At 41.7% G+C, this 72,089-nt stretch overlaps 1 protein-coding gene and 2 long non-coding RNA genes across 16 annotated transcripts; 1 reads left to right on the plus strand and 2 right to left on the minus strand.

Annotated features, from left to right (window-relative positions):
• Window positions 1–1,012: 1,012 nt before the first annotated feature.
• Window positions 1,013–6,007, minus strand: LOC124675584. 14 transcript variants are annotated; one of them, XR_006993336.1, is made up of 7 exons: window positions 5,839–6,007; window positions 5,239–5,770; window positions 4,852–4,969; window positions 3,303–3,802; window positions 2,784–3,130; window positions 1,447–2,698; window positions 1,013–1,372 (listed from the first exon to the last, which is right to left on the minus strand). It is a non-coding gene; the product is annotated as an uncharacterized LOC124675584 (long non-coding RNA). The 14 variants fall into 14 exon arrangements; XR_006993326.1 differs by having other exon boundaries at window positions 4,852–4,972; XR_006993335.1 differs by having other exon boundaries at window positions 5,098–5,770.
• A 12,735-nt stretch (window positions 6,008–18,742) lies between these two features.
• Window positions 18,743–26,872, minus strand: LOC124678912 (receptor-like protein 35). Its single transcript, XM_047214768.1, has 2 exons — window positions 25,258–26,872; window positions 18,743–20,847 (listed from the first exon to the last, which is right to left on the minus strand). Exons 1-2 carry the CDS (start codon window positions 26,870–26,872, stop codon window positions 18,971–18,973), a joined length of 3,492 nt encoding a protein of 1,163 aa, XP_047070724.1. The 3' UTR covers window positions 18,743–18,970.
• Window positions 22,567–24,238, plus strand: LOC124678913. Its single transcript, XR_006994686.1, has 2 exons — window positions 22,567–22,857; window positions 23,807–24,238. It is a non-coding gene; the product is annotated as an uncharacterized LOC124678913 (long non-coding RNA).
• Window positions 26,873–72,089: the final 45,217 nt, after the last annotated feature.

Below are 72,089 nucleotides of genomic sequence, written 5' to 3' on the forward strand. Positions count from 1 at the left end.
CACCCCGAGAAGTGATTCACCCACATCAAGTTCCGACACGACACGTTATCAGACCAGCATTTTCTTCCGTAGAATTCACTCCAAGAGCCAATTTTGCAACATCTGGCTCGGAATCTCCAGCATTCCACTACGAAACATCCACGATGTGCATGATCATTCGTTCCATAGTGTGGCACCAATGGGAAGCTCGATAACTACACTGTCGACAACCTCTGCACCAACAACCACATCTCCCTAATTACCACCATTCGTTACAGAACCATCCGAGGAATCTACAAAATCACCAGACGTGCATCCGTTGTTGTTATCCAGTATGCTACCGGAGCTTAGGAAGCTCCCATGGACCTGAGCCCTCGGCGCACCTATCGCCCGTGTCGACAAACACGCCAGCATCCTCATCCTCCAATCAGCTTCCCACTCCCACATCAAACACGTCCACAGCGGTGGCCGCAGCGAAGCCCTCACCCATGCCGAAGTAGTTGCTATCACGGACGCGAATCCACTCTCCTCCGCCGCCGACTTGGGCGCCTGGTGATGTGAAAGAAACCGTTGGAGACCTCCTCAATGGAGCAGCACAAGGTTTTCTAAGAGCAGCATGCACTCCGTCATGGAGAAGCAGCCCGATTTTTCCTCTTAAAGTGTTATATTTCAGTAAACTACATAAAGTAATGAGAAAAAGTTATTTCAAAACCATGATATCTCAGGAGAGAAAAAAATCAGACACACTCACACACACGATTGCTTGTCTAATTTTGGCTATTTAATTTACAGAACAAAAAAAAGAAAATTATTTAGAAGCAAACGGTGACATCCAAGGTCGGCATGCGAGAATGGTGTATTGGTGTTTACTGTTGTACAGACAATAATTTGGTGGTGTTTCATTGTACAAGAATCCCAAGTCAAACATGAATTAGATCTCACACACCCAAAAGTACTATGTTACATTAGTCATATTAAACAAAATAAATATGAGCCACAAGTGATCACTGACGTAAATAAAACAATATAGGGATGAATTAAAAGGGAGTACCCCATATTATTACTATAATTTGTTTAAGGAAAATCATAATAAAACTGTACATCACTTGGAGAAAAGATCTACGTGTATATTTAGAAGATGTTTGCTCTACCAAGTCCGAGCAAGGTCTGCCTCTTATACCCTAAAATGATTATATCATATTATAAATATTGAAGAAAAGAAATAAGAGATTATTCACATTGACACAAGCATATGCCAGAAAAACAAAGGCGACACCAGCGTCCTCGGCATGCACCAACACCATCCCTGGATTTTACATCAGCGGCTCTGCATTTTCTCAGGCAAGAAAAAGTTGCAGTCTGGCGCCTTATGGATGATGCCATCATGGTCAATCTGCCATGAAAAAAAAATCACAACAACAAATTAGAATAATGATACCAAAAAATTAATGAAGATCCATTATCCACCTCTCAAACATGGAGGAGAACCTTCTCTTTTTTTTTTGGCAACCTGAGAGTTTCATTTAATCCTGCATCCACATCAACCACATCACGCAACTTAAAACCTAATCACTGGATCAAAATGGATGAATGAATCATAAAAGAGGGAAGTATCATTGCAAATATTTTAAAAAACCCAGAGCAACAGAAGGTAGTACCCGCTTCAATGTAATAATATGCGACTTGCTAAGCATAGAAGGAGAGTTGCTAAGCTTCTGTGAGTTCAGACTCAGTCTCATATGGATATGCTTATATGGTCTTGAGCATATAAGTTCATCAAACGTACACTGATGTTGATGAAATGTGCTTGGGTGTTCTAGCTAGGCGCCATCATACTCCAGTTTGCATTGGCTACCTATCTCTAAAGCATTTCCATCATATTCACCTAGAAATGTAAGAAATAAAAAGGAGTTCACAAAAGCTAAGTCAACCAAAAAAAATCACCCTTTCACTGGCACGAATAAATTTCAGCTAATGCAGACCAATGTTGTAGGTAATAATCATTTCTAGTAACAAATATAGTTTGTCAAGCTGAACCATTATCATTGGAAACAACACAGAGAATAGCACAAGAAGATTATATTTTACCCAGCTTGCCTAGGGTGATAGGTTCCTTCTCCTGTACATAAGACTGCTGATTTTGATTTCCATGGAACACTGATAGATTAAAGTAACAATATGATTGCGTGCAACATGATGGTTTAAAAATTCTCATCAATTCAGGGAGCAGCGGCTTTGAGGGAGACATGCTACAAGGGACAAAATAGCTCATATAACATCCTAGGAACCTAGAAACGAAGAACAAGACACACCATCTATAAAAGGAGAAAAATTGCCGCCACTAATTCCTAGCAGCTTATATTGTTCTTTATACTTTTGGTAGCCGCATAAATTTCAGGCATGCCAAGAACCTTTGTAAATCGCTGGCTACCTTTTCTTGCCCAATAGTAACTTTTGATTCCTTCAGACTACTACTTCCAATGTGTATCAGCTTTCGTATTAGATTGCCTTCAGGAAGAATATTAACTGTTTTGGCAGATAGCATTTTTTTAGCATGATAGGAAATTAGAGAGGTGTTGCAAAAGCATAAACGACCACATTTAATTTAGAGGTTCTAAGTTCCCATGCCTCACGAGGAAAAAAGTTAAACCACTATCAAATGAAAGGTATTGCACCTCTTCTTCTTGTGCCTATCTGTTGCTTCACTCAGTCCACCAACCTACAAGAAATAAATAGAATCATTGGATCCAGTCAAACCAGTGATCAAACCCATAGAATATGTCAGTGATATATGCCAAGCTCACTTTATAAAAAGGAAAGTTGCATAGTTGACTGAGTGCATAGAACATTTAAGTGCAGCATCAGTGTGCTCCAACTCAATGCCCTGTACATCAATTAAGCGAACAAATGTCACAAACGAGTGCAAATCAAGGGGGTGGTAACATTAAGACTTATTAACAGTTGGTATATAGATGTTCATAGAATCTTGCCCAATAAGAAAATCCAGAAACCTTCTATAGAAAACTCACAGAGACCATGCTTGTTGCTTGCACTGCTGCATCGCAGGCTTGGAAACGCATCGGACAGCATGGTATGTGCGATTAGGAGACTGAAGTTTTCATATATGGAGTAGCACTACTATGAGACTTGACTGAAAAAAGAAATTATTTATGTCAAACCACTCGCTGAAAAAAGAAATAATTGAAAAAACCCTCATAAGTGTAGGATACGAACATAAACACATCACATATATGTAATAGTAATTAGCTCTGGCTATGTACAATCCTACGGTGCATTAGAAAAAGTAGGCAGGGTTCACTAACCACTATTCCACAAGCTGCATGGCGTACAACCTGTGAGAAGAGCAAGAATCCCAGACACTTGTAAAATCTGCACCCAACCAGTGCGACTGCCCTTTGTCTAGGCATACTTGACGTGTTGGTGCTGCTCAGGGTGTGCAGAGAAGATGACCTTGGTGACATCTCCACACATCTTGTTTAAGTGGTTGATGAAATAATCAAATCGAAACCATCTGGAATGTTGGGTAATCCTGGGTAGAAGTTGTAATAAGTAGTGTAGTTAATTAGCTAGGAGTTTACATTCTGAACTTACTCGCATGGTACACTGTTTTACCCTGGCTTCATTTCCAATAAAATGGGGCTGGGGGAAATTTGGCCCCCCTGTTTTTCTAAAAACCATCTTTCCTTTTGTTGTGCTTCCTGTGAAGCCTGAAGGCGACATCCGTGTCGCAGGAGCTTGCAGCCCAAGGACAAAGGGTCCAGGAGAGAAGAACGTGGTGACATGCCATCCACTGCATGAAATTCTGCAACAGGCAAACAGTTTAGCTGGAACAAAGCAGAAGTTCTATTTGCTACAAACAAAAACTAAACTAATTTTAATAAGCTCATTGCAAAATATCACTAAAAGTTGGTGACACATCACTCTAATAAACTGATTCGTACGTGACCATGGAGAAAGTGCATAACTCAGCCTACACATTTCATTGAATAGGTTTCAGAAAAATGTACGAACATGTTTCAGAACACAGGTCAAGGAAAATGAATAAGTAAATAAAATGAGTTGCAATCTACTATTTAGCCTTTTGTTTGTTATAAATGGGGATGTTCTTTTAACAACACAGTGGGAGAACTATTTATCCATCAAATTTCATGTATTATCCATCGTCAACTAAAATCCTAGCCTCCATCTAACTCGGGAGAAGGAAGCAACCAAATATGATATCTATGATACCATACGTAGAAACAATTTTATTAAAGTTGATGCTACTAATGCAATCTATGCACATTGCAATATAATTTAGTTAACCTACGTAGTACCCTGGCCTCTCAGGCCATGCATACCTAGCCTGATGGCCTTGGAATCAATTCATCAGACCCAACATGGAAGATAAAAATGTAAAGCACACGACACTAACAAATAATGCTACAGGTCTTGACATCATGTTGAGTACTGATATAAAATGTCATGTCTCATAAAAACCGACATTGATAAACTGTAGTGTAATTTTTGGTACCATCTGCACGTGAAACTAACATCAAGTTAAACAAAATGGGTATCTTTGGCACCACATACAGATGGAATTATGGAAATACTGATTCAGAACTCGCAGGAGAAAGTTTCTATCTCTAGCTATATCAAGTGAAGGCTCCACACCTGAAGCACGCACAGATCGCAAAGAGCAAACGACCAACCACAAGAACAACATGTACCAGCTCAAACTAAAAAGGCCAGTGGAAAATAGAAGCACACCTAGAGTAGATCGTACAGTAGGCTAAGAAGGAGCTACAACTAAAGGAGAAGAAAACAGTGCATACAGAAATTCTATAAACGCAACTGAAGTTTGTTGAGCACCTCAATAAACCAAAATGGCACATCACCATGGCTGTTCTGTGCATTTTTCAAAGTACCAGGCTTATAACTGAATCGCCAAATCTCATGAAACATAGAAAGTATGTGGAAAAGATAGGTCCTGCTGAATCACAAATATCATGAGAATTGTTAGCTTAAATCAGTAAAGAAATCAGCAATAAACAGCTATAGAAATCATAGGCTATTCAGACATGAAACATCGGAAACTGCAGAGAAGATGCAACAGACCAGTTGGAAATCGTTATGAAGCTCTATGCAATGACTTCATTTTCTCCTTGACTCCTCTTACCCTTCTATGCGCATCAATCATCAACTAAACTACAAACATATTACCACATAACTATGGAAAGAGAGCAGATGGGGCAGTACCTGGGAATCAAGGAGGCAGTCCACATGGCAGGGGAGGCGAGGTGGAACAGAACATCATCACAGTGCATGGTTGCCGGAGGAAAAGTGGAGGGCCACCGTAGCTTTCTTAGTCTCCGACTGAGGCAGCCGAGCATGACATGGTGGCGGACATCATCCACATCGGGTCCCACAGGGTGCAACAGGCGGGGGAGGAGGAGGACCAACAGGAAGTAGAGATTGACGGCCGAACCAGGTGGATTAGGCTCAGGTCGCAACAATCCTCCTCGTCGGTGGCGATGCGGACGGATAGGGGCACAGCGTACCAGCGGATGTTCGAGACAACATCGATGGGCTGGTTGGCCGTGCCGTGAGGAGCATTGTTGCGACCTACTGCTGGGAGGATGGTAGAAGTGGGGGGGTCGCGGTCCTCGTGGCCTAGGTCGCCGGCGCAAATCCTCGTCGCCTCGTCCTCGAACTCCTCACCCTCTATCCGATGTGGTGGTTGGGTGATGGACAGAGGTGGCGTCGTCCTCCATGGCGTCGGATCTGGATGCTGCAGAGAGGGATCAAAATCAGGCCTCCGTCCCACCCCAGCAACCAGACCAGACCAAACCATCCTACCTGAAATTGAACCAGAGCTAGGGCCTACGCAGACGCGGACAGCGGGTGCATGGTGGATACAGGGAACGTTGGGAATCCAACGGAGCCGATGGCCATCGCCGGCGAGGTGTGTGCGGTAGGAGGCGGCGGCGGTGGGCGACGGAAGGTCTTCACTTGGAAGGGGTCGTGAGTTGGGCCTGGCCCATGTGGACGACGGACGAGGAAGCGCGACAACCAAAGGAACGACGAAGCAACGACGAAACGTATTGGGAAGGCAGAATAAGGAACCACTTTAGTCTTTTTAAGTAGTAGAGAAAACTCTCTTGTGTGCATTTTATTTTGACTGGACTGGAAAACAAAAACGCGGAAGTACAGAGTGTCAACACAGACATGTACTTACTACTTATAAAGATTTTGAGTTATGTACATCTGCTGCAGCTGCATGATTGCACGGACGGTAACCATTTTAAAAGAAGAAGCAGATGTGAAGAGCCGACAAAGTGAAAAACAGAGGGCCGGAGAAGTGTATGTATGCGGCGATGCGCGAGTGGTAGCGCGAGCGAGCACCTTCCATGCAGCCTTCTTCCCGAGGGCAAGACCTAGGATTGGGAGGCGTCGGAAACTAAGCCCATGCGTTATTTCTTTGACAAGGATCAATTCCGGTTACATTGCGTGGTGATTGAATGTGCTTGTACCCTTGGTTCAGCGGAGATCAAAGCCAAAAATTAATACCATGTACTGGGATTTTTTCAGATGGTTGAGGTGGTTGGCAGCGTAGTCGACAGTGAACTTCTTCTAGCCAAATGTTCATTTTTAAAGCTACTCCGCTCCAGAGTTCAATAGATGTTGCATGAATGTATTCCCCTGAAGGCCGCAACCGAGTGTTTTCACGCTCAAAGTATTAGGCGTTTTTAATAGTGATATTAACTTTACTTGTGACTCAAACGTCGATAAACGACAATGCCATTAGAACCCCTTGCTTCTAGTGTCTCGTGTACCAATTTTTGATAAAACACAGAGAAAAGGCCCTGCTTCAAATTAGTAGAGATCACATAAGTTTTACATAGGAGTAGGTTAAAACAGAGCACACATACAAAGTACTTAAGATATTAAAGACCAGGCTGAGAAGAAAACCAGTCCAGGTGCCATGTCACCTGGAACCGGAACCAACCTGTCGAATGCAACCAAATTTCATGGGGTAAAAATTAGCACAACTTTTACTAAATGGTTTAATTAGCATGAAAAATTTCAAAATAGGATAGCGCCAAAATTATTAAACTAATAGGTAAAAACAGGAATTTACTCTTTTTCACTTCACGCAAACACAACCTTCCTGTACAAACGCATTCTGAAGCTCACTTTTATTTGCAATTACTAGAACTATGAAATTATATGTCAAAAACCGGAAAACGGAGCCACGGCAGCAAGAAAAAAATATAACAACGGGTCTTCATGGACAAACGCAGAAAATTCTTCAGTACTGGGCTAACTTAGATGGCTTCCTTCATGGTTTTACCCATGACGAGAACTGAGCCCTAGCTCAGTAGCTGAAGTTCAAGGGGTTGAACCTGCCCAACCTGAGTTTGAGTCATGCGCAAAGCGTGAAACTTTTTGCTAAAAAGTAAAGAGAGGTTTTATATTCTATCTAACAACGTATAGCCAAGAGAGAAACATTTCCCCCGTTCGTAATATTTTTAGTTTTACCCATAACATTATGCGCTCTGCTGACAAAACAGACAGTCGCTGTTGGCGTCAATGGTAGTCGGATTGTAAGATTTCCGTACTCTGAACTGAAGCACTTCTCATGCAGAAAATACATAGGAAAAGCACAAAGTGTTGCAAAGTATAGAGGTCCGTCACACTAACAGATTGGAAAATCATCACGGCGCACGAAATTCAGGACAAGTTACTGAAGACAACTTAGTGGCAATTGCTGATCTGCCTGTCATTCTAGTCGGTTGGTGCAGACAAATTATACTCTTTTTCTTCTTTCATTTGTTAGATGAAACTTGGACGTTGCGAGTAAAATTTTCATCGTATTTAGATGAGATTTCCGTTTTGTGAGTCAGAGACGTATTTTTTAGGAATTGAAAACAGTAATCAATTTAGTCAAATGATGTAGATTTTGCTGATTGTAATCAAAACATGAAGAAACTGATTTCGGGTTTAATTTAAAAAATCAAAATTCACGGTTAAAACTTGGTATGATTAAGTTGAATGTTGCACTGCTCTATTCCAATGAATAAGACGTACGAGTATTCCAAGATTTTGCTTTGACTAGGGAAAGCTCCTCCTACTTTTATTGTAACTAGGAAGTTTGCGGCGCGGCGCACGCCGCGCCCGTGCTGTCTAGGGTGTGGGAGGTGTAGTTTGTGTTTGACAGCAACTGCATGCATGCTGGTGGGTTGTTGAATAGTTTGAGAGGGGAGGCTAGATGGGGCTGGCCGGTATAAGTGATTGTTTGACTACATGACATAAGACTTTAGGAGTCATAAATAATATCCGTTGATGGCATATTATACCTTATTGATCTTTCTGTGGAATCTACTTACTTCTTGTATGAGATAACCGATCAGGTTTCATAAAGCTTGCTGAAATTAATTTGGTGGAGTTCACTTGTCAATTTGGATATGCCGGTATTACCATCTGAGCTGAACTTCGACAGAGAAGACAAAACTAAGGTATATAGTGTATCAATACATGTTAGAATTTATTTTGAAGGTAAAATATGTACCCACATAATAAATGGGAAATTAAGCAGAGAACATAACAAACTATTTTGTCGCCATGGTTAGGAAATTTGCGAAATCCATGGCAACATCAGTAAGGGATGCTGACGCGATGTCGATTAAGACCGCCTGTCTAAGGGATGAACGCCTCGCCTGGAATGGCCTGGGCTCGGCAAAGGATTGGCCGAGTGGCGAGGAGTCCGCTGCCGGGAGTGCGAATCTACATGAACTTTGCAAGGCCCATTTAGATTGTAATGTGGCACTGCTGATGGGCTGCTGGTGTTCGAAATAAGGAAGCCGGCGGAGGGGAGAGTCAGTGAGTGGCCTGTGCGTTGCTTCAGCGAAAAAAAGAGTGGATGAAGCTGCTGTCACCTACCACTGGCTTCTTCCTAGGAGGATGAATCTTTGCAATAGGATCCACGCGAGCAGCGGGCAGATTTGTGTTGGGGCTGGCAGAAGAATGCGGGGATTTGTAAGGGCATCCTCCTCGAGGTGTTGCTATTTAGCAAACTGAACTTGTGCCTTGTAGTGTTGTGGCATTGTTTCTTGCTTAGTCTATATATTTTTGTATGGATCTGAAGAATATATGTAAGCCCAATCTTATTAATGACTGTCCGTGTAAAACTGAAGGTGTAAAAAGGAGATCCAAAATGATAGCAATAAATAGATGGACTTGGAGAATATGGAAAAGGAGACATACGGCCGAATTCAGTGGCACCGTCTGGGGAGTGGTGTTTTGGAACATGGGAGCATATGCTCCCTATATTTTAAAATGCATCTTACATATATTTTAAATTTCAAAAAAATTGAAACAAAAAATTCTCACGTACATATTCATGTGCTACGCGCTCACAAAGTCGTTTCATAAAAAATAAACTTATCATGTGACGTGTGTAAAAAAAGACAAAATTCAGTGCTTAAAACAATGCTTTTCACAGGATAAGTTTTATCTTTTTTACATAGGTCACAAAAAATATTATTTTTTCGTGAAACTTGGCGCACACACATATATTATGAAGATGTACATGTAGAATTTTTTTTCAAAAATTTTCCACACTTTGAAATATGTTTTGTTGGTAGAGGGAGCATGTGCACCCGGGAGCCGAATTGAATTTCCGCACCGTCTGCTGTGTCATTGTGGCATCATCTGCTGTATCATTAGGCTGTTTTACTTTTGTTAATATGTACACCTGCTTTTGTAGATAATTTGCAAATTCAGATTCACACCGTATATGGTAGTATTATTAAGAGAAGATATTTCGAAGGAAAAAATATGAATGCCAAGAGTGAGCAAATGGGTGCTGTAGATTTTTTTTCAAAATTTGCTAAACAAACATGTGTAATCTATGGCTGGAACAGGAACAGGTAAATGTTTTTTGTCTGTCAAAAAAAGGTAGAAGTTCTTTTTTTTTCAGAATTGTGCAATTAAGTATGTTTTTTTTTGAGAAACTCATATGCCTTTTATTCAGAAAAATTCAGAGTTACAGGCATATTAAGTATGTAATTTGAAGACATGAGCCGGACCACTTTACGGCCCATCTAGGCCGTAACTTAGTATTACTGGTGGGCTGCTGTCCGATGTAAAGAGAACAACAGATAGGAGGCAGTGCTTCTAAATAAAAAAAGGTGGTTTGCGTGGGTGAGTTGATCGGTGGAGAGTAGCTGTCAGGCTGTCACCTACATCTGTCTTCTTCTCCAGAAGGTGCTTCGAAGGGGAAAAGTTAGCAAGGTTAGAGCTTGTGAAATGCTGAGCAAACTTGATCACGTCCGCTTGCAGTCAACATGGAAAGCAAGCAGATCGGTCCGGGAGGCTACGCCGGATTGCGTTTCCAATCTTAGCCACCTGCGCTGCGCCACTGGATTTTGCTGTTATGAGCTTTTTTTGACCGGGAGGGGAGAGGAGCTGGCAGCCGGAAGGGGTATGAAGGGACTGAGCGGGCAGAAGTGCGTCGCGGGGTCGCCGGTGACGCGGCGACATCGGGTCTGGCTTATCCTCTTCCCGGTCATCTCTGCATGCGTATCCCTGGCCGTGCTACACCCGTCCGCGTGGGACGCATCAGGCGGATGCGGTGAGCAAGGTCGCAGACGCGGAGGACGTGTTGGTGCCAGGGCTGCCGGGGTGTTTGCAGTATGTCCGTCATTCCAGGGGCACTGATGTTCAATCTTATTCCTATGCGTTATCTAAATAGGTAAGCATGCTCTGAGTGCTCTGTCTTTAGATCTTGCAGCATGCTCAGATTTGTTCTTTTTGTTTGTTCAAATCAACTGAAGCTTCATTCTGCTGGAACATGCAGCGATAGGATTTTGTTTCTGATCAAGATCTATCTCTTTGGGAGCACTGATTTTGTCACTGAGCCTCTAGGTAAGAGGTAGAAAGGAGGTGCTCAGTGGAAAACGATGGCATGGAATAAAAAGGCATGTAAGCTGATTTAAGCTAGTAGACCGTACACAAAAATAACTGGAAAACGAATTGAGGTGATGTGCTACGACCTGGTATGTTCCTCTTTTCTGAACCATTTGAACTAATTTTTTCATATTAGGCCTTTATTAGTTTCATGAAGTTCCTGCTTTCTTCAGTATTACTTTCTGGTTGCATAGCAGATCATGTTTTTCCTTTTCTGCCTGCCCAAATAAGTTGTAACCGAAGAAGCAAAACTAAAAAGAAAATAGATGGACGCTATAACCCTTTATCACATCGACTTATCACAGAAATTAGAGGTCATATAGAGATAGGGGAAACAAAAGATAGCCTTTAACATACTCATTAAATTTGTGAAGAGCTGTATAAATACACACAGAAAAGCTATTGACGGTGCCATCTCACAGAACCAGATGGCAATAGCAAGCATATACTAATATGATGTGCGCCAAATGAGCTGCATTCATGGCCGCAGCAGCCATAGGCGGTAGTTTGAACATCCAACAGCTACTTGAAGAGCTGTATAAATACACACAGAAAAGCTATTGACGGTGCCATCTCACAGAACCAGATGGCAATAGCAAGCATATACTAATATGATGTGCGCCAAATGAGCTGCATTCATGGCTGCAGCAGCCATAGGCGGTAGTTTGAACATCCAACAGCTACTGTTGTTATATGCATACACGTATGCTAAGTTGCGTCGATATCTGCAGCAACTGTGGATAGTAGTCTGAGCAGTCAACACTTGTTGTTGTTATATGTAGATACCTAAAGCTCAGCTCCCTGAGCACTGTGCTAACTTTCAGAGTTAGATTCCTGGTTGTATATCTGCTCCTGTAGTAAAATCTAAACAATTAACTTCTATTAGTTCATACTAATAAAGAACAGAATGGTGAGAAATTTATAAAATTTACCACAGCAGAGCCTAGGTAGAAAGTACAATAAAGAAACCTGGCACTCTTTTTTCATAGCATGGCACTTGCATGAAGAACCGGTGATTCTTCTTTCTCTTTTACTCGTTTAATCAGTTCCATCATTTATGACTATACATACATACTGCCGTCTGGTTGTTCTGAGGAACCATCAGGATTTGCACTCATTCATTGATATTCCCATTATTAGCTAATCAATAACACTGATCCGTTCTGAAAATAAAATAAAAAGACAGTGTGGTTTCTGAAAGGATGAAAAGGATAAAAGCACCTGAACTTCTGCCCAAGCGCTTCAACGGTCTAGTATTTTAAGTTAACCTGGTCACTACTCCAACGATATCTAAAATTGACAGTAAAGGAGAGAACTGAATGAGCATGAGAGGTAGGTAATACAGGTTGTAATAAGTAGTCTGTTTTTTATGGAAACCTGATAAGAGCACATTGTTTCCTGTGCGTGGCAGAATAGCATCAAATGACTTTGTATCGTATGCATATAGGGGGAAGTTTTCAGGCTGCCGCGCAACCTCGATAACCTTTGTATTCTGAGTCAATACTGATTCTATGGGGTGGTTTGCTGTTATGTATTTTTTTCTAGGGACCAACAACCATGAAAGGTTGGAGCCTGTAGATATCTTTTAGCTTCTCTCTGAATTGATCTATTTGGTTGGCTAGCAGGGAGCCTTTCTATTGCGTTGCCCTGCAATATCAACTAAGTCTAAGTACACGTTTATTGTAAATAATCACTGGCACAATAAACCGAAAAAGGAATATGTAATGTCAGCTAGTAAAAAGAAGATGAACATGTCTAATTTTAGGCGTTCCATATGAAGATGAACAGTGAAACTAAAAATCCGGACGCTTAGATGAAATATATTTTCATAGATTTCATCATCTGAAGGTTGAGTAAATATCGGCAGATAATTGAATGAGATGGGTAAGCTAACTGCATGAATCTCATGTGTAGGTCAGCATGGAGGATGAAGAAACTGAATGTTCAGGAGATACCAGTTGGTCAACGACAGTGAACCCCAATTCATACACATTATATTCGTGGTCCTTGTTCTCCAAGATCCGTGGAAGATGCAAAAGAGCATTCCGTTGAGATCGAGGTGAGACATCTTTTACTGGAGCAGCCTGCATTTCTATTTTCTTAAGTTTCATGCAAGATAAGTGTGGAGATCAAGTGTGAACTGATTGAGCAAACAAACCACCGCAACAATGATCAATTTAAACCAGTGCATAGGGTTATCTTTACTGCTCGCGCATGCCATGAGGTCTTCAGTGTTCAAGAATCCACATCGTAGCATCATACCAGAGCCATCATGACCAAGCAAATGAATCAAAATCTCGTGTGGATAGATCAGATCAATTTTTACCAAAACTTCAAACAAATTTATAATGCACTCGGAAAAGGTAATGAGAGAACATAAATTCTGAGCATATGGGAGTAACTTGCTAACCTTCATCTTTAAAGCAAACATAATAGTTTGAATAACCGCAATGGTTTTAATTATCTGTCTCACTCCGCTGACCATTGGACTCTCAAAATGAAGATTCACGAAGTATGTCTTCAGAGAAAGTTGTGAGAACACACTCTTAAAGGAGAAATGATTCTCACAACACTGAACCTTTGTATGACGATAACCTTATAAAGATTATACTGAACTCATAAAAGAAAATTATCTATAAGCCGGAAATTCAATTCGGCTCCCGGGTGCGTATGCTCCCTATACCAAAAAATTATATTTCGAGTTGTCGAAAAAATTTTACAAAAAATTCTACATGTACATCTCCATAATATATGTGCATTCGTCAAGTTTCACGAAAAATCAATATTTTTTGTGGTCTATGTAAAAAAGAGAAATTTTATCTTGTAAAAAGCATTATTTTTAGGACTGAGTTTTCTCTTTTTTACACACTTCACATGGCAAGTCCATTTTTTATGAAACAACTTTGTGAGTGTGTAGCACGTGAATATGTACGTGCGAATTTTTCGTTTCAATTTTTTTGAAATTCAAAATATGTGTAAGATGAAATTGAAAATAGAGGGAGCATATGCTCCCATGTTTCAAAACACCACTCCCTCTATAAGCTAGCTAGTATCTTAACAAATGATTTGCACACCGCATATAAAGCAATAGGCCATAATACATGTCTATAAGTTATCCGAACCTAACAGCCTATGTATGATGATAACCATATGAAACGTGCCGCCAACATATATCAAATAATAGTATGAATAGAATCTGCAGTTGCGAAACCTAAACAAAGACATTTCCAGCATGTCCAACCAAACATGTATTGGAAAAATAAATAATCTCGTGTCTTAATTGTGAGTTGTTGCAAAATCCACATCTATTATCTTCTAAAGAAATATTCTAACGCTGCAGCAGGCCTCATGTAAGCCTATCAATAAGTAAAAGCTAGAACAACAACGGTTTAGTTGACTGTATGATTTTCATAGCAAATGAAAACTTATGGGAGAACTTTATAATACCTTCGGGATGCTAAAACCTGAAGTTTTCCGAGACGAAGGCTTTATCGGAAATAGTAGAATAGGAGCATCGCAGGCCTCCTCTAAAAGAGGAACATGGAAAATATCACAGGAGTTATCACAGTTGAAGACATGTTGGACTGAAAAAACATTAATCTTTCACAAAGTAAAATATGAAATCGCCGATCCAAATATCAAGACAGCTAATATTAGATTTCCCATTTCTTTCGGTGCAAGCAGAGCTTCCAAGATAATAACTGAATCCCTCTCTCATAAGGAATAAGCGGCAGTGCTAAATTGTTGGCACCATGAAGCTCCCAGATCAGATTCACCAAAGGTAAGCCATGATGATAAAATAAAATGATGCAAGTTCTTCATAACCATGTCATGTTTCGCTTTTGATAGCACCAGCAAGACTACCAGCTGACTCACATTCCATGCAGAAGAGGAAAACAATCCACCAGAAAATGACCCAACAACTCTCCATCAGAAGTACCAATGGAAGCAGCAGACATACATCCTCCAAGCAGAGATGGAGCATGCAAAGCAGAAGATGGAACCACTGAAGAATGCCTCCCGACCATGGCATCAACAGCAGCATGGCAACCTACAACATCAATCAATCGGTAAACAACATGATACTGCTGGTATATTTCTATGAGCCTCCCGCTACACCGCCTTGGAAGCTTTCCCTCTTCATCCGACCATGGAGCATCCAGAGCCAGCGAGGTCCATCACCACTAATCCCATCACCGCACAGCTCGCAATCCAGAAGGATCTAGGGCAGCGCTGCGAGATCTGGTCGCGCATCACTGCAAACAGCTGGTCTTCCAGCGGAAGCCGAACGACGGTGAGAGGTCCGGCTCGCCGCTGTGTGCATCTACAGGACGGTGCCGAAGGCCGTTACGGGACATATTCGGACGACACCCTCCATTATTGTGATGGCGGCGCGCGGAGAGGGTGATCGATGCTACTCCGTGCCGCTAGTCCCCTTGGGAAGGAGAGGAGGGGTCCGACCTTCTCCTCCATGGCGCCAGCGGCAGAGAGAAGGCCAGGCAGGGATAGGAGAGCGCCGGGAAGGATGTGGGCGGTGGCGTTGGAAAGGAGGAGAGCAGTCAATTCCTATTTTTTCTGGGCATGGTGAATTGAAGCGGTGGAGACGTGTAGATCGATGGCTGCTCCAGATGTGGGCTCCTCCGCGCCGCTTTGACCGTCCCACGTTGTAAACCGGAAAACCGGAGATCGTGAGGATAGAAGAGAGAGAAACGTGTAAAGAAGGGAGGGGCAACCGGAAATTATAAGCAGTAATACTGGAAGAAGCCGGTCAGATCTGATTTTTTCACGTGAGAAAAAAGGGAAAGGAACTCCCACATATCCAGGACTATCAGCGGGTGAACAGGGGAAAAAGCAATCGTGCGAAAGCCTAATTGGTGGAAACGGGATCATCAACAGTACCCAAAGTAATCTCCTTGCGGCAGAAAGGGTTAGCCTTGATATAGTTAATAATGTGTAGTCGTGAGGGAACACTCTTCCTACTTTTATTCGTGTGGCGCACTAACGTTAAGAATGACTGCTCCCATCTCCAGATTGAAGCTCAAAAATAAAACAGATTATCAACATCTAGCGGGTTTAAGGTGACTATGTCAGTATTATTTTCCTCTATATAGACCCTGCAGCAACAAAGCACGTCACATAAGGCTAACCCATGCCTGAATGAAGTAGCACTTTGCTGAACCTACCTCCAACTCGCAAACATATATATTTCCGTCAATAAGGAGTGGTGTTTTGGAACATGGGAGCATATGCTCCATCTATTTTGAAATACATCGTACATATATTTTGTATTTCAAAAAAATTGAAACAAAAAATTCACATGTACATCTTCTTGTGCTACACGCTTACAAAGTTGTTACGTAAAAATTTGACTTGTCATGTGACGTGTGTAAAAAAGACAAAACTCAGTGCTAAAAATAATATTTTTCACAAGATAAGTTTTCTCTTTTTTACATAGACCATAAAAATATTGTTTTTTCGTGAAAATTGACGAATGAACATATATTATGAAGATGTACATTTAAAAAGTTTTGTTATTTTTTTTGATATTCCAAAATATGTTTTTTTGGTAGAGGGAGCATACGCACCCGGGAATCGAATTGAATAAATACGTCAATACATATTTATTTTTAGGTAAAAAGCTGGATTTTGTGGCTAAGAAAATTGATAAAAGACTGGATAAGGGCTTTAATGCTCAGGCATCTTCAGGAGCTAGGTCTGTCTTGATTGATGCATGTCTGGACAACATTCCTACCTATGCAGGGGAGGTGGTTTTCTCGGCCTGTTCAAGGGAGTTGATGGGCGGCGACGGAGGGCCATGGGCGGTGCGGCTGGGCGTGGCCAGGGCCAGAGCGCCTCCACCGGACCGGCAACAAGGAAAGGGTGGTGCGCCGCTGGCGCCCGTCCGCGCGGTGGTGCTCTGCGCCGCCTCGAACCGATCTAGAGTTTCGGCCAAGATCCGGATTTGGTAAGTCCGGGCGGGTGCGGTTCCGGTGTTGGTCCTTGCCACACCGTCGGGCCGTGCTTGGACCGCCCTCTCCATGTCTTCCGATATGGTTGGTAGTTGACCGTCGGCGAGGGGTGCTAGTCTTGCGAATAATGGTGGTGGTCCTCGGATTTCTCTCGCGCCAAGTGAAGATCGGTCGAAGCTTCTTCCCACCAGGCTGGCTGGATTGTCGTGTTCCGGAAGGCCCTGCGGGCGAAATTTAGTATGCGATCAATGCATGAAGATTGCTGGATTGGATGTTTTCGGTCCTGCGCACCCATGTTTTTTTATTTGACCCTTTGGTTTCAAAGGGTGCGCTTCGAAACTCTGCTGACTGTTAATATCATGGAGCTCGTTTTCTTTCCATGGTGCTGGCAGAGAAGGTTATGAAAGCCGAGATCGGTGGAAGAGCAATGGTGATCGGATCTTGGTGGTGAGGTGGAATTGTCTTGGTGCTTCGTGACTTCAAACAACGACTTGTATGTGGGGGCGACTACATAGGAGAAGTTCAGAGTTCTATCTTTCAGGGTGAAAATCCAAGGTCTGGCCTTAATTGGTTGTGCCTGATAATGTTCTTGTTGAAGGCATTGTTTTGTGAGTGAGGACTTTCTTCAGGGTGAAAACCTAAGATCTATGATCGGGCGATGACAGTGTTTGTGCACTGTTTACTTCTCGGAGACGTTGCTTATGGAGAAACTGGTCTTCTGGTGTTGTCTTGGTAGTGTCAGTGTTGTTTTTTCAAGTTTTCGATCTCTATGTGGGGACTTTTCGTTTTTAATTCTTCTCTTCTTTTTTGGTTGTGTGCATTCTTTATGTCATTAGGGCGTGATATTGTTGTAGAGACTAGGTGTAATTGGTATCTTTACAATATTATATATGCTCTTTATCGAAAAAGTGTTAGAAACATTTGCTTGCTACATAAATTGATTTACAAACTGGAAAGTGGGGCTAAGGACCTTAGCTGCCAATACTAAGATGCAAATATATGGGTGATGGTGGATTTTACCAATCCGATGAGAATTTTGGTGGAAAGGATTGCACACAATAATTTTTTTTGGTTCAAACGTGGCTCTAGTTAAAAGGTGGCCAGGTGGGTAATGGAGAAAAAAAAACTTGGTTTTGGGTTGATATCTAGCTAGGAGTCTAGGACAGTGCCCATTTAAAACTACTACTCTAGTTGTTTTCTACGGCTAACACAGAAGATTCTCACAGTGGGCCCCACGTCGGTCGTCGCCGTCGACCGCAAACGGGCAACGGGTTCGACAGCCGCAGCACTTCCAGCCTTCTCGAGGGCCCTCGCGACTGCTAGGATTTCTGGGCCAAATACGGTGGCCCCTTCGCCGGAGCTCGCCGTTGCTTCCAACGGGTACATATGTCTCATCCCTTCTCATCGATCCTCTATCAATTTCATCTTAAGCACGAGATGGCTATAGCTGCAACTCGGTTAATCAATTTTGGCCGATTAATTTAATTTCTGCCGATGTGTTCTGCTAGCTGTTCTGGAAGGGGATGAGGAAGCGGATGTGGATGAACTCTGGCAGTTCGTTGAAGCGCTAGGAGCACTCCTTGATGTGATGACCAGCTCAACCAATATCTGTTTCAGGTACCAAAAGGACTCGTGCATCCAGTGATATACCATGCCATGATGTCACTGTGTATTCGGGGCATCTCCCTTCTAATTGATTGTAGCAATTAGCACTAGCAATTCAGCAATTGCTTCTGTATAAGCATACAATGTGCTGACAACATTATATAAAACATGAGAACACACAAATTATGACAGATGATAAGATAGAAGTATGAGCTCGCACAGGGTCGTATATTACAACTTATAGCCACCTCCGGCAATAGCATAACTGTACTGGCAGTCCGTGTTGTGTCTTCAGACAACATTACATTACATGAAAATACAGAGGTGATTGAATATAGATGTTAAGATATAAGTATGAGCCTATAGGGCAGCATATTACAACTTATAGCTCCCTCCAATAATAGCATAACTGTACCGACAGCCAGTCCTGTGCCTTCAGACCATGTTCACACAATCCGAAACCATTTGCCGATTTGACCCCATTTCATCAAAAGACCTGCTGCGAATCCAATGCCAAAGCCCACCCCAATAAACAGAAACAAAATAAAATCGACATGATCTTCAGATATGTTCACGTGTGTCTCATTTGTATTACTCGAACTGCCACATGGTTTGGACAGAGGCGGTCCACAGAGCCCTGTATTCCCTTCATACGAAGAGTTCTCAAATGTCGCAAACTGATGTGACTGTGGTATACTTCCATCCAGCTTGTTTTCGCACAAGTTCAAGGTGGCAAGAAATGTTAAATTTGTTAGCTCTGATGGAATCCCTCCAGAAAGCTTGTTCCAGGACAGGTCCAGTGATTCCAACTGACGCATCTCACCAATTTTTGGTGGAATCCTGCCCGTAAATGCATTACGTGACATGCTCAATGTATGTAGTGACACTAGCATTCCAATTGTTTCAGGAATGTCACCATCTAATGCATTATTTGAGAAGTCAATTGCGGTTAAGGTAGTCAAGAATTTTCCAAATGTCATATAATGCCCTTTGTTTGTGATTGCAACAATGTTTTGGTAGTACACATCTCTGTATGAAATATAATGACGTGAAATACTTCCTGTGTCATCGAACTTTTCCATCATAGATGTCAACCTCTCGAAGCATCGTTGATCCAAATTGCCAGAGAAGTTGTTTGAGGCTATATCAATGATTTTTAACTTTGGGAAATATTCTTCAAATTTGCTATCTCTAGAAAGATGAAGAAGTGAGCCATAAAACCGGTTGGATCTTAAAACAAGGACATGTAGATTAGAAAGCCTACTCAGCCAAGATGGGAAAGTATCAACAATCTGATTGTTTCCAATGTCAAGAATCTCCAGGTCAGCGCAGTTGGAAAGAGACCTAGGAAGCTGCCCTTGAATCTTATTGCCATGTAAATCTATTGTTTGAAGGTTACAGTGCTCACTAACATTATAAGGAAATGTTCCTTCAAACTGATTCTCCCTCAAATTTAATATACTCAGGTGACCATGTTCTATCAGACATGATGGTATCAGTCCACTGAAGTGGTTGTATGACAGGTCAAGGACTTCAAGGTTGCGTGAGTTGCAGATTGAATGAGGTATAGGCCCAGTTAGCTTATTTTTTGACAATTTGAGATATGCAGTTTGGCTAAGATAAACAGTGAAGTTTGGCATAACAGAAGAGAATCTATTGTTTGAATAATCCAAAACCTGAGGTAAATTTCCAACTGTTTGCAGCATGTTTGGCATTGGGATATGGCCCTGAAGTCTATTGAAACTGAGATCCAGAGAATCCAAATGACTGTTGGGGAGAACATATGAAGTCAGTTGTATATCTGTGAATATGTTGTGTGATAGATTTACACTTGTAAGGCTATCATCCCACGTCTCCCATATCCATTTGGGTATAGTCCCACTTATTTTGTTGCTTGAAAGGTCCAAAATTACGATATGATTCAGATTCATCAGGAATCTAGGAATTGTTTTCATGTTGCAAGACGCAAGTCCTAATTCCATGAGTTCAGGAAGTAAGGGTACTGTGGTTTTTCTGCCTTTGCCATCCATGACGGATAACCTATTGTTTGAGAGATCCAAGCTAACAAGTTTTCTTAACTTTGAAAGTGAACTCAGTTGTACTGAACCTGTTAAGTTATTTGAGTGAAGATCCAGGTCAAGCAAACTTGTGACTTGAAAGATTGATGCAGGAATCTGTCCACTAATTTTATTTTCACTCAAATCAACAACTTTCATGCAGGAATATAGTGCATCAAACTCTTGTATTGGTCCAGAAAGTTGGTTTAATGAAAGGTCCAACTGTAACATCGCCGGTAAAGCAAATAGACCTTTTGGAATATCTCCTGCAAATAGAGTAAATATTATAGTGAAGACTTGCAAAATGCATATTTTGCAGAAAGTATGAATCCCAAAAGTGATAATTGAAGGTTGAGAACTTTTCAAAGGCCACATGTGTTAAGCAGTGTCACGAATTAGAGTGACTATGCCGTGGAATTTTATTGTATATCTCTTTCACCCCTAAGAGTTCATCCTTCTGTAGTATAATAGTATGCTTAGAAGGAACAAAAGAACAATATGTGTGTAGTTGTTTTTTAATCAGGAATATCTTCACACTGTCTAAAAGCAGAATATAAGAACAGACAATAAATTATTGGTTAACTTGGTAAGAATCTTTGAGATTTTTTTAATCAATTGCCAAATACATTTTCAATTTTCTCTCAATTGTTTTTTCCAAAAATCATAATATATATGCTCTTTAACGTTCTTAGACACCCCCAGAAAGAAGTGTTAGTGGATGCATTGTGGAGTTTTAGTAAAATAGCAAAATGCTTTGCTTTTCAATCTTAAAACCATTTGTAAATTTTGGATATTTGCTAGATATTATAATTCCATAACTCTGTGCATTGTAGATTATTCTGTGCAACATACCCCAAAATATATTGAGAATGCAATGTTAAACAATTTTGAGCAATAATCATTCTTATGCAATGCGATTAAAATGTTGTCTCTATTAAAAACTAAAATCAATGAAATAGTTACATTTTTTAGTTATTTTGGTATATGGCAAGCTGAATAATCATGATATCCATTATATAATACCTTTCTATAGTGCCTATAGATTTTTGGCATTTGTTTCAGAATATAAGGTTGTAGCTTAGTTTTTTTTCAATTACCCCCTTCCCGTTCAGCTCCCAAATCGTTCAGCTCCCAAATTTATTATGGTACGTTAGGAGGATATAGATTTTCCAAATTTTACGTTGATCTCAAATCGTTTAGCTAGGGGTCTTCTGTAAAAAATACTCTTGCGCTAATTTCCGTGCCAAAAAACTATAGGCACTATAAAATGGAACAGAGGGAGTATATTACAAGTCATATTCTTCAAAAAAAAACTTCAGCCCTTATTCGTAATGTTATTTACAAGGTTGGACATGTTGTCCATTGAGTTTTATCGCAAAATCAGCACGATTAAACCTAAATCTACGTGGCCGCTGACCTACTTTACAAAAAATCGGCCCCGGGACACCTCACCAAGGCCCGTGGGTGCTGCGGCGGACTTGATGTGAGGGAATCCTACTCAAGCTCGACGCGCTCAATCTTGACGCGGAGCATGGTGGCCTCCTGCTGGAACTCCTTGTACTCGTGGACCTGGTAGACAGCCCAATGCGTGTCTTCCTCCTCGTGCTGCTTCGCCTCTACCGCCTCCCGCGCCGAGACGTGGCATAGCTCCTCGGTTTTGTCGTTGTCGACGAAGTCCGCCTCGTCGAAGACCTTAACCGGGGGCGCTTACTGCTCTTCGGCCACCCAATCCTCCCCGGAGGGAGTGGAGGAGCGACAACGGTTGCTTGAGGAGGAAGACGACCTAGAGTACGCGGCGAGCGACGGCGGCAGAGTCAAGCCGACGTTGGTCCACTTCCGCTCGGCGGCTTCTTAGCGCCCTAGGAGTGGACCCACGCGGCGTGCTACTCGGCGGAGCGGGCGTGGGAGATTCCGTCGGGACGCGGCGAGGTGCTGCTGGATCCAATTCCCCCCCCCCCCCCTGTCGGACTACCGCGGCGAAACATGCTTGTGCACTGGTGGATGCGGAGTAATTCCTCGCCGGAGGTACACTAGGGCGGCGGCTGAGTGGTCGATGCGGTGGAGTGGAAATAAGGTTGCGGCGGAGTGGAAATAAGGTTTCAGCCCGTTTCCACCTCATCGGCTTGTATATTCAGGATGTAAGTGGCAGCGGCGTTTCGCGATCCCACATACGCCGCCCGCGAAATTCGGCCCAAATGGATGCTCATGGAAGATGGAACAACTGGTACAGATAGGATACTTCCCACAAATGGAAGCAAACATTTGTAACCATATAGGTAAGGTTACTACCACTAGCCTTATATACTTTTGCGGTTAACCTACTCAAAATGGATGCTCATGGAAGATGGAACAACTGGTACAAAGTGTTGTAGGTTTGCATGCTGTTTATAGTCTCTGTACTCTTTCATAGTCTCTGTAATATTTTTACTTTTTATGCAGCTGTTTTTGCCATGTTTTCATTCAGAGATAGAAGGTGTAGTTGATCTGTTCTCTGCTGCTCAGTTTATCTTTATTTGATCTAAGTTATCAAACCTGCCCTGTTTCTTTTGGTCAGGCAAATGTGTGTCATTTTTTACTTTTGATCAGGCCTTGTAGAGCCAACTTATCTATGTTCAGACAAGTAGTCTGCCTGAGCTGTCTATCTGTAAAAGTAGGTTCTACAAAAACTTACTTTCGGTTTGGAGGTTAAGCTGTCTGCCTAAGCGTTTGGTTCAGTCCAGGCAATATGTCGATGATAGCAGGTCCTAATGTCAACTTATCTATGTTCAGACAAGTAGTCAATAAGAAACTTATGTTCAATGTAAACATACATACAAACATGAGTATAGGCAGCTTCACACTGCACCTTGTAAACTGAGAGATTCACATATGCATACTGATTTGGGTTGGCTATATTTTAACAGTTTTCATTGCCTGGTTTCACTTTGATTGAGTTTGTTTTAGGTATAACTGCAAGTATGCGCAATGGTAAGAAGTAAAGCTATTTATCTATCTGCAATGTGATTGACTGTTTAGGTCTAATATAATTAACCATTCATATTATTTTAGGTGTCAAATATGAACATAATGAAGATATTCCATGTTTACCTATGTTCTAGCCTTGGGCTGCTCGAGTGACTAGCCTAGACATGTATTACTTTTGGGTTCCCTTTTATTCTTATATATTATACAGTCTATCTGATTTACATACAGAGAAGTTATATTTAGCATGACTCAAAATTTCAGGTGCATTTCCCTTTATTTTAATAAGATGTTTGGAAGGCTCCTGTTCATCTGCTGATGCTGCTCCCTGGTTGCACTTCAAGATGTAGATTCATGTCAAGTTGATCTCAGCTGCTAAAAGGGTGGTATATTCATCTCAACCCCAGTGTCTTCGTGCCAGATTGATGCATCTTTTGGGAATTATGGCACATCCTAATTTTCTGTTGCTGTTACTTCACACATTTGAAGAAGAACTCTGAAATGCTCACAGTTTGTTGTTTCTAGAGGTTATCTCTACTGGATGCTCTTTTTGTTTTGCCTGCAGCAATGCAATGTATCGATATGCCTGCCTCACAGATTGTGCTTAAGTTGTTGGACAAGATTATGTGTACTTGTTCTATTTTTTCTTTGTTAAAGAAGGGTCCGAAATAATCTGTCGTATCTTTTATCAGTTCATACCGCTGATGTGTATGTCAGTTCAATGCGTTGGTCATGACCTTGTATCAGAATGCAGGCCTCAATTCTAATTTGGAAGATTTGTGTTATTTAATATTATTTCTGTTTTTCATGCCTGTCCAACGAAAAAAGAATCCTTAGAAAAAAATATGTGCAGTACACAAGAAAACTTATATTAGTGATACAAAGTTGTAGAAATATTTGGAAGATGTTTATCGGCTCTCTTCCAACAAGTTGCAGCGGAGCAAGAAGAGCCAATGAGCACGCGAATCTCGAGTGTGACGCGATAAAATACGTAGCGGCGTCGCGGCGCCATCTAACCACATAAATCCGCCAGAAATATTACACGGCTGCCGCAAAACCTATTTAATCGTGATACGGCCGAAGCGGTTACGACCGCATAGACCAGCGGGCGGACCATTTACATCCTGATATGTATATGTAGGGTTCGAGCGGTGTACTTCACGGCCCCTATTAATCATTTTCGGGCTGGGACGGGGATACATGCTCTGATTTACGGCCGAAACTGAGCCAAAATTGTAAACCCGACGGACTTTTACAGTTTTGGCCCGGTTTACGGGAGCTGCTAGAGACGCTGTAATAATAGTAGCTTGCACAAACTTTACAATTTTGCTCCTTCAATGTTTTTTATTCTTTATGCTAGTAAGAGTGCATGGCTTGCTCAGGGATTCTAATGTTGGTGCTGAGTGTCATTTGATAGCAATATGTTGATATATATATTTATTTATACTAAAAAAGTTAACATAGCTTCTCATAAGAGTTTGATCCTATCTTTCATTGGTACTCGTCCTTCCCCAAGGTCTACCATCTTGTATGAGAAAATATTAAACGTGGCTAAAGGGGAACTTAACTGTACGCTGCTGTTTAGGTCAGCGCTTGGTTTTCTGTTAGGAGCAAATGTTACAGTTATTATTCATGGAAAAGAGATGCATGGTTAATTTTCGTTTTGCATTCTTCTATTTATTTTGTAAGTAATAGATTTATGGATTGAATCTTACCTCTTAGGTCATTCTCCGAAAGATCCAGATAAACCAGTTGACTTAAGTTCACAATAGTACTTGGTATGCTGCCAGAAAACCTGCTACCCTTTAATATTAATTCTGTCAATTCGCTGAGCTGTCCAATATCTGTTGTAATAGGACCTGATAAGTGATTGTAAGATATGTCCAAGCTTCTTAGTTTCTTGAGATTGCCAATTGAATGTGGTATTGTCCCAGAGAAGGCACAATCAGAGATTTTCAAGGATGTCAACTTGTCGAGGTTACCAATTGATGATGGTATCTGCCCAAGGAAGCCACAGTAAGAGATTACCAAACTTGTCAGGTTGGTAAGATTGCCAATCACAGGCGGCATTATCTTGGACGAATAGCAATAATAGAGTTGCAAGCTTGTCAAGTTCTTAAGGGTTCTAATCCATGAGAAAAATGGCCCTAACTCCCCTGAAAATTTATCAAAAGAGAGCTGCAAGTTTTGCAAGGACTCAGGCTTGTTGAACAATAAATCAGTTGGCTCCATTGAAATTGAATTTCCAGTAAAACCTAGCTCCCTCAGAGATAGGAGGTTGCTAAATGAGCTCAGCTTGATACTAGAGAAATTAGTATACCATAGATTCAAAATCTCTAAAGAAGCCCCAGATGGAAATTTGGATATATTTCCAGCGAGCTGCTCGTTGCCTGACACATCAAGCACTCTTATGTTCTTGAGTTGAAATATTTTCTGAGGAAACCAACCACTGAAGTTGTTATTGGCGAGTTGAAGAATACTTAAATTGAGAAACTCCGACAAGAATTCAGGAACGGTACCAGAAATCCAATTAAACTTGAGGTTGATCACGGTAAGTGATCGGAGACTTGACAGGGAGGGGTGGATTGGACCATAGAGTTTGCAGTTTACCATGCTTAGAACCTGAAGATGAGGAACAGCTTTGCCTAGACCACTGCACCACTCTTCACTACTAGATATGTCCACTCCGTCAAGGTAGAGTTCCTTCAGATTGGTGAGGTTTGCCACTAAGGTCCCAAAGCTGGGCTCTCGTAGCAGCAGATTGTTGTAGCCATCCAAGATAGCATATATATTCGTGATTTCGTTGGTGGGAGTAATACTGTACACTGAAGAAAGATCCAATGATACCAGGCTCGTGAGTTTGCCGATGGTTATTGGAATCTGACCGTACAATTTTGAGCAAGAAAGGTTGAGGTGAGTTAGCTTTGGTAGCCTCTCGAAACCAGCTATTGGGATGTGAGATCCGCCGAAATCGTTCATGCTGAGGTCGAGGTAGTGTAGGGAGGTGAGGTCGAAAAGTGCAGCATGGAAGCCGTAGCTGTAGAGGCCATGGCCACCGAGGTCAAGAACGGTGACATGGCCACCGCCAGATACACCATCATCGCAACCCACACCCTCCCAGAGGCAGCAGTCGGTACCTGGTTGCCACGACGGCAGGGTGTTGGTGGAGTAGTCGAAGATGAAGGACTGTTTTAGTTGGAGAAGTGCTGCGACCTGGTCCGGGTGGCAGAAAGAAGCTGTGGTGTTACCATGGCCATGTGAAGTAGATGTGGCTAGTGAGTAGAGCTGTACCAGTATGAAGAGCGCAAGTAGGAGAGTAGCACAAGCCATGGTTTGTTCAACCTCAGAACTGTAACACCACTGCCAAGAATTATATAATCACATGGTATCTTCTTGGCCACAGAGGTCACCGTCTAGCTCTTTCACTAGCAAATGCAAGATTTTTTTCTTCTGAAACAAGTATATTTGTTTTTTATAGATGTGGTGGCATGGTGGAAGATTCCTCCTGTTGTGAAATTATTATTAATCACGATGCTGATGACTTCGAAGCCAAGCCAGTATGAAAAAGTCTTCAATCTCATGCTTGAGAGATCAAGTCAAAATTAATCTGAAGTGATAAGAGGGCGTACAGGCCAGTACCTTTTTTTTTTTAATTTGAACGAGTCAACCAGCAACGTTTTTCTAATTAGACTTGAGTACCATGCTGACCAAGTCATCAGCATCGTGTCAAAATTAATCTGAAGTGATAAGAGGGCGTACAGGCCAGTACTTTTTTAAAAAAATTGAGCGAGTGCAACCAGCAACGTTTTTCTAATTAGACTTCTGTACCATTTTTCGATAAAGAGCATATATTAATATCGGGTAGATACCAATTACACCCATCCCCTGTAACAACATCATGCTCTAATGGCATAAAGGATACACACAACCAAAAAAATAGAAGAATTACAAAAAGAAAAGTCTCGCTACAAGAGATCGAAAACTCTAAATAGCAACACTCACACCACCAAGACAACACCAGAAGATCAGCATCTCCATAAGCGACGCCTCCAAGAAAAAAATAGTGCAAAAACGCTGTCGCCGCCCGATCACAGATCTTAGGTTTTCACCCTGAAGAAAGTTCTCTCTCTCAAAACAATGTCTTCAATAAGAACATTGTCAGGTCAGATCTTGGATTTTCACCCTGAAAGATAGAACTCTGAACTTCTTCTGTGTAGTCGCCCCCAAATACAAGTCGTTGTTCGAAGTCACGAAGCTCCAAGCCAATTCCACCTCACCACCAAGATCCGACCACCGTTGCTCTTCCACCGATCTCGGCTTTCATGACCTTCTCCGCCAGCACCATGGAAAGAAACTGAAGCAGCACAAAGTTGTGGAGGAACAGCTCCACCGTGTTGCTACAATGTGGACAGCACGAATGTTGAAGGAACCGCTTCAACGTGCTGCGCTAGATATCGCTCTAGGGGCGTAACCTAGATATCGCTCTAGGGGCGGGGCTGTCAAGAGTTTAGTCCAAACTCTCAACACACAAGATCTAATCCAAGATCTAAAACAAGAACACAAAGTTCTCTTTATTGATAGGTAGTGGGTACATAGTCCGATTACATAGGTAGAGGTTGGACCTCTATTTATAGGCTGCATGAGCCTTCACTACTTAGCTCTACTTACAACTAGAGTGTTCTAGAGAACACTACATAAGCTAGGGAAAGAACTACAAATATCCTAGTTACAACTTATACTAGAATACTCTGGAAACCACTACAACACACATAACTGGAGGACCATATTACCTAGAATATAGTAGAAGTGTGTAGAAGCTAGTACTAGATCTTACTTATGTTTTATTTTTATTTTATTTTATATATTGTCCCTCATCATTCTCCCTTGGTTGTTTAGAACTCGACCTCGAGTTATCTTCATAGAGTGCTTGTTCTTGATGATAAAGAGCCAAGTCTGCCACATTGAATATGTTGGATATTCCCATCTCAGCTGGAAGATCTATCATGTAGGCATTATCATTTATCTTCCTTAGAACAGAGAAGGGTCCGTATTTCCACCATCTAAGTTTCTCTTTGGTGTCTAATGGCAGTCCTTCTTTCCGGAGATATACCATCACCTTATCACCAACCTGGAATGATTTTAGCCTCCATTTGTGGTCACTTTTCTCCTTCTCCTTGGAGCTATTATGATTTGATTGATTTGGTAGAATGATGATCTTCCGCTTGTTCCAAGTGAAAGAGTAAGAATTTTCCTTCCCTTTGTGTGTTGTATTCACATCATATTGCCAAGGTCTCCCAAGAAGAATATGGCTGGCATCCATATCAACAACATCACATAGCACATTTGCGTGATAGTGCTTGCCCAAAGAGAGTGGCAGGTTGCATTGTTTGGTGACCCTCATATTCACTCCTTTCTTGATCCACCCAATAGTATAGGGGTTTGGATGATCATGTCTCTCAAGCTTTAAATGATTCACCAAATTCTGAGAGATAAGGTTTTCACAACTACAACCATCAATCACTAATTTGCATACCTTGCCATTCACCGTGCATTTGCTCTCAAATATTTTCTTTTGTTGTGTGTTGTCGGGCTGCGGTGTTGAGGACAAGGGGCGCTGAATCACGCATACCACCTCTTCTCCCTCTTCTTCACAAATATCTTGTCCTTCTACATCTTCAGATTCATATTTTTCGCCATCTTTGCCATCATGGATTGTTGTGTTGACAAATTTCCTCAATGGGCAATTACTAGATACATGTCCCTCTTCACCACATTTATAGCATTTTATCACAGGCTTTGCCCTACTCTTACCTCCGGCTTGCTTTGGGACAGTTTCTTTTGCACCGGGTTGAGTGGTCTCTTCTTCCATTCCGTGGGACTGACTCCTAGATGAGTCTTCCATATGAGAATATGGAGCCTTACTTGCCTTTCTTGCCTTTACCAATCTCTCTGCCTTTAATGCTAGAGCTTGTGCTTGATCAAGGGACCAAATTTGCTGCATCATCAAACGGTCCTGGATAGCATCATTGAGACCATTGATGTATCTTGCAACTTGTTGATCTTCAGTTTCACCAAGGTGGCACCTCACTTGTAGCCTTAGGAACTCCTCCGTGTATTCTGAAACGGTCCTATTTCCTTGAGCACAATTCTGAAACTGAATAAATAGGATCTGATCGTAATCTGCAGGGCAAAAATCTCCCTTTCAAAAGATTCTTCATCTGCCGCCAAGATCTCACACGAGGTTCTCCTCTTAGCCTGCGATCTTCTTGAAGGCGATGCCACCATGCACCAGCTCCTCCTTTTAGCTTGTATGCAACCAAAGAAACTCTACGATCTTCCGGAATATCCATAACCTCAAAGAAAGTCTCCACCTCATACAACCAATCAAGGCACCCCTCAATATCAACATTTCCATTAAAAGTGTGGATCTCAGCTCTCACCTTGTATGTATCCCTCGCATATGTAGAGCTGTGTACTCTCGGATATGTATGGAGATCAGGTTCTTCAAGGCCCTCGTCATAATCATCACCTTCGGAAGCTTCAACATACATTGGCCTCCTTGAAGTACGCTGAACAACACGTGAACGAGGTGTTTTTGCTTCAATACGACCTCCCATTTTTCGACGCCTATCATCTGCCTCCTTTGATGATTCTTCATTGGCAACAGGAGGAACACCCTTTCTTACCATCTCAACTAGCTGATCAAATCTGCGGTTAAGGTTTTCACGGAGCGCTTGGATTTGTTGATCTACAACATCCACTCTTTTCCCCAATTCCTCCATTGCTTGGTGTAGCTCTCAATGAGGAAACCAACAACTGAATCGGATCAGCAGGGCTCTGATACCACCTGAAACAGCACAAGGTTGTGGAGGAACAGCTCCACCGTGTTGCTACAATGTGGACAGCACGAATGTTGAAGGAACCGCTTCAACGTGCTGCGCTAGATATCGCTCTAGGGGCGTAACCTAGATATCGCTCTAGGGGCGGGGCTGTCAAGAGTTTAGTCCAAACTCTCAACACACAAGATCTAATCCAAGATCTAAAACAAGAACACAAAGTCCTCTTTATTGATAGGTAGTGGGTACATAGTCCGATTACATAGGTAGAGGTTGGACCTCTATTTATAGGTTGCATGAGCCTTCACTACTTAGCTCTACTTACAACTAGAGTGTTCTAGAGAACACTACATAAGCTAGGGAAAGAACTACAAATATCCTAGTTACAACTTATACTAGAATACTCTGGAAACCACTACAACACACATAACTGGAGGACCATATTACCTAGAATATAGTAGAAGTGTGTAGAAGCTAGTACTAGATCTTACTTATGTTTTATTTTTATTTTATTTTATATATTGTCCCTCATCAGAAACTCCATGATATTAACAGTCAGCAGAGCTTCGAAGCGCTCCTTCTGAAACCAAACGGCTAGATAAAAAACATAGGTGCGCACGATCGAAAGCACCCAATCAAACAATCTTCGGGCATTGATCGCACAATGAATTTCGCCGGTAGGGCCTTCCGGAACACGGCAATCTAGCCAACCCAGCGGGAAGAAAAATCCGACCGATCTTCACTTGGCGCGAGAGGAATACTAGGACAACCGCCTTTATTAGGTAGAATGGCAGGGCCCTCGCCGCCGCCCGTCGGTCGACATCCGGCACAGGAGATCGACACCACCGGTTCCGGCCGTCCTCAGCGATGCAGGGATAGCCGGGGAAGCCTCCACACCGAGGACGGAGAAAGGGGAGTCAGCCGGACCCAAAGGGGCCAGCACACCAGCTAGAAGCCTCGCCAAGGTCGCCGCCAACCCGCATCGCCGTCTTTGGATGGAGGGGCTGGACGCCGCCCCGCCCCCCAATCCGCGCCAGAGGAGAGCCGCCACCTCACCACACAGGCTTTGCCCGGCGACGCTCTGGGCAGCGCGGGAAGGACGGTTAGGGTTAGGACGGGAGGGTACTTAGATGGTATGTCAAGATTACACATAATGACATGAACTTGTGAAGAGTTCCCGGCGAATCTGATTTTTTTCTTCGCATATTTAATGCTTGGTCCGTTTTTTCGGCCAAGACTTGTGAGCATTCACACATATATGTAGCTTTTTCAATCAGGTTCCACGTTTTCTCTATATAGCTAGCGCAGTTTGGACGCAACAAAACCGAGACGAAACAGGCATCAGATGGTCACAAATTTTCCTTCTTTTTGGTAGAAAAGAGCTAGTTTTGTATCTATCCGGCCAACTCATATTCGATCTAAGTCCATCCATTTCTGACGTTAAAATGCATTTTCAAGACTCCGCGATGAACTGAATTTTAAGTAATTGGTCAATCTTCTGAATTCTGATGATACATTATGTAATCAGCTGATCCAAACGACTATTTGATATAGCGTGCACCAAACGAGAGATGCGAAGGTTCTGCGCAGAAGAAAGTCTCTTTCGTGGTACTTTCCTTTGTGAATGGCGATCGAGAGGTGGCATCAGTATTATGATAGAGCTCCTTCGTCACATAATGATTGTTTAATTGAAATTTTGTGGATCGCGCATTCGATTGCTGCCTGCCTCCGACGAGTCATGTCCACCTTTAAAATAGTACCTGTTGCTGCACGGCAGTCTGTCGCGAGAGATATGGCTAGGGAGCGTAGCCCGAAGAAACTCGAGAAACTGAAGAAAGGGAAGGCCGTTGTTGGAGAGTTGTCCACTATCTGATGGCCAGATCGATGAATGCGACGTTGGTGCAGTTAGTATGTTTCGTCGCTTGACAGGAACGCCTGCTCCTTAGCACGCGTAGGAGGCCGGTGTGGTGTGCATCGCACTCGCACTGAATTAGTGGGAGGGAAAGCATTAGTAGAGCAAGCACATTGAAGAAGGGGGATTTTTTTTCCCGGTTTACTTTGCCACTCTATTATTTATGCTCTTTTACTTTGGGTTTCTAATTATTTTACTACTCCCTCCATTCCAAAATGTAAGGCATGTAAGCATTACTCAAAAGTCAATGTTTTTCTAAGTTTGACCAAATTTATACACAAAAATATGAATAATTACAATACGAATCAATATCAATAGATTCGTCACAAAGAATGTTTTTCTAATGTGTATATTCAATATTGTAGATGTCGATATGTTTTCATAAATATTTAGTGAAAGTTAATCGGAAATTCAATTCGGCTCGAGGGTGCATATGCTCGCTCTACCAAAAAATTATATTTCAAAATATCGAAAAATTAAAAAAAAAATTCTGCATGTACATCTCCATAATATATGTGCGTTCGTCAAGTTTCAAGACAGACAAACCAATATTTTGTGTGATCTATGTAAAAAAAGAGAAAAATATCTTCTGAAAGTTTTACTTTTAGCATTAATTTTTTTTCTTTTCTACACACAACAAGTCGATTTTCCATGAAAGGACTTTGTGAGCGTGTAATGTGACAAGCATTTCAAAGTAGAGGGAGCATATGCTCGCATATGTCAAACCACCGTTCTCAAAGTTGGTAAAATTTGACTTCTGACTAACCCTTAGATGCGTTACATTTTGTAATGGAAGTACTTTACAATTTGCCTTTTTTGCATCAATCTGAAGGAAACATAAGTCTCGAGGAAGATTCTAGCCTTTCCTAAGCGCCTAAGCCCGACCCAAATCAAAGATACTAGATTTGGTTGTGTGTCTTGGCCCACGATCCTGTGGAATTCGAACTTCAAAGGGATAAGTAAAGCTTTGCTATATAATACACAGTTAAGAAGCAAGAATATCAGCTTATGGTCAGAAATGGATATGGGCTTGGTCCGTTCAGCCAATGAACAAAAGCCACAACGATAAATTCATCAAAATAATCCAAGAGAAAACTGATACGAAGGAACCTTAGATAACAAAACACTTCACCATTAGATATAATAATAGTTAAATAACAAAATTAATTCATATATGTTTTGGCAGTCACATGCCTTAGTAGACATAGTAACAAATTAACAAAATGACCTTCATATGTTTGGGCCGGCTTATTAATTAAGCCACATCTGTCATTAGCTTGACAAATCGTTCCAGCGTGCTCTCTGGCCATATGATCTTACACTTTAGTAGAGACCGACGAAGGATACATGGTATCCATTAAAGATCTTGGCTTGGGTATGACAGCAACAACTTCAGTCGAAGTGACTATGAATGATGGCCGAGGTCTGTAGAAACTTTTTTCCTCAACAGACACAACAAACCTGCACCTATTAAAGATTACAGCTGTGAATTCTGGCGGTGAAAACTGCATGCGCACACCGCACACCGGGAAGAAAAAGATCGACTCTAGTTATGGGCCAGTTACTCGCAATGACTCCAGGACAAATTCAGCCTCATTCAGTACCATCTGTGGCAATAAGAGCAATTTAATACCTTGAAGATACACGGTAAAATACGTGGGTAGCAGGAGAGACTATGCATAATAACTTATTGAGGAAGCATCTGCAAACACACCTAGGGAACGATTCCTTAGACACACAACCAGACAGACTACATACAGATGCTCTGTCCAATGGAAAGGTAGAGGAATTTGGCTTAGCTGATCTCCCACAGGTATTATAGAAGACAACAAACCACTCAGGGGCAGTAGTGAAACCCACAATACGAACAGCATAGAGGAAGCGATCATCCTAGCAGACCAACAGAAGCAAACGTATTAGTAAAGGTGAAAAATATAACAAATAGCACATAACTGAGAAAACAAATGGCACCTCATCATTCTACACCAGATTAAAGTTGATTAGCTCGCTAAAAGATTTTGTTGGATAATTATCTGCTTGGTGACGTAAAGGGATAGTGGTAGGCAGCGGAGAAGCCATGATGGGCTCGAATTGGTTCAATTGCACTCGGAAGAGGCTAAATATCAGTTTAGGTCATGATGTTGTAGCACACGGCAAAGAAATATTTTTTTCGACATGATAAGAGGAGGCACATCTGGATAACATGTATAGCCAAGACACAACAGACCTAGTCAATGAGTGATGAATCTTTGTGAAACATAAATAAGCAGTAATTAAGAATAATGGACAATTATGCTAGGGCCACCAACCAAACTCATAGTCTAAGATTTTTACTGTTGGCCGATGTGCAGTCCGCAATTTCTAGGTATGGTAATCCACAACTACAAGTGACGGGCCAACGATCAGCATATTTAGTCATAACAGCAAGCAACATCTGAAGAATGCAGGGCACATGCATAGAGTGGTTTGGCTGTCATGGATAAAACCTGCTACGTTCATGTCAGATGGAAGACAAGCTCCTCGACACTCGAGACTATGCATGTTCTTTATGAGATGATGATCAACACCTGATCAATATCAAGCTAAGCAGCACATTCTTAGCACAAATCCCTATAAACATTTTTATTTCACGAAACATCTGGCACTACACAAGGATACGTAAAAATAACATGGAGGCAATAAGGCACAAACACCTACAGATTCGTGGTTCATAATTTTGGTGCACACAAAGGTCGGTTCTCTAGTGTTAGAAAAGAGCAATTTGAATAATACACATTATCGGAACCAAGAGGATTTTAATGAAATAATATTAGGTTTTATCTGTTTGGGACTAAGATGCACAAGCAAACATACACAAGTAAGAACATGCAGGACCTGAATGTGATTCAGAGTGCGTCATTGGTAAATTTGCAAGACTATAAACAACATAGCCAAAAAATTAAGAAGGTTATTCCATCAAATTTGCCTTGAAATTTTTTGAACTAAAGAAATTCACATTACACCATTTTTACAATCTGACCAGGAGAATGCCAGCATTCCAGCAAGGAAATCCAAAATTTCAAAAGTTCACCTTGAAAATGCATGGAACTACAAAAATGATAAAAGGAGGTAAATCTGAGTGCTCAGCATGGTTTACTGATAGATTTCATGAATGACATCCTTGCTTTAAAAGTGAGAAAACTCACATGCTAATTCAGTTACCTGTTCAAGACGATGAGGATACTTTTTGTACATGCAAAACAATGAAGTAATGCAAGTAGAAAAACTATTGGATTACAGATAGGCACTACTACACAAATTTTATACTCACAGGCATGGCCGTGTGAACATGGGCAGAAGATAAAGATGGAGGTAAATGTGAGTGCTCAGCATGGTTTACTGATACATGTCACAAATAACATTCTTGGTTGAAAAGTGAGCAAACTCACATGCTAATTCAGTTACCTGTTCAAGACAATGAGGATATTTTTTTCACATGGAAAACAATGAAGCAATGCAAGTAGAAAAACCATTGGATTACAGATAGGCACTACTACACAAATTTTATACTCACAGGCATGGCCGTGTGAACATGGGCAGAAGATAAATATGTCTTGCTAGCAACACCGGATATTCCAAGTTTTAATATTTTTACTACTACATCGACTTAAACGATAAAAGAGGGAGTATAACATTACATGATATACTCCCTCCGTCCAAATGTAGGAGGTGCGTGTTTAAACTTTGACCGCGAATTTAACCAATAATACATGTGTTATTTTTCATTAAAATTTTACCACTGGAAGATTTAGAAGAATAAGATAGGCCGGATGCCACACCATACTAAGTAGCTGCCTTTAATTAGCCAAAATAAAAAGTTACAAATTAACATAGTGAAGTTGCCCAGAAGGATCTTCTAACTCACAGGACAACATACAGAGAATGCAACTTGCAACTTTACATTGACAACATTAATATTCTTAAGTACAATACTCGTGGGTACTCACAAGTATTTGGATACATAAAGACCAAATTATCCTCAATAGCCGTAATACATGCTAATTTGCTAAACTGAAATGCATAGATATAAATACCTACAAGTGGTCCTAATTCTTGCAAGTCATCAAGTAATCCACAGATCATTCCTAATTCTGTAACCCACTAAAATGAATTACAGTAGGAAATTATACTCACAATACTGCAATTTATAAATATACAAAAATGATGCTGAAGTTCAAATCAACACCTAATTCTTGCAATGATGGCTTCGGCTTTTGGTTGCAGCGCAGTTGACTTCTACTTCTAGATGATGGACTATGGGATTGTGACAATTGTCCACATGCTTTGCAAGATCTGGTTTATACACAAATGCCCTGGATTAACAACATAACACATGTAGTAACTAACTGCATTTTTTTATTGAAAGCTAAGTCAGTCAACAGAATATTTATCTCCTATTAAAGCATATGGCGAGGTATGGGGCTGCCTCGTACCATTTATTTTATTTGTCACACATTTAAGTGTTGGTTAATTTCTCTTTTCATTCACTATATTAATAGTTTACTACTATGTTCGTGAATATGTGTGCTTTATGGTAATTTCATCACTTCCTTCTGTAAAATCTAAAAAAAAACGTATTATCATTTTTTCACCTTATCAGCGCGAATTTCCCGGGATCGTGCGGTAAGGCGCACACTGAGGTAAGAAGGTAATTTAAGTTCAGTATCTAACAAAGGCACCTACAGGAAGCAGCAGTTCTCCAACTACGTCCAAGTATGGAATATTTGAAGTCTCCAAATGCATCTGTAAATGCCTGCAGTTGAATATACTATTTTATTTTGATAAAGTTATAAAATAACCACCATATCTCATAGACCAGCATAAGGAAGGAAATCATTCATACCTCCAACAAATATCCTATTGACTCATCTGCGGCATTAGATACAAGACCAGGCATGCAAGTTATAAGTGAACTCAAACATGTTTCCATGAGATCATTGTTATGAAGTACTTTGCCTGATAAATTATAAGAAAAAAACCAAATACAGTTACACATCCATGAAATGACACCGAAGAAATATCATAAGGTGAACTAAGATTTACCTGCAAGAAAGAGTAACAACGCGCCTCAGTTTCTGAAATCATCCCACCTATGGCTTGCCGGAATGTGAAGAACAGGCAGAGCTAAGCAGCCCCTCCTTCTAAAGCTGACGGTGCGCTGGTGCTGCCGGCCGACGGTCGTCCATGTCACCGATTTGGTGTGGGCGCTCGGCAGCAAGGATGGAGCGGAGGAGCCGGAGAAGGGGCGGGGAGGATAGATGCCACTCCCGACGATGAAGCATACGGGCTCAACGGCGTGAGGCGGCGCTGCTCCCGGCAATCTTACTCGGAGAATACCTTGCAGAGATTAAATATTCAATTCATGGTTATTGCGCTGCATCTCCTAACATGCCAACATTCAGAAAATAACACAAGCATAGTAATAACAGCATAAACTTCTTAGTTGGAAGTTAGATTACTTGTTCTGATAATTAAAACATCAAGGCCTATTGCATTCTTTGTTCACTCACATAAGCACACTTTCCTGTATAAACAGAAGGCATTACATATATCTGAAAAGAAATTCAAATAGATAAAAATGAATTGGCCAAAGAAACTTGGGTCACCTGATAAACGCGTTGTAGTTCAGTTCTGCTCTATTCTTCAAAACTAAAACATCTACCTCGTCCTATTTCCTCCTTAGTACATAACCCTAGCCCTGAAATATCCAACAAGAAAAAATACACATATAGTTCAGGCTTCAGAGGTAAAAGTACATGGCTAAAAAATTCAGACTATTGGTGCTGCAACGTTGTGAGAAACCTCCAAAATTCAGATTATTACCTGTAGACCATCAAGATTAGGGCCTAATCTGCTGTAGAATTTCATCTTCTTCTTCTTTGACAACACACCTGAACCAAAAGAAGAATGCGAAATGATAACCCTGCACCAATATGTTAGGGTCCAATCTTCTGTAGAAGACCATCTATGTCTTTGCTCCTCTCTGTTACACGGCAAGCCACTGCTGCAATTCTCCATCCCGAGTTTCTCCAGCAAGATGGGGTCCAGAGAGAGAGAACCTGGGAGGACGGCCGGTGTTCCCTTGCTGGCCAGCGTCCTTGGTGACGATGAAGAGGTGGAGGAGGCTAGGCAGTCAAGAAAAACACATCAGAGAGGCGCAGGACGGGCTGAGCTCCACCAGCTGCTCCTCCGGGGATGGCATGGAGCGTGGCGGTGGTGGGGCTGCGCCGCGCCTGCCGGCCACCAGCCTCTCCTCCGGCGACGGCGGCGCACTCCTCCCGTCGGCCACCAACCGCTCATCCGGTGGCGGCACGGGACGCAGCTACCGCCGACCAGCAGCCGCTCCTACCACGACGGTCAAGGGAGATGCGAGATTGGAGAGGAGAAGGGCAGGAACGGGAGGGGAAGGAGGAGATGGATGGTGGAAGGAGGAGGACAAAAGGGATTGTAGAGAGTAGAAGGGCAGGGACGGGAGGGGAAGGAGGAGGAGAAGGATGGTGGAAGGACGAAGGAGGAGGATGAACGGGATTGGAGAGAGGAAACGGGAGAGACGATTGTGGATAGAGGCCGCGCGCGGGGTTGGCTAGAGGCGGCTAGGGTTTCCTCACCGAGGTTCTTCTTTTATACCGGCGCGGTAAAAAAATGGACGGCCACGATTTGCAGAAGGTAAAATATAAGGCTAGTCAAATCTGATTTACATGGGTGTCCTATGGGGTTGCCTCTATTATACCTTTAGATTTTAATGGGGAGGTGCTTCTAGTGAACTGTGGACCCCGGTCCTTCTTCTTTTAATTGCAATCTTCTACAGCATTTTTCTGTTCTGTTCTCTGCAAACAATTCTTCTTCCACACGGTTCGTTTAATCCTTTGTTTCAGCAAAACCAATGAGCTTGACAACCTCGCTGAAAGTTGGGGACAAAGTACTTGGTTGTTTGTGTGCAGATCTCCACGTTGTTGCCGACTCCAGCAGTGTGCGTCCTGCCACGAGTTGGTTCGCAACACCTCGGGAGAGAACGGTTTTCTCCTACTGGTCGATAAACCTTGGTTTCTTACTGAGGGAAAACTTCCTGCAGTGCTCATCATACCTTTCTCTTGGGGTTGCACTCAATGTTGCGCATAAATTCTCCTTCATCAACTCCGCGCTCAGCAGCCACCTCCGGCAATGCCTTGGCTACTGCTTGGGTCGACATTTTCGTGTTCCGTCGGTGCGCGAGTGCTGCTGGCTTGCTTTGCGGCCTACCTCACCCCTCGAAGCTTGAAAGGCCTAGCCGTCTCTTTCGACTCTCACTTCCTTTCTAGGGACATGGACCGGGCAGTCGCAGCGCTCCCTGTTGTCGTCGTGCTGGTGCCATTCGGTGACGCTCCAGACCTGGTTTATCCATGTCGTGTGGCCAGGTGTGCGGTTTTTCGCCAGTTTTCCCAGAAAAACTGTGCCGTGTTGGGTTTTCTCTTGTCTAGTTTTCCTTATAGACCGAACACGGTGTTGTGTTTGTATCAGTTTTCAGCCAGTTTCCCTTATAAACTAGCCAAATTTCCCTCTTCTTAATGAAAAGGCAGAGCTTCTGCCGGTTGTTTCAAAAAAATAGTTGAACATCAACATTAAGGAGTTATGGAAAGAACAGTGAAGCTGATGCATAGGAACCCACAACTATCACATTTTGGTAACTTGAATTGCATACTTTCATTTGGAAAAGCGGACATTTTTACCTTGCTGAATTATAGTTGTATTTTCCTTTTTGGAAAGGAACAACAAATCATATTGTACAGCAAGGGTTTTATTTAATAGTTAAACATATTGTTCCTACTACTACTCGAACTCATTAGCCTACTATATCTTTATTATTCCCTCTTTTTCATTCTATAGTGCCTATAGTTTTTTGGCATGGAAATTAGCGCAAGAGTATTTTTTACACAAGACCCCCTAGCTGAACGATTTGAGATCAACGTAAAATTAGGGAAATCCATATCTTCCTAACTTACCATAATAAATCCTACAAATCTTTCTTGTTGATTCTCCATATATGTGCAGCCAAGTTCAATTAAGAAAAGTAAAACATTGCTTCCTAATTATAAGGATCGTTGGACCATGCATTAGGAATCTCAATTAATTGTTTCCATTTTTGTATGGATTTTTTCGCACGCATGTTGTGTGGGAGCTGAACGGGGGAGGGGGCAATTGAAAAAAAGCTAAGCTACAACCTTATATTGTGAAACAAATGCCAAAAATCTATAGGCACTATAGAAAGAAACGGAGGGAGTATTAAATTGGAATAGGTGGCTGGCTGGTGTCACAAATGGGCCAAAGTTTTTTCTCTAGGTCCAATATCTCCTGGAAATCCTAGGCCCAATATCTTCACGTGCATGTTAGTAGAGATCTATTCGTGTTGGAAACCAATCAGTTCTACAGAGTATAGAGCATCCTTCCTATATAACAACCACGACTGGATAGACCGCCCCACAAAAACTTCACAGTATCGTCCAACCAACCAACGTCCTCTCCGATGCACGCACGTCCTCCTGAACCGCCGCTGCCGCCATGAAGCGTTGGTTGGTCACCACGGCACTGAGCTTCTTTTTTTCGAAATGGGGAATGGAACCCCGGCTTCTGCATCATGATGATGCACACGGCCATTTATTAAAAGTTTATGAGTACAAAGTTAAAATATCTCAGGCATCGCCCAGAATTGATACAAAAAACAACCAGCGAAAGAAACCAAAAGAAACCGGACTACACATCATCGTATCCGTCTATTGTGCCGCCAGCCAGCCTGGCACAAGATATCGTGAGCGACCATCTGGAGCCGTGTGCATCCAGTAGTCATAGCATCCCGCTGACCCTCCGGTGACAGAAGAGCCCACAACTGGACCCAATGTGATACCATATGGATAACCTGCAAAAAGTGAAAAGAATATTTTTTATTAAAAATAATATCATTCCTTGCCCTCCAGATAGACCAACATAAGGCAGAAACCCCAATACGGATGAAGCCCTTAGATTGTCTATCAACTCCATTTAGCCAATTACCAAACATATTCGTAATATTGGTTGGAGGTGGGAGAGCAAAAGTAAAATTAATCGTGCGCCAAAGTGTTTTAGCTAAAGGACAAGTAATGAACAAATGCTCAATAGTCTCCTGCTCACCACAAAAAACACATTTTGTGCAACCATTCCATCTTCTTTTAGCTAAATTGTCTTTAGTAAGCAAAACCTTATTGCTCAAGAATCACATAAATATTTTTATCTTTAAAGGAACTTTAACTTTCCAAAGATATTTTCGCAGAAAGGGTGTATGGTCATTCATAAGATCCTCATACATAGATTTCACTGTAAACACGCCATTTGTTGACAAATTCCAAACAAACTGATCATTCTCATCAGATAGATTAATCCTCATAAGCTTTCGGCATAACTGTAACCATAAAGTCCATTTGTTTCCCACCAACAGCCTTCTGAAACTGATATCCAGAGGCGTTCGAGATAACACATGAGCTACTGTTACATTCTTGTGATGCACAATGTTATATAAGGACGGATATTGTTGAGCTAATGGTGTTTTACCTAACCAGGTATCTTCCCAAAAACGGGTATTTGCACCATTACCTATTTTGAAAAAACCTCTACTAAAAAAATCGTCCTTAACCCTCATCAATCCCTTCCAAAAGGGAGAGTCTGTTGGTTTAGCTTGTACCTCGGATAAGATCTTTTATCTTAGGTATTTATTCTGCAGCAGCTCCTGCCACACCCCATCTTCGTTAAGAAGTTTATAAATCCACTTACTTAATAAACATCTATTTTTTAGTTCAAGGACCTCAATACCTAGACCCCCTTGATCCTTGGGTCTGCAGACGATATTCCACTTGGTGAGTCTATATTTTCTTTTATTTTCCTCAGATTGCCAAAAAAATCTAGACCTATAAAATCCAATATTTTCCTTACCCCAACAGGTATCTCTAGAAAAGATAGCATGAACATAGGTAAGCTCGTTAAAACTGAATTAATAAGGACAAGTCTGTCCCCATAGGACAATGATTTGTCTTTCCAGCATCCCAATTTACTCTCAAATCGGGTCTCCACTGGATACCAATCAAAATTTCTAAGCTTTCTAAAGTGGATAGGAATACCTAAGTATTTAAAAGGTAGGGAACCAGCATCACATCCAAAAATCTGTTTATACTGGTCCACTTCATCATTTGCCTTACCAAAACAAAAAATCTCACTCTTGTGGAAATTAATTTTGAGCCCTGAGAGTTCTTCAAAAGACATAGAATTAGTTTCATATTCACAGCTTTCTGGAGATCATGTTCCAAGAAAATGATAGTATCATCAGCATATTGTAATATAGAGATCCCCCCTTCAACAAGGTGAGGAACAAGCCCTCCTACTTGATCATCATTTTTTGCTCTCTCAATTATGATGGCAAGCATGTCCACCACAATATTAAAAAGAATAGGAGACAATGGATCACCTTGTCTCAAACCTTTTTTTGTCTGGAAATAATGACCAATATCATCATTTACCTTTACTCCTACACTTCCCCCTTGGACATATTGTCTGATCATCCTACACCATTCAGGAGCAAACCCCTTCATTCTCAAAGTCTGTTGTAAGAATGACCATTTCACTTTATCATATGCCTTTTCGAAGTCAATTTTAAATAAAACTCCATCCAATTTCTTATTATGTAACTCATGAATAGTTTCATGAAGAATGACCACCCCCTCTAAAATATTCCTTCCCGGCATAAATGCTGATTGTGTTGGTTTTATAACTCGGGATCCCTGTTATACGATTTGTACCTGCCTTGGTAAATATTTTAAAACACACATTCAGCAAATAAATTGGTCTATATTGTTGTATTTGCACCGCATCCTCTTTCTTTGGTAATAATGTAATGACGCCAAAATTCAATTTGTAAAGAGGCAAGTCCCCAATACTGAACTGATTGAAAAGCGCCATCAAGTCATCCTTTATTACTACCCAATTTTTTTGATAAAACTCGGCCGAGAAGCCATCAGGCCCCGGCGCTTTATTACGTTCCATCTGAAAAAGTGCCTCATGGACTTCCTCCTCAGAGAAAGGAGCTGTCAAGATCACATTCTCAACAGTCGATATCTGGGGAATGTCATGCACCTCCTCCTCTACCAAAGAGATGTTATTTGAAACCGGTGCCCCAAATATATTTTTATAAAATTCAGTAATGTAGACCTTCAAATTGTCTTACCCAACAATAGTTCCTTCCTATTGTTCTAATTGAAATATTTTCTTTGTTCTATGTTTCTCATTTGCAATCACCGAGCTGCTCCGCACCATCGACCAGGACGGGTACAGGACGACGACGCCAAACCAGATGGCATCTGTGCTGCTCAGTCTGCGGGGCGCAACCTCATCGGTGTCGCCCAGACGATGGGCTCTGGCAATAATACTGCCGTGCGTGACCTGCGTGCCAACTATCGTCAACGAGGCGGAAGAAAGTCACAAGTTCTGTTGCTTCGATCTGTGCGCAAAATTTGTGTGGTTGTTGCGCTTGTGCAGATCACGTCGGTGTCCGTTACAGTCGTTCCTTATCACGATGGCGCGGCACCTAGCATTGGAGGCCGGATTTCATGCAGACGAGGGTTGGGTCAACTGACACACGGCCGCGTAAAGCCTCCTGTGCTCGAGAATTTTTTTTTGGAAACATTATGCTCTAGCTTTCGATGATGCAGGTCCGGGACCTCCAGTCCTGTCGAGATTGATTCGTGGTACGCTTTGCCACTCTTTTCATGTGTCTCCCGTGGCAGCGGCCATATTTTTTTAGAGCTCTAGATGAGCAGCCATGGAGGAGAGATATAGTGGAAGCATGGAGCACAAAAGTTTGACGTCCAGTCATGTAACATAGATGAAAGTCGCAAACCACGAGACGGTGGCCGTTTCGTCCCTGCCCGCTCCCGCGAGCGGCAGGGCGAAACCCTAAATCGCGCGCCGCCGGGCCTCCCCTCCCCCTGTCCTCTCCCTCTCCGCCGCCAGAGGGCGCGCCGGGGCGAAGCCTCGGGGGCGTCGGCGGCGGCGGGGACTCTCTCCCCTCTCGCTCGGTTGCGGTGGCGCGGGCTGCGGCGGTCGGCGGGGGCGCGGCGCTGGTCGAGGGGCGCCGTGGCGTGGTCGTGCGGCGGCGGCGTGGCGGCTTCGTGTTCCCGGCGTACCCGTCGCGGGGGCGGGGCTCTCGGGATCTTCCCCGGCGGCAGGTGACGCGCGCGGACGCTCCTCCGGCGGAAGACGGCCTGGAGCGGCGCTGGGCGGGGCGCCCCGACGACTTCGTGGAGGCGCGCGTGGCGGGTGGGCTCGGGCCGGGGCAGGGGCCTCTGGGCACTCCGAGCTCCGATCTACCCCCAGATCTGAGGGCCGCTGGCAGCCAGGGGGCTGCTGGCCGCCGATCTGGCTGGTGGAAACCCCCCTCGCCGCCTCTCGTCTCGGGTTCTTCGCGGCAGGGCCGTGTCTCCTTCTTCAATCTGAGGTGTGTGCGCTTGGACGCCGGGGCGGCGGCCCTGGAAGGTGGGAGCTTGATGATTGGCGGGCGTGCCAGAAGCTCGGGTGTTGGCCAGTGTCCACGGCCGTGAGGGCGGCGTGGCGCCGGCGAGCAGCGTGGTGCGGTGGTGGGTTGACCTTCTGGTTGGTCCAATCTGTAGATGCTGGAGGGATTTTGCCGAGGGGAAACCCTTGCCCGCTTGGGCCACGACGGCGACGTCCGCGGACGCCGTGACCTTCCTGAAGGCGTCGATTGGGGCTTCTCTCTATCCATCTACAGGCTCCGGGTGAAAACCCTAGATCCTCGGATCGGGCGGTGGCGGCACTCCGGTGTCGTTCTCTTCTTGAAGACCATCGTCTTGGAGTCCACAACACGAGGCTCTCTGATGGTTGTGACGGAGGTGGTTCTTCGGCGATCATCGGCAAGGCTTGCTCCGTGCCCTCCCCTGGTCGAGCCTCCTTGGTGCTACCTCTCGGTCTGTGAGCAACGCGGGTCGGTCCCCGGTGGTGGTCGGCTTCCGGTGGCGCTTCTGCGGCGAAGGAGTGTTGTTGAGGCGCGCGTGAAAAATGGCTCGCTCTCGGGTGAGCTCCGGCTCGACATTGTAGACTCCAGCTCTTCTTCGAGTCCTCGTAGGCGCTTTGGCTGAGCTTCTTGATCGCGCTTCCGGCTGTAGCTTCTTCGGTAGTTCGTGTGGGTGTGTGGTGTCGTTTTGTAAGCTGGGTTCAGCACTATGTATCGTTCTCGCCGTTGTTGGCTTTGTTAATTCAAAGTCGGGCCTTTTATCTAAAAAAAGTCGCAAACCACTGAGTCACCAACTCACCATTGATTTTGGAGTTCAGTGATACTGACGAGTGAATTCCATGCCACATATATCAGTCGGAGTTACCAGCCAATATGACCTTTGTACCGTTCCCAGCCTAACTGTATGACGCTATTGGTATGGAAACATTAGAAATTGTTTGCTAATATATAGTTGTTGCATGTATATATTGCTCGTCACTATTTTATACCATAAAAAGCACTATCTGTTTCTTACTCTTGCTTGGTTACTCGGTTGGCAGGCTTTCAAGAAGATGTGAGTTGTTCGCATCTACATGTTACTGGTTTACTTACTGCAATCATACTAAACTAGATTTAGATGTGCGCCTTGGCGCACGACCCCGTGTAGTTTGTGCCGATGTTTATTTTGTGTAACAACGATAAAAGTTAATTATCAATATGATACTCTAAAAAATTCTAAGTTTTACTAAACAATATCATTATGATGAAATAATTAGGATAAACCACACGAAACTATCTGACATAATATGACATCTAATAAAAGATCGATGATATGTAATCAGATGCTCAAATCCACCCGTCAGATTGAAAACATGCATCTCTGGAAACACATAGAAATACATACCAATGGTAGTCTTAGTAAGAGCAAATCACATTGATCCTACATACATAAAGGTTATATTGGAGAGCACATGGAAATACACATCAATGGTAGTCTTAAGCTAGAGAAAAGAACACCGCCATATATACATGATTGTTACATATACAAAAGTATCAAGAAGATATAGCTAGTAGATGCATGTATTCTTCTGGCACAACCTTTCTAATTGAAAAAAATAATTTTATGTATATCAATTGTATGATTACATGTAAAATGCAAATATAATATTTACTTCTTTTTTTCCTTTGTGAAGCGTACCTTGAATCTGCTAAATATGTGTACCATCATCCTACACCATCTTGTTTGATGAACAATAAATGGTATTAGAAAATCTGCATGTACGATTTAGATTACTCTGTTAATTCTAAGGATTATATTGTTTACTTCAGACTTAAAGAGGAGAGTGTTACTTCCAATTCGTGTAATAAGAATACTGGAGGGTTGTGCATTGTGCCCAAAGAAAGGTCCATTTTCTGGAGGAAGGTGCGACTTGAGACCTCAGTTCAGTGAAGCGAATTATGTACCAATGATCCGCTGATCTATATGAATCCCTGGCTTCCATGAAGACAAACTTCCTCATATTAAACATGGTATGAATAAATGGTGGTTATTCTTAAGAAAGGAAAACTGAAAAGAAGTGCGTAATATGTAGCTCACAATCTGCCATGGCAACACCCACTTCATGTATATAATCTTCAGTCTCCCCGTATCTATTTTCCTAGATCCAGCACAAACCACAAGTTACCAACGATGAGAAAGCGTTGACAAATATTTGATGGACAAATTGAGTGGCATATGGTATATGGTGGAGCTTTAAAAAAATTAAAATTGTGCAGCACGATCAACAATATTTCTTGTCAAAATAACAGAATGAACATGTCCAGTTCAATATGTTCATGGCAGCTTCGCCTAGTAAACTTATCAAGTCTTCACTTGGACGCCAAGGGGTCTTAGTCACTCACTCCTATCCCCTAGTCAGCCATTTCCCCATCAAAGGCATTTAGCCATGCTTTATAAGGAAGCAGATAGAGTCTTACATAAGCTGGGAACACCAGCGTTTACAAATGAAGAGCAACATCAAGAAATAGCAGGTCTCTAACACACTATTAAAACACCACTGCCAGACCAAAACCCCCAAGTTCAGAATACATAGGACATTCAAACAGTTAAAGGACATGCTTTTCAATCTCGAGACAGTCTTCTTAGAATGCTGCAACACCCCCCGGAATATCAACCGATTCGTCTTGCTCCATAAAACAGCATATTGCTGCAGAAGAAATAATATTTGATAGATAGCATCAGTAGGATTCTTAGGACATCTCTTCTAAAAAATAAACTTACTTCTGGTAGTCCATAAGTTCCACCAGTCAGCAGCAAAGACAATCCAAACCTGAATACAAAAAAAGCTCCCGCTTTTGTTTAATCCAGGAAACAAAGCTTTCCACAGATATAGGAAAAGATTTCCAGCCAAAGAGTTTGCAAACAATAGACCAGACAAAAAAAAATACATTGGACAGAGGAATAACAAGCGGTCGCCAGATTAACATTATCACAGAAAGGACAAAGGAATAACAAGTGATCAGCTATTGGTCAGAAGATGTGAGCAAACGGGAAAAACTGTATGAGATTTTCCTCTGTTGGCATAACAGTTAATCTGAGATTCTAGTAGCTAACTGACAGTTGCAGCAGGAATGACCTCTGTTACAGCCTGTTTGACTGGAACATAGTAGCACAATCATCAGCACTAAGCTATACATGAATCTAATCCGGCCTGGAATCTGCATCTGAACAATAAAATATGACCACAAGAAGCAGAAGCACATAGTAACTCTGATATAACCAACAAACTTCTAACTCTTATGAAACAGTAAAAAATAATTCTCCCTGCCTATATACTACTGTCCTTAGCTATAAAGTTTTGTACATAGCAACATTATAGAATAGATAAACAAATCTATTTATACCGACTCAATGAAACATGCTCTCAAGGACCATTAAAAAACAAGCTTGCTTTATTCCAGATCTATATAGCAGCTTGATAACAGTCACGCCGATACTAACTAATCAACTATAGGCAAATAAAAAAAAGTTTTAGGAAAAGCTAAACATAAACACCTGGATTTTGTTCTAGGTATATTTTTTTTTTGAAAGATATATATTTCTATATATGAAGGTAGAGTCGCCTCTACCTTTTTACAACCAGAAGAGTTACATGGGGGTGTGGGGTGGATTTACAAACCAGGGAAACCCTGGGGGGATAGGAAATAAACAAAGAAAAAAAGAAAGAAGGAAAAAAAGGAGGAACTACATCGTACCCAGCTTGTCTGCCCAAGCAATCAGCTGTGATTGCTAAACATAAACACCTTTGAACTAATTTAGAATCAGGATTGATTTGCCAAGCTGAGACAAAAAAATCTAAAACAGCCCATAGTACTAATTAATCAGCTTCAAACTTTTACAACACAGCAAATATAAATTAGCATTGTATAGCATTCCAATACAATTCAACGGAGTCCTACTGGATTACTTTTACTTTTTTGTTTAGGAAAATAAAAAAATGGGTATGAACTGCGGCCTACTCTTCAATGTTCATTGTTCTTTCAATAGATATTATGTGAGAAGGTGAGTCAGGTTACCTTGTATGAGTTTGATAGAAACATTTTTGGCTTCCCACCAAAAGAAACATGGTCCTGCCAACAAAATGCATAACTTGGAATAAGATTTATCTATAGAAAATATATATACATTGGCATTGCTATTGGATATTTAGATGCAATGAAAAAATCTAGCAACAAACAAATAAATCATTAGAAAGTGGAATTTCAGTTACCATGCCACTGAAAAGGCACATACATGCTAACATGAATGCCAATCTGGCCTATGAATATAAAAAACAAAGCTGAGAATCCGTGGGGATTAAATAGAGAAAGAGCGAGCGATCAAGAGGAAGAGAAGGAAAATACCCTTGCTCATTGTCCTCGTTCATCGCTTTGGTGTCAGCCTTCGGAGCCACCCTCTGACGCAGCTTGGAGGCAACACATGATCCTACATTCAAACGCAGAGGAAGATGAAGATGCGGAGTAGCATTACTAACCATACATGTCAGGTGAAAAGGAAATTTTCAACGTTGCCTTGAATAGACTCAATGAAGTTCCAGCAGAGCACAAGACCCATAAATAATAAGAATATATAAGATTTAAAATAAGATTTACAATCTCTAGAAAATACTCTCTGAAGCATACATCTCGGGAAGTTCCTACAGACTGACATGGCATTGTAATTGGGTTTATTCTTCAAACGGGATAAAACAAGACAACAGACCCCAAAGTCACTGGCTGATGACCCACAAGTATAGGGGATCGCAGCAGTCTTCGCGGGTAGTAAAACCCAATTTATTGATTCGACACAAGGGGAGACAAAGAATACTTGAAAGCCTTAACAGCGGAGTTGTCAATTCAGCTGCACCTGGAAACAGACTTGCTCGCAAAAGTTTATCAGTAGTAACAGTTTTATGGCAGTAGCAGTAGTGAAATAACAGCAGCAGAGTAACAGAGACAGCAGTAGTGATTATAGTAAACATCAGGATTAAAATACTGTAGGCACGGGGACGGATAACGGGCGTTGCATGGATGAGAGAAACTCATGTAACAATCAAGCAGGGCATTTGCAGATAATAATAAAACGGTGTCTAAGTACAAAGCAATCAATAGGCATGTGTTCCAATTATAGTCGTACGTGCTCGCAATGAGAAACTTGCACAACATCTTTAGTCCTACCAGCCGGTGGCAGCCGGGCCTCAAGAGAATCTACTGGATATTAAGGTACTCCTTTTAATAGAGTACCGGAGCAAAGCATTAACACTCCGTGAACACATGTGATCCTCACATCACTACCATCCCCTCCGGTTGTCCCGATTTCGTCACTTCGGGGCCATTGGTTCCGGACAGCGACATGTGTATACAACTTGCAGGTAAGACCATAAACAATGAATATCATGATGAAATAATAACATGTTCAGATCTGAGATCATGGCACTCGGGCCCTAGTGACAAGCATTAAGCATAACAAGTTGCAACAATATCATCAAAGTACCAATTACGGACACTAGGCACTATGCCCTAACAATCTTACACTATTACATGACCAATCTCATCCAATCCCTACCATCCCCTTCAGCCTACAGCGGGGGAATTACTCACACATGGATGGGGGAAACATGGCTGGTCGATGGAGAGGCGTCGGTGGTGATGATGGCGATGATCTCCTCCAATTCCCCGTCCCGGCGGAGTGCCAGAACGGAGACTTCTGGCTCCCGAGACGGAGTTTCGCGATGTGGCGGCGTTCTGGAGGGTTTCTGGCCACTTCGACTTCTCTCCGTGCGTTTTTAGGTCGAGGGAGATAAGTAGTCCGAAGGAGGGCGTCGGAGGCCGGCCGAGGGGGCCACACGCTAGGGCCGCGCGCCCCCTCCTGGGCCGCGCCGCCCTAGGGTGTGGGGCCCTCGGGCCTCCACCTGACTTGCCCTTCGGCTCCGTAAGTGTTCCGGGAAAATAGGGCCTTCCGTATAAATTCCGAGGTTTTTCCTGAAAGTTGGATTTCCGCACAAAAACGAGACACCAGAACAGTTCTGCTCGAAAACGGCGTTAGTCCGTGTTAGTTGCATCCAAAACACACAAATTAGAGGCAAAACAATAGCAAAAGTGTTCGGGAAAGTAGATACGTTTTGGACGTATCAACTCCCCCAAGCTTAGCTTATTGCTTGTCCTCAAGCAATTCAGTTAACAACTGAGCGATAAAAGAACTTTCACAAACACATTTTTTCATATGATGTAAATATTCTCATGCTATGGCTAACACTTAGGCAGTTCATAATAAGATACATGCAAATAAGATCATCTAATAGCTATGTCAATCATGGAAAGGTACCAACAATTAATAACAAGCATCATGAATCATGTATATAAGCAGGATTGCAATGTTCATAAAAGAGTATGATAGAATGGTATCTCGCTTGCCCATATTTGATCAGCAAAACATAAATGCTCAGGCACCTCTGAAGTTCATAGAAAGACTAGAAATAGTGATTGTCAAAGATAAAAACATCAAAGTTATACCACAATCAATCATATTTTGAGACAAGCATATTACACTAAGAATGACAGTTGTGCTCTCAAGAAAGTGCTCAAAGAAAGGATGGAGACACAACATAAAAGTAAAAGATTGACCCTTCGCGGAGGGAAGCAGGGATTAACATGCGCTAGAGCTTTTCATTTGTAAAGCAGGAGTAAAATTATTTTGAGAGGTGTTTGTTGTTGTCAACGAATGGTAATGGGTACACCAACTACCTCGCCAACCGGACTTTCAAGAGCGGCTCCCATGAAGGACGTTATCTCTACCAGCAAGGTAGATCATCCCTCTTCTCTTTTGTTTACACACGTATTTTAGTTTTATTATGGGTGACACTCCCCAACCTTTGCTTACACAGGCCATGGCTAACCGAATCCTCGGGTGCCTTCCATCAATCACATACCATGGAGGAGTGTCTATTTGCAAAATTAAGTTGCTTACTGATGAATCAGAGCAAAACATGTGAAGAGAATTATTAGTGAAAGTTGATTAATTGGGGCTGGGAACCCCATTGCCAGCTCTTTTTGCAAAATTATTGGATAAGCGGATGTGCCACTAGTCCATATGAAAATCCGTCAAGAGTAAATGACAAGGTTGAAAGTTAAACACCACATACTTCCTCATGAGCTATGAAACATCAACACAAATTAAGAAGCATTTTGAAGGTTTAAAGGTAGCGCATGAGAATTTACTTGGAATGGTTTGAAATGCCATGCATAGGTATTTATGGTGGACACTCCGGAATAACTTGGTTTTCATGTGTTTGGAAGCACGAGCAGCGTTCCCGCTCAGTACAAGTGAAGGCTAGCAAAAGACTAGGGAGCGACAAATCAAGAGAGCGAGAATCGTCATAATCATGCTTGCGGCAAAATAAATTAACCGAGGCATAAAAGTGATACAAGAACTCGAAGCAATGTAAATCATCGAGGCTTAATTGACTTTTGTTCAGTCATATGCATGCGTGAGCATGTGCCAAGTTAATTCAAACGAATTATTCGGAGGAGGATACCACAATATCATACCTATCTATGAATAAAACAATGCAAGCAAACATCCATGACATGCTACTCATATTAATAAATTGGAGCTAAACATGAGAGATCATGAACTACTAGACTTTCTTAAATGACATATACCTCACATGAACCAACTAAGCATGCTCACATGGATGAGTATATGTACAAAAATGAAAACAGATAGAGTTCATACCAGCCTCTCACCACAATCAGATTGTCGAATATCGTCATTATTGCCTTTTCACTTGTGTAGCTTGGATAATATGAAATGAAAACCCCGCTCCAGCCACCGAAGACCATTGAACTCATAAAGAACTTTACAAACCAAAGAAGAACAACAAATATTTTTGGTGTTTTCGAATTTGAGAACAAGAATAAAAGGAAGCAAGCAAACAAAGCAAAATCTTTTTGGGTTTTCTTATAGCAAACTAGCAACAGCAAATAAAGCGAAACAAATGCAAGAAACTAAAGTAAACAAGTGGTGAAGAGAAACAACAGAAATATTTTTGGTCTTTTTGTGTTTTGGGAAAGAAACAAAGCAAGAACAAGAAATGGCAAACTAAAAGAAACACAGAAAAGCAAGATGGCAGAAATCTGCCAAAACTTGACAGCAGTACAGAAATCGATTTTTACAAAAATCTTGCGTTGCTCAGCTCGAAAAGTGTTCAACTAATGAAAGTTAAATAACAACCTGGGGAACATGCACAAAAATTGGCAGCTCAAAATAACATTCTGGCTGTGCGCATGAATTTTTTTAGTAACAGTCCAGAATCTGTTTCCAGGCAGCACTTCCCCAAATATCATCTCCCTCTCATTAGAAAACCACTCAAAGAGACTAAACAAGAATGTACAAGTATCCAGCAACCATAATATGCAAAGAATGAGTGATGCCGGTATACCTCCCCCCAAGCTTAGGCTTTTGGCCTAAGTGGAGATCAACCCCATGGTGCCCATGAAGAAGCACCCTCGTAGTACGAAGATGGATCATATTCCGGGTATGTGCTAGAAGAAGCACCCGGATACGTGACGGTGTAGTCGTAGGAGGGCTCGGCGTCCTCGGAGTCATGCTGCTGGTGGAAGTTGTGTATCTTCAGCTTCTCATCCACCTCCTCCTTAGAGCGCGACCATGGTTTCCTGTTGATACTGAACAAATCTGGTTGGGGCAAAGGGACTTCCCTCTCTTCCCCGTCAGCAAACAACACTCTATAGACAATATTATCTAACCTAGAGTCAGCTGTAACAAATTGATGACTCTTCATAGCAGCAATATCGAGCCTCATAGGAGCTATTTTTACATCATTAGGGTCAAGAGGAAGCTCTAAATATGCTAGAACGCGCGAAGCAATAATTCCTCCAAATATGGGCCCCTTGTTAGACAAGCGGCGAGCAACAAGAGCACCAAGATGGTAAGGTGTGTCCCCAGTGAGTGCAGCAATTAAGAAACCAAGGTGATAGCTAGATATGTTGCTAGTGTTCTCCCTACCAAGAATGCTAGTACCAATGTAATAAGCAAAATACTTAATAGCGGGGAGTTGAATGTTTCTTATCTTGCCACGCTGAATGGTGCGACAATCATCATTGGTGATCCCTCGATAGAGCTCCAACAATTCCCTTGGGTTGTCCTCGATCTTCCTTGCTGTACCTACAGGGACAATACCCAATGCAGCACAAAAATTTTCCAACTTCATAGTAATAGGTTTACCATAGATCTTGAATGAAACTGTCGGGTGAAAATGCTTATTGTTGAACTTGAAGCTCTCCACAAAGATTTTAGTGAGCGTGTAGTATTGCTCACTCTCATCTCCCACATAGGTGGTTAAACTTGCCTTACCGACGAGGGTAAAGAAATCATCCAACAACCCTGCATTTCTCAAAAAGTCATAACATGAAAAGGATGCAGCGTTGGGGACTCCATTGTCCTCCTCGGGTGCAAAGCTTGGTGCGATGAGATCCTCATTGTAGGATGGCCTGCATCGGGTGGATGACCTAGAGGGCCTCCCCATGCTTGTTGTCTCCCCTTGGAACACTTCTCCAAAGTTAAAGTTGTCCATCCCCCTTTTCTGAAATTTTTCAACAAACAATATAAAACTTGATTTGGTGACATATAATCGAGGGAAACTACCATAGGAACTTGCTAGAGTACTAATCATGCATCAAAACTAGTTTCTACCACTTAGAACAAGCATGCAAGCTCACTAAACATGTTACCTACAGCAGCAAAATATGCAAGATATACTCCACCAAACAAAATTCTACTTGGATAATCGAAGGAGTCACATACCGAAGAGCAAATGTGCCAAATTTCAGACAGAAATCTGGGCTGAGCAAAGAGATCGAGAAATCTGGAGTTCTTGAGCAAAAACACGAGTGAGAGGAAGCTGGTGTCGATTTTTTCGGGAGAGAGAAGAGTGTGGGACGAAGAGATGCTAAAGTGGGGTAAAGGGGGGCCCACACACCAGGGTGGCGCGCCCCCCTTGCTGGCCGCGCCAGCCTGTGGGGTGCCACCCTGGGGTGCCCCACTGGTCATCCCCGTGTGCTCCCGAGTGCCTCGTCGAAAAATAGGACCAACAGTATAATTTTTGTGGATTTTTGAAAACTTTGAAAAATGCACATTTCTGGGTATTAAGTTTATTATTATTGGCCAGGAAATTTTTTGAAATCTCTAATTAACTAAGGAACTTTGCAAAATAAAAGTGCTACAGCAAGTAGAGCAAGTGGAGGAAGAAAGAGATGTTGTCTACCTCCTCTATGCATATAAAAAGTATTTGTTAACAAGGTTGATCAAGTCTTGCCACCAAATAAATTTTACATAGCATAAGAAGAAATAAACCTCAAATCAATCATGTTACCTTGTATTGTATTGATATGGATCCAATCACAAGAGTTTGATATTCTTCTTTAGGCTCATATATTGGACAATCAATAGTTCCCACTTTGATAGTTCTCACATTAGAAATAGTATTTACTCCACACGCTTTTTCAATCCTCTTGGGGAAATAGACGGTGTGCTCCCTATCATCAACATTGAAAGTAACCTTTCCTTTATTGCAATCAATAACAGCCCCTGCGATGTTAAGAAAAGGTCTCCCAAGAATAATAGACATATTATCATCTTCAGGCATTGATGTCTACGGGTGCTTCTATTCTTGTAGACAGTGTTGGGCCTCCAAGAGCAGAGGTTTGTAGAACAGCAGTGATACGTCTCCGACGTATCGATAATTTCTTATGTTCTATGCCATATTATTGATGATACCTACATGTTTTATGCACACTTTATGTCATATTCGTGCATTTTCTGGAACTAACCTATTAACAAGATGCCGAAGTGCCGGTTCCCGTTTTCTGCTGTTTTTGGTTTCGTAAATCCTAGTAACGAAATATTCTCGGAATTGGACGAAACGAAGACCCAGGGGCCTATTTTTCCACGGAGCTTCCAGAAGACCGAAGAACATACGAAGTGGGGCCACGAGGTGGCCAGACCACATGGCGGCGCGGCCAAGGGGGGGCCCGCGCCGCCCTGTGGTGTGGGCCCCTCGTTAGCCCCCCGACTCTGCCCTTCCGCCTACTTAAAGCCTCCGTCGCGAAACCCCTGATGCGAAAAACCACGATACGGAAAACCTTACTGAGATGCCGCCGCCGCCGATCCCATCTCGGGGATTCTGGAGATCTCCTCCGGCACCCTGCCGGAGAGGGGATTCATCTCCCGGAGGACTCTACACCGCCATGGTCGCCTCCGGAGTGATGAGTGAGTAGTTCACCCCTGGACTATGGGTCCATAGCAGTAGCTAGATGGTTGTCTTCTCCTCATTGTGCTTCATTGTTGGATCTTGTGAGCTGCCTAACATGATCAAGATCATCTATCCGTAATACTCTATGTTGTGTTTGTCGGGATCCGATGGATAGAGAATACCATGTCATGTTAATTATCAAGTTATTACATATGTGTTGTTTATGATCTTGCATGCTCTCCGTTACTAGTAGAGGCTCTGGCCAAGTTTTTACTTTTAACTCCAAGAGGGAGTATTTATGCTCGATAGTGGGTTCATGCCTCGCATTGACACCCGGGACGAGTGACGGAAAGTTCTAAGGTTGTGTTGTGCTGTTGCCACTAGGGATAAAACATTGGCGCTATGTCCGAGGATGTAGTTGTTGATTACATTACGCACCATACTTAATGCAATTGTCCGTTGTTAGCAACTTAATACCGGAGGGGGTTCGGATGATAACCTCGAAGGTGGACTTTTTAGGCATAGATGCAGTTGGATGGCGGTCTATGTACTTTGTCGTAATGCCCAATTAAATCTCACTATACTTATCATGTCATGTATGTGCATTGTTATGCCCTCTCTATTTGTCAATTGCCCGACTGTAATTTGTTCACCCAACATGCTTTTATCTTATGGGAGAGACACCTCTAGTGAACTGTGGACCCCGATCCATTCTTTTAATACTGAAATACAAATCTGCTGCAATACTTGTTTTACTGTTTTCTCTGCAAACAATCATCTTCCACACAATACGGTTAATCCTTTGTTACAGCAAGCCGGTGAGATTGACAACCTCACTGTTTCGTTGGGGCAAAGTACTTTGGTTGTGTTGTGCGGGTTCCACGTTGGCGCCGGAATCTCCGGTGTTGCGCCGCACTACATCCCGCCGCCATCAACCTTCAACGTGCTTCTTGACTCCTACTCGGTTCGATTAAACCTTGGTTTCTTATCGAGGGAAACTTGCCGCTGTGCGCATCACACCTTCCTCTTGGGGTTCCCAACGGACGTGTCAACTACACGCATCAAGCGCAAGTTTCCCTTAAGTGGATCACCCAAGGTTTATCGAACTCAGTGAGGAAGAGGTCAAAGATATCCCTCTCATGCAACCCTGCAACCACAAAGCAAGAAGTCTCTTGTGTCCCCAACACACCTAATAGGTGCACTAGTTCGGCGAAGAGATAGTGAAATACAGGTGGTATGAATAAATATAAGCAGTAGCAACGGCACCAGAAAAGTGCTTGCTGGCGTGTGGTTGATGGTGGTAATATTGCGGACAGTAGAGATGCAGTAAAATAGTAAACAAGCAGCGATAGCAGTATTTATGAACAAGGCCTAGGGATCATACTTTCACTAGTGGACACTCTCAACATTGATCACATAACAGAATAAATAGATAGATGCTAGACTCTACACTCTCTTGTTGGATGATGAACACCACTAACTGTGTAGGATTACACGAACCCTCAATGCCGTAGTTAACAAGCTCCACAATATTCAATGTTCATATTTAAATAACCTTAGAGTGTAAGATAGATCAACACAATCACACCAAGAACTAACATAGCATGCACACTCGTCACCATCACACTATGAAGGAGGCATAGATCACATCAATACTTATCATAGCAATAGTTAACTTCATAATCTACAAGAGATTACAATCATAACCCACGCCAAGTACTACACGATGCACACACTGTCACCATTACACCGTGCAGGAGGAATAGACTACTTTAATAACATCACTAGAGTAGCACATAGATGATATTCAACTAGATCACATAAAGAGAGAGATGAACCACATAGCTACAGCGGAGCCCTCAGCCCCGGGGTGGATTACTCCCTCCTCATCATGGAGACAGCGATGGCGGTGAAGATGGCGGTGGAGACGGCGGTGGAGATGACTCCGGGGCAATTCCTCGTCCCGGCAGGGTGCCGAAACAGAGACTTTGTCCCCTGAATTGGAGTTTCGCGATGTGGCGGCACCCCCGGAGTCTTTTTGGAGTTTCGTCAAGAGGTACCGCGTTTTTAGGTCGAAAGGGCTTAAATAGGCGAAGAGGCGGCGCAGAGAGGGCGACAGGGTGGCCCCACACCAGGCCGGCGCAGCCAGGGTGTAGGCCGCGCGGCCCACATGTGTGGTGGCCCCCTGGCTCTCCTCCGACTCCCCTTCGGTGTTCTGGAGCCTCCCGGGAAAAAAATAGGATGTTTGGTCTTCGTTTCATCGAATTCCGAGAATATTGCCCGAACAGCCTTTCTGGAACCAAAAACAGCAGAAAACAGGAACTGGCACTGTGGCATCTTGTTAATAGGTTAGTTCCGGAAAACGCATAAAATCATTATAAAGTGCGAGCAAAACATGTAGGTATTGTCATAAAACAAGCATGGAACATCAGAAATTATAGATACGTTGGAGACGTATCAGCATCCCCAAGCTTAGTTCCTACTCGTCCTCGAGTAGGTAAACGATAAAAAGATAATTTCTGAAGTGACATGCTACCAACATAATCTTAATCATACTATTGTAAAACATATGAGATGAATGCAGCGATTCGAAACAATGTTAATGCAATGAGTAAACAATTGAATCATATAGCAAAGACTTTTCATGAATAGTACTTTCAAGACAAGCATCAATAAGACTTGCATAAGAGTTACTCATAAAGCAATAAGTTCAAAGTAAAAGCATTGAAGCAACACAAAGGAAGATATAAGTTTCAGCGGTTGCTTTCAACTTCAACATGTATATCTCATGGATAATTGTCAACATAAAGCAATATAACAAGTGCAATAAGTAAACATGTAAGAATCAATGCACACAGTTGATACAAGTGTTTGCTTCTAAGATAGAAAGAATAGGCAAACTGACTCAACAATAAAGTAAAAGATAGGCCCTTCGCGAGAGGGAAGCATTGATTACTATATTTGTGCTAGAGCTTTTCATTTTTTAAACAAGAAACAATTTTGTCAACGGTAGTAATAAAGCATATGAGTTATGTATAAGACATCTTATAAGTTGCAAGCCTCATGCATAGTATACTAATAGTGCTCGCACCTTGTCCTAATTAGCTTGGGTTAACACGGATTATCATTGCATAGCATATGTTTCAACCAAGTGTCACAAAGGGGTACCTCTATGCCGCCTGTACAAAGGTCTAAGGAGAAAGCTCGCATTGGATTTCTCGCTTTTGATTATTCTCAACTTAGACATCCATACCGGGACAACATAGACAACAGATAATGGACTCCTCTTTAATGCATAAGCATTTAACAACAGTTATTATTCTCATAAGAGATTGAGGATTAGCTGTCCATACTGAAACTTCCACCATGAATCATGGCTTTAGTTAGCGGCCCAATGTTCTTCTCTAACAGTATGCATACTCAAACCATTTGATTGTGAAAACCGCCCTTACTTCAGACAAGACGAACATGCATAGCAACTCACATGATATTCAACAAAGGTAAAAGAGTTGATGGCGTCCCCAGAAAACATGGTTACCGCTCAACAAGCAACTTACTAAGAAATAAGACACATAAGTACATACTCTTCACCACGATAGTTTTTAAATCTATTTGTCCCATGAGCTATATATTGCAAAGGTAAAGAATAGAAATTTTAAAGGTAGCACTCAAGTAATTTACTTTGGAATGGCGGAGAAATACCATGTGGTAGGTAGGTATGGTGGACACAAATGATATGGTTATTGGCTCAAGGTTTTGGATGCACGAGAAGAATTCCTCTCAATACAAGGCTAGGCTAGCAAGGTTGTTTGAAGCAAACTCAAGTATAAAAGGTGCAGCAAAGCTCACATATGAACATATTGTAACTATTATAAGACTTTACATTGTCTCCTTGTTGTTCAAACACCTCAACCAGAAAATATCTAGACTCTAGAGAACAATCATGCAAACCAAATTTTAACAAGCTCTATGTAGTTATTCATTAATGGGTACAAGGTACATGATGCAAGAGCTTAAACATGATCTATATGAGCACAACAATTGCCGAGTATCAAATTATTCAAGACATTATACCAATTACCACATGTAGCATTTTCCGTTTCCAACCATATAACAATTAACGAAGCAGTTTCAACCTTCGCCATGAAAAATAAAAGCTAAGAACACATGTGTTCATATGAACCAGCGGAGCGTGTCTCTCTCCCACACAAGCATTTATTAAAACAAAAATAAAAATAAAAGCACACGGACGCTCCAAGTAAAGTACATAAGATGTGGCCGAATAAAAATATAGTTTCAAGAGAAGGAACCCGATAATTTGTCGATGAAGAAGGGGATGCCTTGGGCATCCCCAAGCTTAGATGCTTGAGTCTTCTTGAAATATGCAGGGGTGAACCACCGGGGCATCCCCAGTGCTTAGACTTTTCACTCTTCTTGATCATAGTATATCATCCTCCTCTCTTGACCCTTGAAAACTTCCTCCACACCAAACTCGAAACAAACTCATTAGAGGGTTAGTGTATAATCAAAATTCACATGTTCAGAGGTGACACAATCATTATTAACACTTCTGGACATTGCCCAAAGCTACTGGAAGTCAATGGAACAAAGAAATCCATCCAACATAGCAAAAGAAGCAATGCGAAATAAAAGGCAGAATCTGTCAAAACAGAACAGTCCGTAAAGACGAATTTTATTGAGGCACCAGACTTGCTCAAATGAAAATGCTCAAATTGAATGAACTTGCGTACATATCTGAGGATCACTCACGTAAATTGGCATAATTTTCTGGGTTACCTACAGAGAATTAGGCCCAGATTTGTGACAGCAAGAAATCTGTTTCTGCGCAGTAATCCAAATCTAGTATGAACCTTACTATCAAAGACTTTACTTGGCACAACAATGCAATTAAAATAAGATAAGGAGAGGCTGCTACAGTAGTAACAACTTCCAAGACTCAAATACAAAATAAAAGTACTGTAGCAAAATAAACACATGGGTTATCTCCCAAGAAGTTCTTTCTTTATAGCCATTAAGATGGGCTCAAGCAGTTTTTATGATGTACTCGCAAGAAATAGTATTTGAAGCAAAAAGAGAGCATCAAGAAGCAAATTCAAAACACATTTAAGTCTACCCCACTTTCTATGCAAAGGAATCTTGTACACAAATGAATTCATGAAGAACAAAGTGACAAGCATAAGAGGATAAAACACGAGTAACTTCAAGATTCTCAACATAAAGAGGGAAAACTTAATATTATTAAGATGTATATACCCATGTTTCCCTCTCTCATAATAACTTTCAGTAGCATCATTAATGAAATTTACAATATACCCATCACTTAAAACATTCTTATCATGGCTCATATGTATAGAATTATCATTAATTTGGCATAAGAAGAGTTCTTCTCATTAATAGTAATTGGAGCAAGATTATTATCAAGAATTTGAACATGGTAAACAAGTTGCATATTAAGGGAATTGTTTTTGGCAATCCAATCATAACTATGACAAGTTTCATAAGGATAGTTATAACCTATATCATAGCATTCTTTATAATAATCATTAAAGGTCGGAGGCACGAGTGTCATCATAAGAAATAGAATAGTTATCTTTCACAGTTGGTTTATCTGTGACCATACCATCATTGTTATTAGAAGGAGATGTATCAAACACATAATGATCAGTAGCAAAAGGATTTTCAAACACCTCTTCCCTAAGCTTAGAGCTTTCTATATCATTATGGGAGGAAGCATGGATAGCACTGACACTATGGCAATTATTATCATCATCATTTTCAGAATTAGTTTCCCGTAGATTTGCAATATCAAAAGTAGTGTGCTCATTCAAATCATGATCACTAATGTATGTAAAGGGAATAGGAAGATCATTGTATTCAGATTCATTATCATAATAATCATTAGGAGCAACATACTTACTGGTTACCTAGCGTTATCTCATTCACGCGGGGATATGCCGTTACCTCTTTCTCTTTATTCTCCTTCTTCTTCTTCTTCTTCTTCTTCTTCTTCTTCTTCTTCTTCTTCTTCTTCTTCTTCTTCTTCTTCTTCTTCGTTCTTCTTCTTCTTCTTCTTCTTCTTCTTCTTCTTCTTCTTCTTCTCCTCCTTCTCCTCGTTCCCTTCTTTAGGAGGAAGAGGCTTGAAGGGTGGCTTGTCCGCATAGCCTGATTTACTTTCAGAAACAATAGAAGAAACTTGGGAGGATTCCTCCTTTTCATTAATTAGTTCAAAACACACAACGGTCCTATCATATTTTGGCAAGGTGTCATCTTCTAAAATATTTTGTATGTAAGTATTTGTATGGCTATTATCTATGCAATAAGAAAAACACCCATGCAGGACATCATCAATATCAAGATCATTAATATCTAACAAAGAAATTTTCCTTGATAACTCTTCACACCACAAAAATAAAGTGAGTTCATCATGCTGATTAGGAGTAATTTCATCATCACAATACAAATTTGCAGCACTCATTGGGTTCAAATTATCATTGGTGGAGCATTGAAAATTAAAATGACCCACTTCATGGCAAACTTCACAAATAAAAGGATAGAGGGCACAAACTTTTTTACCAAGGTCATCTAGAGCTCTAACCCACTTTCTAGTTTTTTCATTAATATGATGGATACAATATTCATCTTTGATTTGATTAATTCCACAAGGTCTATGCATTCCACAAAAATTAACATGCTTATAGGAAATATCATTCTTAGGAGTTTGAGCCTGCTTATTGCAATCATTAACAACAATTTCATCCTTCATGCAAGCCTCTTTAAAAGGTTCATGATACTTATCAAAATTCTTTTTAGGAAATTCAAAATGAGAAGCAAAGGCTTTATAAAGATTTGCAGCAACTTGAGAGTCAAGACCATAAGTAGCACTCATATCTCGAAATTTATCAGTATCCATAAAAGCTTCAATGCATTCATAATCATAATTTATACCTGACTCTTCACCTTTGTTGTTCTCCCATCCTTCGAGCATTCTCCTCAATCCGATCAAGAAGATCCCACCTAGCTTCAACCTCCTTGCTTGTGAAAGATCCCACCGAACAGGCATCCAGATAGTCCTTGTGTTGTCCTGAAAGCCTCGCATAAAAATTGTTAACAATAACATTACGGGGGAGCTCATGAATGGGACATTTGAGCATTAGTGACTTCAATCTCCCCACGCTTGAGAAATACTCTCTCCATCACGAGAATAAAAGTTATAAATGTAATTCCTATCAATATGCACTTCATGAGGAGGATAAAATTTAGAATAAAAGAGAGGTACAATTTCCTCCCAACCAAGAGAATGACTATTCTTCAACAATTTATACCAATGCGCCGCTTTACCAGACAGCAAAAAAGAGAATAGCTTCTTCCTCACTTCATCCATAGAGATACCTGCACACTTGAATAACCCGCATAATTCATGCAAAAACAGTAAATGATCTCCAGGATGGACAGTTCCATCCCCTTCATAGCGGTTATCAATAACACGTTCAATAATTTTCATGGGTATTTTGAAAGCAGTACTTGCAGTAGGTGGATTTAAAATATCACAAGCATCATTAGAGTTATCGCATATGGGAGATAAAGCATTATCAGAACAGATTTTCTCCCATACGGATGGGAAGCTAAAAAGATCACAGAAACTAGCTTCCCCAAGCTTAGACTTATCCATAGCATTAGCAGTGATTGCGTTCATACTAATAACATTGCTACTAGCATGCAATTGAGGCTCCATAGGTTCTTTAATTTTCGCATCACACAATTCATGTCTTAACTTAGGAAATAAATTAAAAAGCTCATAGTTGTATTCCATTATGCCTTACTAGTGTAAACAAGAAACAAAAAGATGCAATTGCAGGATCTAAAGGAAATAGCTTCGAGTACTTACAACGGCGAAAATAGCTTAGTAGCCGAGATCCGGAGTGTGAGTACCTTTTACCTTTCCTCCCCGGCAACGGCGCCTGTAAAATAGCTTGATGTCTACGGGTGCTTCTATTCTTGTAGACAGTGTTGGGCCTCCAAGAGCAAAGGTTTGTAGAACAACAGACAAGTTTCCCTTAAGTGGATCACCCAAGGTTTATCGAACTCGGGGAGGAAGAGGTCAAAGATATCCCTCTCATGCAACCCTGCAACCACAAAGCAAGAAGTCTCTTGTGTCCCCAACACACCTAATAGGTGCACTAGTTCGGCGAAGAGATAGTGAAATACAGGTGGTATGAATAAATATAAGCAGTAGCAACGGTACCAGAAAAGTGCTTGCTGGCGTGTGGTTGATGGTGGTAATATTGCGGATAGTAGAGATGCAGTAAAACAGTAAACAAGCAGCGATAGCAGTATTTAGGAACAAGGCCTAGGGATCATACTTTCACTAGTGGACACTCTCAACATTGATCACATAACAGAATAAATAGATAGATGCTAGACTCTACACTCTCTTGTTGGATGATGAACACCACTAACTGTGTAGGATTACACGAACCCTCAATGCCAGAGTTAACAAGCTCCACAATATTCAATGTTCATATTTAAATAACCTTAGAGTGTAAGATAGATCAACACAATCACACCAAGAACTAACATAGCATGCACACTGTCACCATCACACTATGAAGGAGGCATAGATCACATCAATACTTATCATAGAAATAGTTAACTTCATAATCTACAAGAGATTACAATCATAACCCACGCCAAGTACTACACGATGCACACACTGTCACCATTACACCGTGCAGGAGGAATAGACTACTTTAATAACATCACTAGAGTAGCACATAGATGATATTCAATTAGATCACATAAAGAGAGAGATGAACCACATAGCTACAGCGGAGCCCTCAGCCCCGGGGGTGGATTACTCCCTCCTCATCATGGAGACAGCGATGGCGGTGAAGATGGCGGTGGAGACGGCGGTGGAGATGACTCCGGGGGCAATTCCCCGTCCCGGCAGGGTGCCGGAACAGAGACTTCTGTCCCCCGAATTGGAGTTTCGCGATGTGGCGGCGCCCCTGGAGTCTTTCTGGAGTTTCGTCAAGAGGTACTGCGTTTTTAGGTCGAAAGGGCTTAAATAGGCGAAGAGGCGGCGCAGGAGGGGCGACAGTGGTGGCCCCACACCAGGCCGGCGCGGCCAGGGTGTAGGCCGTGCGGCCCACATGTGTGGTGGCCCCTGGCTCTCCTCCGACTCCCCTTCGGTGTTCTGGAGCCTCCCGGGAAAAATAGGATGTTTGGTCTTCGTTTCGTCGAATTCCGAGAATATTGCCCGAACAGCCTTTCTGGAACCAAAAACAGCAGAAAACGAGAACCGGCACCGTGGCATCTTGTTAATAGGTTAGTTCCGGAAAACGCATAAAATCATTATAAAGTGCGAGCAAAACATGTAGGTATTGTCATAAAACAAGCATGGAACATCAGAAATTATAGATACGTTGGAGACGTATCAGGCATTTCCAACACATCAAAATCAGTTAATATCAAGCAGTTATTAGTAACTTGAACAGGAACATCCTCACATATACCAACAGGAATAGCAGTAGATTTATCAACCATTTGCAAAGATATATCAGTAGGTATCAACTTATCTAAGTAAAGTCTCTTATAAAGAGAAAAAGGCATAACACTAACACCGGCTCCCAAGTCACATAGAGCAGTTTTAACATAATTATTCTTAATAGAACAAGGAATAGTAGGTATACCTGGGTCGCCCAACTTCTTTGAAACTTTGCCATTGAAAGAATAATTAGCAAGCATAGTGGAAATTTCCTCATTGGGGATTTTCCTTTTGTTAGTAACAATATCTTTCATATACTTTGAATAAGGAGGCAATTTAATAGCATCAGTCAAAGGGATTTGCAAGAATAAAGGTTTCATCCAATCACAAAATTTATTATAGTGTTCTTCTTCCTTTGATTTTAGTTTCTTAGCAGGAAAAGGCATTTGCTTTTGCACCCAAGGTTCCCTTTCATTACCATGTTTCTTAGCAATAAAATCTTCTTTAGTATTCTTTTTATTTTTATCTTGCTTTTCAGGTTCATCTTCAACTTCTTCTTTATCAGAAACATCATTCTTATCATTACCATTATTATTATCATGTTCATTACCACTTTCAGCTTCAGCATCGGAAATAGAAATACTATTAGGATCATTAACAGGTTCAGAGGATTCTACAACATTTTTATGTTTCTTCTTCTTTTTCTTAGAAGGAGCACTAGGTTCAATGCGTTGAGAATCTTGTTCAATTCTTTTGGGATGCCCTTCAGGATATAGGATCCTGGGTAGAGACACCACCTCTAGTTGTTACTTCATAAGCATGTTTCTCTTTAGAATTATTTTGTAATAAGTCATTTTGCACTTTAGTGAGTTGATCAATTTGAGTTTGAACCATTTGAAAATGTTTAACAAGCATCTTAACATCATTGGAGGTTCTCTCCACAATATCATGCAAATTGCTAATAGCTTGAGAATTTTCCATTAGATGATTCTCTACTCTCATATTAAAATTTTCTTGCTTAACAATATAATTATCAAACTCATCTAAGCATTGCGCAGGAGGTTTTGAATACGAAATATCTTCCCTAGTAAAGCGCTGAAGGGAATTTACCTCAATCATGGATGAAGGGGGAATTATCTCACATATATCTTCTATGGGGGGTAGATTCTTCACATCTTCAGATTTAATACCTTTCTCCTTGAGAGACTTCTTGGCTTCCCTCATATCTTCATCATTCAATTTAATTAAACCCCTCTTCTTCAATATTGGCGTTGGAATTGGTTCAGGCGTAGTCCAATCATCATAATTCCGGCCTATTTTAGCCAATAATTCTTCAGCTTCGTCTGGAGTTCTTTTCCTGAAAACACAACCAGCACAACTATCCAGGTATGCCCTAGACTCAATGGTTAATCCACTATAAAATATATCAAGTAAATCATTCTTTTCTAAATCATGTCCAGGTCGAGCTCTGATAAGAGAACAAAATCTTGCCCAAGCCTCAGGCAATTTCTCTTCATCTCCCTGGTCAAATCTATAAATTTTCTGTAAAGCAATATGTTGAGCACTAGCAGGAAAGTATTTTCGAAAGAAAAACATCACGCAAATCAGTTGGATTTTTAATAGAACCAGGAGGCAAATTATTATACCAAGTTTTAGCATTATCCTTTAATGAGAAAGGAAAAATTTTAGCGACAAAATAAGTACGCATCTTGATATCATCAGAAAACAAACTACTCATAGAAGAAAGTTCAATCATGTGTTCTACAAGCACTTTCTTTTTCAGTACCACAAAAGGGTGCTTTCTCTACAATAGCTATATGAGATAGATCAAGAGAAAAATCATAATCTTTATCCTTAATGCATATAGGAGATGTGGCAAATTTAGGATCAGGAGATAACTTATGTCTAACAGTATATTGTGTGAGAAACTTTTTAATTTTACTTGCATCAACAGTAGCATTGCATCTATTAATAAGATCATCATTAAGCTCCACATAATCTTCATCAGGATCATCACTAGAATAATCAAGTTCAGGTGAATTAACAGGTGTAGTAGCATCAGGAGTTTCAGCATTTTCAATTTGTCTAGACCTAGCAATTGTAGCATCTAGAAAAGTTCCCAATGAACCACTATCATCAAGCACAGCAGAGACATTATCAATATTATGAGAGTTTTCAGATTCAGCAGAAGTACCAGCAAGTGAAGCTTGTGGCGGTGAAACAAGTTTGTCAATCACATATGGTGAATCAAGAGCAGCAGAGGTACTCAGAGTTGTACCTTTTCTTGTAGTGGATGGTAATATGGCGACTTTAGGATCGCGAGTTTTACCCATGATGGAGAATTTGCAGCGAACAATATCAATCCAAGTGAACTTCCAAATAAATATATGCTCCCCGGCAACGGCGCCAGAAAACAGTCTTGATGACCCACAAGTATAGGGGATCGCAGCAGTCTTCGCGGGTAGTAAAACCCAATTTATTGATTCGACACAAGGGGAGACAAAGAATACTTGAAAGCCTTAACAGCGGAGTTGTCAATTCAGTTGCACCTGGAAACAGACGTGCTCGTAAAAGTTTATCAGTAGTAACAATTTTATGGCAGTAGCAGTAGTGAAATAACAGCAGCAGAGTAACAGAGACAGCAGTAGTGATTATAGTAAAAAGCAGGATTAAAATACTGTAGGCACGGGGACAGATAACGGGCGTTGCATGAGAGAAACTCATGTAACAATCAAGCAGGGCATTTGCAGATAATAATAAAACGGTGTCTAAGTACAAAGCAATCAATAGGCATGTGTTCCAATTATAGTCGTACGTGCTCGCAATGAGAAACTTGCACAACATCTTTTGTCCTACCAGCCGGTGGCAGCCGGACCTCAAGGGAATCTACTGGATATTAAGGTACTCCTTTTAATAGAGTACCGGAGCAAAGCATTAACACTCCGTGAACACATGTGATCCTCACATCACTACCATCCCCTCCGGTTGTCCCGATTTCTGTCACTTCGGGGCCATTGGTTCCGGACAGCGACATGTGTATACAACTTGCAGTTAAGACCATAAACAATGAATATCATGATGAAATAATAACATGTTCAGATCTGAGATCATGGCACTCGGGCCCTAGTGACAAGCATTAAGCATAACAAGTTGCAACAATATCATCAAAGTACCAATTACGGACACTAGGCACTATGCCCTAACAATCTTACACTATTACATGACCAATCTCATCCAATCCCTACCATCCCCTTCAGCCTACAGCGGGGGAATTACTCACACATCGATGGGGGAAACATGGCTGGTCGATGGAGAGGCGTCGGTGGTGATGATGGCGATGATCTCCTCCAATTCCTCGTCCCGGCGGAGTGCCGCAACGGAGACTTCTGGCTCCCGAGACGGAGTTTCGCGATGTGGCGGCGTTCTGGAGGGTTTCTGGCCACTTCGACTTCTCTCCGTGCGTTTTTAGGTCGAGGGCGATAAGTAGTCCGAAGGAGGGCGTCGGAGGCCGGCCGAGGGGGCCACACGCTAGGGCCGCGCGCCCCCCTCCTGGGCCGCGCCGCCCTAGGGTGTGGGGCCCTCGGGCCTCCACCTGACTTGCCCTTCTGGCTCCGTAAGTGTTCTGGGAAAATAGGGCCTTCTGTATAAATTCCGAGGTTTTTCCTGAAAGTTGGATTTCTGCACAAAAACGAGACACCAGAACAGTTCTGCTGAAAACAGCGTTAGTCCGTGTTAGTTGCATCCAAAACACACAAATTAGAGGCAAAACAATAGCAAAAGTGTTCGGGAAAGTAGATACGTTTTGGACGTATCACTGGCCAGAAGCGAATGCTTTCACAAACAATGTAATTATACTTTTCTTCACCGAAATGTATCCTTCCAAAGAATAGTGTATACACGCCCATCCAGAAGTTCGCTAAAAAATAGTAGTACTATATAAAAAGGCAAAAAGATCATAATCCATGGATTAGCAATATAAGGCATATATTTTCAACTACAAATAGAAGAGAAATACTGTCCTAAATAGGGTAAAGTGATGCTTTAGATATGCTACCTCTTCATGGCACGTGCTAAAATAAAATTTGAAAGCAGCACAAGGAGGCATAAGTGTGACATAGACTCGTAGAAAATCAATGTTTTTTAGGGCTCAATAGGGTTCAGAGAATTATTGGTTTCAAAATTTGTCCAAGCCGATGGCAATGAAGAACAAATGAGCTAGCATTTGAAATCAGAGCACTGGAACTGCATTTGAACAAAAGAAAATGATAGAGAGTATTACCTTTGATGTTTCTTCAAATGACAACATGAAAGGAGGTCAGAGGAAGAATGGAAAGCTAAACGAGAAGTTTCCCATGCCAGATCCCACAATACCGATCATAAACCTCTCTAGAAGTGTGCCTAGAAGAAGTCCAATTGATTACTGATGACAGAACCCACATGAAATGTTAGCAAGGAGATTTATATAAAAATATCAGTAGCAAAGCCTACTTTACGAAAAAATAACTTCAACTCTAATATAGCCATATAGGTATCAACTGCCGCAGCCAAGAAATAGCAGAAGCTCTAATATAGCCATATAGGTACCAACTGCTGCTCCATATATACCGGTAGATCCAAAGGTAAACCAAACATAAAATCCAAAAATCCAGTTACGCAAGCAACTTTTGCTATCTTCTTTAGAATATATATGTATAAGTAAGAGAAAAATGGTACCAACAAATTCACTATAGGGCAGGGAATTACTTGTTGTCTGTATGGTTTGTCTCCGTTTTACCATGTTAGGGGTTGCACTATTTTTTTATATTGGCAATACAAATAGAAAATTGACATATTCTAGGAGGGGGAAATATGTCTAATTTCAGTGAAACACGGCGAGACGCAACTACTGACTGGATGTAATGAAATTAGGATACATGACAGTGAGAATTTAGTATAGTCTTCATCAACTCCTCCAGCTTTGCCAATCATTCCCTTAAACCCAGTTGCAGGATCTATAGTAAATGAGGAAGAAACATTACTTAACAACTATCAGTGTAGATGGTTTGCAAGTGAATCGGTAACCATCCATACATTAAAGCTACATAAACAGCTGGAACAACTACAGTAGAAACAAACAAAAAACTGCAACTCAGCTGAAGAAATATTAGTCAAAAACTCTATAAAGGCATTTAATTATTTACTCATTTATTAACCATTTGTAAGCTAAAATCATAGTGCCACCTATTAATATCAGTTCGGACCCTAAAAAACATAGTAGCATCTGTTTTTTAAGGGAATATTCTGCAGGCATGACAGCAATAAACAAATATAGAATGCGACAAATCAAGCTAAAAAAGCACGCAGAACCTCTTGTTTTGTTTCACACAACTGCAGCATTGTACATCGGTATTACTATTATAGCAACGATAAAGTGAAGCTATGACCAGGAAAAAAACGGAAGGAAATCAACTCGCAGCAGGACTTACATTTAACAAAGCCATTTCTGACAAGGCCGCATGATGAGTGAAGAATAACACAAAAGCAACAGCCTGCATAATAAGAATAAGAATTCGGAGACATCATCAGAAAAACATAGTGTTACGCTGACATGGAAATAATGGACACACCCAGCCATCAGATTCAATATCATGTAATTAGTTAGAAGTTCGAACACATCACACATGATTTGCACCTCACAAAGTTTGTGATAAATAGAAGGGTACCAAATTAAACATTTACACCAATAACAGCACCTCACACTTTTATTGCAGCCTGGGCTTTCTCAAAGTTCTCAAGCTAAATCAGAGAATGTTCATGCATAATAGAAGTTAAAACAAGTTGAGACGAAGAAGTGGTTAATAAATAAGTACAAAAGGTAATCTCTTTTATAACAATGAATGATGAACATTTAGATAGCCACTTGCAATAATGTGATGACAGATCTATATATTGCATAAATACATTACAACATCTGATACTATCACAATTACAACATCTGATACTATCACAGTAACGAAAAGAACCAACCTCATGTTCTGAATTTAACACCCATCTCTTGAAACACCCTTGCTGCAACACTCAACAAGCAACCAGCAATTTCAAAAATTGCCTTGAGTTTACATAGCCCATAAATTCACCTCAACATCACTAAAGCGCATGCCAAGACCAAATCCAGGCCACAAACAGAGACCACGATTCACTGGATGGTTGCAACATACAAATTCGAACGCATCAGAAGATGGAAAATTTACCTTTTGTTATGCGTCGTCCTGGTCGTGGTCGGGCACGCCCTAGGTCGCTCCCCTTCGCATCATCGGCTGCAACTCCGGATGTGAGCTTGATGTGGGGGAAGGTCCTCTGCTGCTTGTGCGTCCTACCGTCGCCCACGGCTGGTGCAGCCTGCAGTAATCTAGGGCCGGCCAGCCGCCGATGTTCCGCCTCCGCATCTCCGGCGGCCTGGGCCAT

Source organism: Lolium rigidum, chromosome 7 (assembly GCF_022539505.1).
Source record: "Lolium rigidum isolate FL_2022 chromosome 7, APGP_CSIRO_Lrig_0.1, whole genome shotgun sequence".
Classification (NCBI taxonomy): Eukaryota; Viridiplantae; Streptophyta; class Magnoliopsida; order Poales; family Poaceae; genus Lolium; species Lolium rigidum.

Coding starts and splice junctions, on each gene's coding strand:
- LOC124678912 (XM_047214768.1), bottom strand. CDS start 26,872: ATGGCTTGTGCTACTCTCCTACTTGCGCTCTTCATACTGGTACAGCTC. Junction 20,848..25,257: donor TTCGGAGAATGACCTAAGAG/GTAAGATTCAAT, acceptor CTCTATTTGCAG/GAGATATTCCAAAAGGTCTA.